Here is a 72,089-nt window from a genome sequence, read left to right as displayed (position 1 = left end):
TGCAAGAACTTATTGCGACAAATACCCTGACAGAGCTATCATGCTGTTTAAATATATGGATATCATAGGTAAGGCGAAGATGCATTTTGGGGGATATGCATGGCTTTGCTATGATGAGGAGTTTAGAGCTTGGGTGAGCATGAACCTGGAAAAACCGTGGGGGATGTAGATTCTTGTTAGAAATTGGGTTTTTGGTTGGCAGTCAGGTTACCCTCTGTCCAAGCAAGAACCCTCACTCTAGTCAGGGTAAGTCACACACAATCCAAAATTATCCTGTGCCCACCCTCTGGTAGCTTGGCACGAGCAGTCAGGCTTAACTTAGAAGGCAATGTGTAAAGTATTTGTGCAATAAATCATACAATAACACCATATAACACCACAAAAATACACCACACAGTGTTTAGAAAAATATATAATATTTGTCTGGATAATTGCAGGTCAAAGCGAATAAAGATGCAATGTGAAATTGTAGAGATATCACTAAAAAGTGATATAAAGTGCCTTAAGTCTTTAAAAAGCAAACAAAGTCTCTTTCAAGCACAAAGTACCTGGTTTGGAGTGGAAAATCTCCGCAAAGGGCCGCAGAAGAAGGGATACATGGAAAAATGGTGTGTGCGTCGATTTCTCCCCAGCACACACGGACTTGCGTCGTTATTTTTCATGCTGGGAAGTCGTGCGTCGTTTTCCGGTGCGCGGACAGTCTCTTTCTGTGGGTCGCGGGATTACCAGATGTCCCGGGGTCTGTGCGTGGATTCTTCTGCTTGTTTTTTAGCTGCGCGTCGTTCCGCTGGGCTGTGCGTCGAAGTTTCGCTCTCACGGCAGGCGTCGCGTCGATTTCCCCTCTGGAAGTCGGGCGGCGTTGTCCTTGCGAGGCCGCGCGTCAAAGTTCTGGCCACCCCGAAGGCGTCGCATCGATCAGCGTCGGTGTGCGGCGATTTTCTCGCCGCGGAGCAAGCTGTGCATCGAACGTTTCGGCGCACGAAGAGTCCAAATGAAAAAGAGAAGTCTTTTTGGTCCTGAGACTTCAGGGAACAGGAGGCAAGCTCTATCCAAGCACTTTTACAGCCAGACAAGAGTTCAGCAAGGCAGCAGGGCAACAGCAAGGCAGCAGTCATTTGTAGAAAGCAGTCAGGTGAGTCATTTAGGCAACCAGGCAGTTCTTCTTGGCAGGATGCAGGTTCTGGTTCAGGTTTCTTCTCCAGCAAGTGTCTGATGAGGTAGGGCAGAGGCCCTGTTTTATACCCAAATGTGCCTTTGAAGTGGGGGAGACTTCAAAGAGTGGCTAAGAAGTGCACCAGGTCCCCTTTCAGTTCAATCCTGTCTGCCAGGGTCCCAGTAGGGGGTGTGGCAGTCCTTTGTGTGAGAGCAGGCCCTCCACCCTCACAGCCCAGGAAGACCCATTCAAAATGCAGATGTATGCAAGTGAGGCTGAGTACCCTGTGTTTGGGGTGTGTCTGAGTGAATGCACAAGGAGCTGTCAAATAAGCCCAGCCAGACGTGGATTGTAAGGCACAGAAAGATTTAAGTGCAAAGAAATGCTCACTTTCTAAAAGTGGCATTTCTAGAATAGTAACATTAAATCCAACTTCACCAGTCAGCAGGATTTGGTATTACCATTCTGGCCATACTAAATATGACATTCCTACTCCTTTCAGATTAGCAGCTACCACTTCAATACTGTATGAGGGCAGCCCCAATGTTAGCCTATGAAGGGAGCAGGCCTCATAGTAGTGCAAAACGAATTTAGGAGTTTTACACTACCAGGACATGTAAACTACACAGGTACATGTCCTGCCTTTCACCCACACAGCACCCTGCTCTAGGGGTTACCTAGGGCACACATTAGGGGTGACTTATATGTGGAGAAAGGGGAGGTTTAGGCTTGGAAAGTACTTTTAAATGCCAAGTCGAGGTGACAGTGAAACTGCACACACCGGCCTTGCAATGGCAGGCCTGAGACAAGGTCAAGGGGCTACGTGAGTGGGTGGCACAACCAGTGCTGCAGGCCCACTAGTAGCATTTAATCTACAGGCCCTAGGCACATATAGTGCACATTACTAGGGCATTATTAGTAAATTAAATAGTCCAATCAGGTATGATCCAAGGTTACCATGTTTAAAGGGAGAGAGCATATGCACTTTAGCACTGGTTAGCAGTGATAAAGTGCGCAGAGTCTAAAAGCCAGCAAAAACAGTGTCCAAAAAGTGGAGGGAGGCAGGCAAAAAGTTAGGGGTGACCACCCTAAGGCTGTCAGGTCTAACATGTGTCCCCCCCAGCTGAAAGTGGGGAAAGCTACCTGACCTCCTGGGAGCTCTCATCGCTAAGGTGGAAGTATCTGGAGAGACCATCAGCATTGGCGTGGTCAACCCCTGGGCGATGCTCCACCGTAAAGTAGGGAAATGGACCACCTCAAGAGTTTAGGATTTTCACCCCTCATATGCATGAGCCATCTGAGGGGCCTGTGGTCTGTCTGAACCCGGAAGTGAGTCCCAAACAGGTATGGCCTCAGCTTCTTCAGTGCCCAGACCACAGCAAAAGCTTCTCTCTCAATAGCACTCCACCTCTGTTCCAGTGGTAATAGCCTTCTGCTAATAAAGACTACTGGTTGGTCTAGGCCCTCCTCATTTAGCTGTGCTAGGACCGCCCCTATGCCATGCTCTGAAGCGTCTGTCTGCACAATAAATTCCTGGGAGTAGTCAGGGGGATTGAGCACGGGGCCGTGCACATGGCTTCCTTTAGAGAGTCAAAGGCTTTCTGGAAAGCCTCTGTCCAATTCACCAACTAGGTAGAGGAAGAGGTCATGGGGTAGGGGTTGCCACAATAAACTGTTGCACAGGGCGCCACCAGTCCTAAAGCCGGCCCTGAGGGTGTTAGTAGTAGTAGAAGTAACAACAGTGTCTGTAGTGGTGTTAGCAGTAGCAGCAGTGTTAGTAGAAGTAGTATATACAATTTAGACACAAAAGCTGCTTATGCACAATTTCTTGTAACAGAACTCAATAGTGTGAGTTGTACTTCAGCACAGCTTTGTTTGCCATTGGCACTATCAAGGCCTCTCTTTTGTATTTGTCCACTGGCCCATGAAATTTCAGCCTCGTGTCTCGGAATTCTGAACTTCAGAGAATGGTCTTCTGTATTGGGGACACTACTGTTTTGTTCTGAAAGTGCTCACTCAAAGCATATTTCTCTATTTTTCTCAAGCAAGAAGCCTTTGGTTTTCTCTAATGCATAAGCAAGTACTTCAAAATCTCACTATGACCTGATGATGACCCCCATAACTAAAGCCTGAGTTCAACCATCGACTACTGACTACGGAGAATAATTACATTTGTGAAATAATATGATTGCCTCTTTTGGCTTCCTTTTCTTTCATTATCCTTGCTCTGTTTTCACTATTTGGCCTTTAAGATTTACACATTTGCGCACAGCACTCAAGCTGCACAAGACCCAGATTGGACAAACTGTTCTGTGTTTGCTTATGTTCCCTTCTGGTAGGGTCCTTGCCTTGCAGTTCAGGATGGACTGTTCCCATGAGGATCAGGATCTTTACTGAAATGGCAAGACATACATTTGGAAAACGAACAAAATTACAAAGGAAAATTTAAAAAGAGGTCAAATCTGATGTCAGGTTATTTATGTGGGATTTTAGTTTTGCAAAAAATCACTCAGTGGCACTGCAGAAACACAAATACTGGATCCCACCACTTAACACCAATGTAAGAAATTGGGTTACTGGTTGAGGGGGTCAGAAACTCTACTCAAGCAACACCTGCCAACCTTGTCAGGGTGAACCACAAAAGTCACTAAATTAACCTGCGGTCAACCCTCTGGTAGCTTGGTAGAAATCAGTCAGGCTTCACTTACAGGCAATATGTAAAGTATTTATGCAACACACAAGCAGTGATAAAGTGAAAACACAACACAAGTAAACCCCAAATCAATGTATTAAAATAGGGTAAAGGTTAATAAATTAAATGAGAACATAAGCACAATAATCCAATCAGTAGAACCGGATAAACGCAATTTTAACGTTTTATGTAGATATAGCATGCTAGATGTTAGAAATTGGGTCTTTGGTTGGCAGTCAGGTTACCCCTGTCCAAGCAAGGACCCTCACTCTAGCTAGGGTAAAGGAGAATCACACTAAGTTAACATCCCACCCCCTTGGTATCTTGGCATGAGCAGGCATGCTTAACCCAGAAGCAATGTGTAAAGTGTTTGTACAAACACACTCAGTAATACAGTGAAAACACTACAAAATTGACACCACACCAGTTTAGAAAAATAGGTAATATTTATCTAAATCAACCAAGATCAAAATGACAAAAATCCGACATCCACAAGTTACAATATGAATTTTCAAAAGAATTTGGGCCGTATTTATACTTTTTGGCGCACAACTGCGCCAACGCAGTTGTGCGTCAAAAAATTTAACGCCGGCTAACGCCATTCCAAAGCGCCATGCGGGCGCCTTATTTATGGAATGACGTTAGCCCGCGGAGCTGCCTGGTGTGCGTCAAAAAAAATGACTTACACCAGGCAGCGCAGGCGTAGGGGAAAATGGAGCTTGGGCGTCAAAAAATGGGGCAAGTCAGGCTGAGGCAAAATTTTCGCCTCAACCCGATTTGCGCCATTTTTTTTACTCCCAATCCCCATTTAAATGACTCCTGTCTTAGCAAAGACAGGAGTCATGCCCCCTTGCCCAATGGCCATGCCCAGGGGACTTATGTCCCCTGGGCATGGTCATTGGGCATAGTGGCATGTAGGGGGGCACAAATCAGGCCTCCCTATGCCACCCAAAAAAATAAAAAAAATACTTACCTGAACTTACCTTAAGTTCCCTGGGATGGGTCCCTCCTGGGGTGGGCAAGGGTGGCAGGGGGTGTCCCTGGGGGCATGGGAGGGCACCTCTGGGCTCCTTCCGAGCCCACAGGTCCCTTAACGCCTGCCCTGACCAGGCGTTAAAAAATGACGCTAAAGCAGCTGGACGTCATTTTTTTTGACCCACCCACTCCCGGGTGTCATTTTTGCCCGGGAGTGTAAATACGGCGCACATGCCTCGGAGTCATTTTTTAGAAGGGAACGCCTACCTTGCATATCATTAACGCAAGGAAGGTGTCCACGCTAAAAAATGACGCAAACTCCAAGATCTTTGGCGCTAGACGGGTCTAACGCCAAAGTATAAATATGGAGTTAGTTTTGCGTCGGATTTGTGTAAAAAAAAAACGACGCAAATCTGTCGCAAACAGAGTATAAATATGCCCCTAAGACTCTTGCTCCATAGAAAACAATGGAAACGTTGATTTTGCACAAAGTACCTGGTTAGTGTCGGAAAAGGCAGCATTGCGTCAATTTCTTCCTTGCAAGGGAGGCTGTGTGTCATTTTCTCTCCGGCCAGGTCGGTGATACGTCACTTTCTCCCTCACAAGAGAGCGATGCGTTGATTTCAGGACTGGGCACCTTAATTCTACGCAGAGTCCAGTTGACTTTGACGCCCAGGGACGATGCCTGGAAAATCCAGTCCCAAGGTGTTAGAAAACCGTGCTGCATGGGGTTTAGGTCATTATCAGCAGCCGCAAGCGGGTGTTGCATGTTGTTTCTCCAGCCTCGATGCGTCGATCTCCCAGCTGCGAGGCAGGTGGAGCGTTGATTTTAGCCGTGAAGCCGGTGGAGCATCGTTTATCAGCCGCGTTGCAGATGGTGCGTCAAAAATGTCCCTGCATGCCGTTCTGTGCATGGATTTTCAGCTCTAATCTGCCACCTTCACCATTCAAGGGCCCAGGGACTGGATAGGACACCACTTGGCGAGCAGGAGTCTCAGCAGAGAGTCCAAATGTTAGCAGAGGAAGTCTTTGATGGCCCTGAGACTTCATACAAGAGGCAAGCTCAACTCAAACCCTTGGAGATACTTCACAAGCAGGATTGCACAACAAAGTCCAGTATGTGTCCCCTTTCACAGGCAGAAGCAGCAACTGCAGGATAGCCCAACAAAGCACAGTCACAGGCAGGGGCAACACTTATCCTCAGCTCTTCTCCTTGGCAGAAGTTCCTCTTGGTTCCAGAAGTGATCGAATTTTCAGGGGTTTCGGGTCAAATACTTATACCCCTTTCTGCCTTTGAAGTTGGCATACATCAAAGGAAAGTCTCTGTTTTGCCCAGGCCAGGCCAAAGACACACACCAGGGGTTTGGAGACTGCATTGTGAGAGGGCAGGCACCACCCATTCAGGTGTAAGTGACTTCTCATCCCTCCACTCTAGCACAGATGGTTCATGGGGATATGCAGGCTACACCCCAGCTCCCTATGTCTCACTGTCTAGAGGAGATTCACAAACAGCCCAACTGTCAAACTGACCCAGACAGGGAACGGGTTAAGCAAGAAAAATGCCTACTTTCTAAAAGTGGCATTTTCAAACACACAATCTTTACTAAATTACTAAAAGATTTGTTCTTAAATTGTGAGTTGAGAGACCCCAAACTCCAGATTTCTATCTGCTCTCAAAGGGAATCTGCACTTTAATAATATTCAAAGGCAGCCCAATGTTAACCTATGAGAGATATATGCTTTGCAACAGCAAAGACTGAATTTAGCAGCATTTAGGACATGTAACACGTATTAGTACATGTCCCACCTTTAACATACATTGCACCCTGGCCATGGGTCTACCTAGGGCCTACCTTAGGGGTGCCTTACATGTATGGAAAGGGAAGGTTTAGGCCTGGCAAGTGGGTATACTTGCCAAGTTGAATTGGCAGTTTAAAACTGCACACACAGACACTGCATTGGCAGGCCTAAGCCATGTTTAAATGGCTCCTAATGTGAGTGGCACAACCAGCGCTGCAAGCCCATTAATAGCATTTGATTTACAGGCCCTGGGCACCCCTAGTGCACTTTACTAGGGATCTACTAGCAAATCAAATATGCCAATCATGGGTAAGTCAATATCACATACATTTTACATAGGAGCACTTGCACTTTGGCACTGGCTAGCAGTGGTAAACTGCCCAGAGTGTCAAAAACAGCAATAACAGCACACATCAACAACCTGGGAAGCAGAGGCAAAAAGTTAGGGGAGACCACACCAAGGATGTCAAGTGCAACACTAGACCAGGGGAGAGTCACAAGTTCCGTCTGACAGAGATGGCAGGTGGGTGGATACATGGACCAGGTTAGTACTGCTGAAAAACGTACCTTCTCAAAGTCCAGCACAAAGAGTTCTGTTCATGATGGAGGAGGCTGGGAGAAGCAGGAACAGTGTCACTGATGGTTGTCACAGTAGTGTGAAGAGCAGGCCTGGTGTCATTGCTGTAGCACAAAGAGCCAGTAAGGCAGTAGAGGTGGTCATTGCTTGAAGCATCGCTTTGGCAGTCACCACAGGCTATCGTTGCTGTAGGGTGAAGTGCAGAACTTGCATTGCAGGTTGTTGCTTATGGGTGTTGTAGGGTGAAGAGTCAGGTTCACAGGAGCTTAGCATTGGCAGTCATCGTATAGCTATACTCCTTACAGGCAATAAGTTACCTTGCCTATAAATTCCTAGTCTTTGTCTCAAACTGTAAACTACATGTTTTAATTCTGTGAATACCATTATATTACTTTACATTTTTCGCTATGGGAATGGTGTTTGGTATTTATGTATGTTTTTATAGGCCCTGATGAAGTTCTTAGGATGGAATGAAAAACGTTGGCTGGGTCCACTTGAAATGGAAATAAATTGAAAAAATCACTGAAAAACATATGAAGTCTTGGAGGAGATTTTTTTTAGTTGATTAGCATCTTCTATGCTGTGGAAATGGCAATGGCTCAACGTAGAGCTAGAAATCGGGATCAAGATATGATCAATTGAAGTGATGTGCTCTCCTCATGATTTACATTTGATACTTGGTTTTAGGCAGTCACAACGTGAGGACTGGGCACTGTAACTCCAATCACATACAGAATTGACCTGTGCGGCTGGACTAATCATGACTGCTTTTGGAGCTACTATATATTTCAAACTGTACCCAGGGGCTGTAATAAATGTTACTAGTGGACAGAAAAACATTGTATCACAACTAAAGTGACAATGCAGAACTTGACTGCAGGCCTGCCACAAGTAATTTTCCTGTGCAGGTTTAAACTGAAAATTCAACCTGTCAAAATAAACCCTTTTGACAGGCCGAACCCCTCCTTTTAAATATTAATAAGTCACCACTGAGTAAGCCCTGATTTCTCAAGTGCTTTTCCTATGGTCATTTAAGCCTTGGCTGGTGTCAGAGTGTACTCCTCCTGCCTAAACCCAAATCCTGGGACTCAGAAATATATTCAAGACTTTTTGCCTGGAGAACCAACAGAATACTAGGACCAAACTGCCTGACCGGTGGAACTGACTTCACTGTAGCTCCTGCTATGTTCTTCACCATAACAGCAAATCTGATTCAGTGGGCCCAACGTCAACCAGCATCCCATATGTAACTCTCTTTGGCTACAGTTTGCAGCCCTGCCCCCTAAGGAATCCAACTTTCAGAAAAGGCTCTATGTCTGAAGGTAGAAATCTTTACCTGGCCTGACGCCAAGCAGCATTCGATCAACATCAACATCGATAACTCCCTGGGTGCAAACTACAGACAGTTTTTCTCACCTTCATTGACTTTCCCTAGCAGCACAATCCTAGGCTGTGTAGAGCCTGATCTGAGAATGCTTACGCTTCTCCTTTGTCTTTCTCATATCAAAACTCTCTAAAAGCGAATGTCTGTTTGTAGAGATTGCCCACCAATCAAATGTCATCTCATGAGCTGACAGGCCACTTTTAAGCTCCAGAGCTTTCCTGCCAACATATGTGCATTTCAAGTCACACAGTGTGCACAGATATTGCCAACCCGGTCCACATGACTTGCCCTATCTGACTGTGTTCGCTCCCCCTCCAACAACTAAGTACATGAGTGGGGTGCCATCTACTAAGCACTGCATCGATCAAGCTTACAGGCTAGAATGTTATCATTAAAAAAATATAGTCACTGTTAACATTGCCCTTAACCTTGTTTCATGGAAGGGAACCTAGACAGCAGAAACAGCAAAATACTGGGAGAGGCAGGGGTGAGATTTATGCTAGTGTGTATACACAGAAGAAGGACTATGTAAATATCTTGGCATTTTTTCTGAGCTTGTTGTAAGGAACTGTCGGTGTGTGGCCACCTCAATTTAGTAGGATTGGATGGAACAAACATGGACAAAGGATAAAGTATGTTTTTGACCAACAAGGATGGGATCGACGTGTACCTGCATCAAGTAATTATTGACTTTTTCAAGTCGATCAAGAAGTAAGTATATAGGGAGTTGCTTTATTGCAGACATCTAGTTAACTCAGTGATCACTAGCTCATAGCTTGAAAACCAACCAGCATGTGGGCTAAGAATAAGTGGCCGCTCATGTTGTCCTAAGTGAAGTGCACTTACTGACACGGAAGAATGGCTGAAAAACAAGGGGTGAGACTGTAGGTTCTCTTTAATACATATAGTTCAGTATCACCACACAGGATGTTTCTTTGCTGTCTTTTTAACTCTAGGAAGACTGTAATAATTGTGAATCACACAACCTGGCCATTTATTAATTAATGTCATCCACCCATTCATGCTTGCTTCAAGCCTGTAAGCAGGCAATCCGTAGCTTTCCGGCTAGACCAAACAAAGGGAGCAAAGAGGGGAGAGCAGAGAGTGACTGATATTAATGTGTCATCCATTAGCTCTAAAGGCACTTTCCATGTCCACTGCCTGTCCTCAAAGAGTGAGAGGCTACCGGGGAAACAGATTCAGGTCCCAGAGCTAATTCATAAAGTCCCATGTGGCACACCCTGGTTTGCTGCAATGGTTTGTTAATTTCAGCTACTATTACTACAGTTGATTCCCTGAATGTTCATAAAATCATACCCTCCATGAGAAAAGAATGGGTTTTGTCAGGCAGAAAACTACATGGAATTAATTTGCTGGACAGCCGAAGCAGTTGACTTACTTGAAAAACAGCAAATGCCAGCTTTTTAGATGCTTGAAAACTATTTATGGAAAGGTTGGCTGATTGCTATTTGTATCTTAACAAGTGGACCCTGATCTTAGTAGAGTCAGTTAATGACAGTTAATGACAGGTACATCCAATTTTCAAGATGAAGTATATCTTAAGGAAATAGTGTGAGATATCTGATCCTACACTGTTAGCACAACACAAATATGCAAGCTGGCATCAGTCACCTGAGCCACAAGTTTGTTATTTATTTATAAATTATGTAAGTGTTGTGTGTCACTTTTAATTTACTATAGGACACTAATACCTCCAGGATACTCACATAGTTCCTCAAAACAAAACAATATTACACATTCTTACACACTTTTTCTGAGATACCTAGCTGATCAATAGCAACTGGACCTGGACTGAACCCTGCTGTTAGCCTCTGCCTGACACAGTGAGGGGCCATAAGAGCCTCCTTGAGGTCCAGGGGGCGTATTAATGCATTCCTGTGGTTGTTTGGGCACCAGGGGAAAGTTTGCATTGGATTAGATTCCAGCTTCATCCCACTTCGATCTCACCACTCATCTGAAAATATGACACAGTCACATTCTGTGAGTGTTCTCTCTTTTTATGTATGGAGTCTCCACAGTTGTAAAGCTGCCACTAATAAAATACCTTTGTGCATAACAAAGGATTGTAAACATAAACAAAAGAGTAATTTAACCTTTGTAAATCATGCCTAAAGTGTATTTGTATGAACTGACCTCCACCTTGGATCCCCAAAATTGCATCCTAATCCTGGTTTATCTTAACCATTGACCTACATTGGCTCTTTGCTGTCTCTTGGGCCCTGTTTGTGTCAATCTCTAAAAATGTATATCTCTGGTTCCCCTCTTTGGATTTTTGTCATTTGGGTGTAATTTTGCTTTCTTAATTTTTTTGCTACTTTTATCAGTTTGAGTGGGATTTGTATTGTTTGGTGTCTTTGGCTTTTTAACTGTTCTGGTACTTCTAAATGTGTTCCACTTTCACTTTAGTTTTAGCCTGTCTGCTCTGTGCTTTAGCAACATAGGTTGAGCTCATGTTTAAATTAGTGAAACCTTTGACTGGACCGAACATGCTAGCAACTTTATTACTTGTGATAGGCTACCATCCACCCCAATTAGTAATTTGCTTTCTTACATCGACCAAAATGCTTTTTGTGATGTAAGTATTAGTATGTGCACTAGTACAGGATTAATGGCATATTTGTGGCTACTTTACCAATGGAGCTTATTTCGAAGTTCTAATTGCACTTTTGTGTTTCTATTGACCTTATCAAGAGAGCCATTGGTAACCGTGAGTGTGACCTGTTAGAAATTTGCAATATTTGTGCCATACTTTTTAAATATGTTACGCAGTTGTATGGCCAAGTATGTTAAATTCAGTGGTAATACTCGGCCCAGATTGACTAAACTTTGTGAAGTGCTTGCTGCAAATCTGTAGCCATGCACAAATGGTACAAATGTATGCAGTGCTGTATTCATATTCAAGTACTGATGAAGTCATTTGCCACACTCACCCACAAAAAGACATTTTAGCACAAAGTTAATCATTCCTGTATAGCACGTAAGTAAACCAACAGTGGCTTGCATGAGATTTGTATTCGAGGCACACACTCCAGTACAAATTTCACTGGGATGACGTCAACTCCTTAGCAAGGCAATTAAAATATGTAATTTCACTGAAATCACATGCTGAGATTGGAATTATCACGCCCTATACCACTTGTCACTTGTTTGTGTTTGGTTTCACTTGGCATTAGATTTTCACTGAACACTAGGGCACTACGTTTTAGGAGATGTGGGTTCTGGTGTAATCTTAAGGGTGTTCGCTTTGTTTCGGGTTTATTATGCCTTCTTTGCATACATTATTGGGGTATACAGATCTGAAAAACATGTCGATTTTCGCGTTGTGCTCGTATGAATTTTCACAAACTGCACAAACGCATAGTAAATCTGGGCCTCAGTACAGGAAGGATACAGCAGAAAGGATGTAACCCCATTTTAGGCAGGACACAGCAGAAATTATTTAAACCTTGCCTCAGCATAGGCAGGGCACAGCAGAAAAGATTTCAACTTTGCCTCAGCATAGGCAGGGCAAAACTGAAAGGATTTAATCCCAGTATAGGCAGGGCACAACAGTAAGGATTTCGATTTTGCCTCAGCATAGGCAGGGCACAGCAGAAAGGATTTAAACGTCTACTCAGCAGAGGTAGAGCACAGCAGAAAGGATGGAAACATCGCCTCAGCAGAGGCAGGGCACAGCAGAAATGATTTAAACTTTGCCTCAGCATAGGCAGGACACAGCAGAAAGGATTTAATCCCAGTATAGGCAGGACACAGCAGAAAGGATTTAAACGTCGCCTCAGCATATGCAGGGCACAGCAGAAATGATTTAAACTTTGCCTCAGCATAAGCAGGGCACAGCAGAAATGATTTAATCCCAGTATAGGCGGGCCACAGCATAAAGGATTTCAACTTTGCCTCAGCATAGGCAGGGCACAGAAGAAAGGAGTTAATCCCAGTATAGGCAGGACACAGCAGAAAGGATGTAAACGTCGCCTCAGCAGAGGCAGTGCACGAGAGAAAGGATTTAATCCCAGTATAGGCAGGACACAGCAGAAAGGATGTAAAGGTCGCCTCAGCAGAGGCAGGGCACAACAGAAAGGATTTAATCCCAGTATAAGCAAGACACAGCAGAAAGGATGTAAAGGTCGCCTCAGCAGAGGCAGGGCACAGCAGAAAGGATTTAATCCCAGTATAGGCAAGACACAGCAGAAAGGATGTAAAGGTCGCCTCAGCAGAGGCAGGGCACAGCAGAAAGGATTTAATCCCAGTATAGGCAAGACACAGCAGAAAGGATGTAAAGGTCGCCTCAGCAGAGGCAGGGCACAACAGAAAGGATTTAATCCCAGTATAGGCAGGACACAGCAGAAAGGATGTAAAGGTCGCCTCAGCAGAGGCAGGGCACAGCAGAAAGGATTTAATCCCAGTATAGGCAGGACACAGCAGAAAGGATGTAAAGGTCGCCTCAGCAGAGGCAGGGCACAGCAGAAAGGATTTAATCCCAGTATAGGCAAGACACAGCAGAAAGGATGTAAAGGTCGCCTCAGCAGAGGCAGGGCACAGCAGGGCACAGCTGAAAGGATTTAAACTCCACTTCCAAGCTGAATAAGAGCGCAGGTTCTGCTGAATTAAAATGTCTCAGAAACAAAATATGGGCATACATTGTTGCATCGTTAACAGGATTCAAGTGGCAATTACCCTTCTGATTAATATGCAGCAGTTAAATAACCTTTCTCTTCCTTAAAAGTAAAACGTAGATAAGTGCATGATAACTTCTGAGCAACGACTTATGCAAACATAATGATCAACCTTAAAAAGATTACAGGTTTAGCACCGGGAATAGTCATCGGTTTTCACTAGTGTTTGCTTTTCTGCTGGCATTTTTTTTCCATAGGCTGACATCCTTGGCTGACAGTTTAATTATTAGGGTAATGTGATGGATAAAGGGACCTGCTCTGTCGTGACTCCCACTCACTGAACACTTACTTAGAAATGCAGCTGCAACAGTTCCAAAGTTCTCCAGTGCGAAGATGACACAACACTTCTTTTCAGAGTCCTACACGCTTTGTGAGTAGTTAAGAAAAATATTTTGTACTTCATGTACATATACAGCTGGTAAGGTTTTGTACTTAATGTATATATACAACTGGTAAGGTTTTGTACTTAATACAGCTGGTAAGGTGAATGTGGGTTTTGGGATAGCACACAGACCGTAAATCTACTGAACACCATCAAACTTTCATTCTTTCTAAATCTTGTATACGGGCTCATCTGTTCAATAAGCACATTGAAGCAACTCAGATATCACTGTGTGCTACATACAGAGCTAGTATTAATGTAGATCCTCATAGTTTTCTTTTATAATTCTGTGTTTCACATTGCACCTTCGAAAAACTACATTTTGTTTACTGATGGATGTTTACTGTTTCATAAACAACCATCGTTGACAAGTGTCTTCAAACAGTGAAAGCAGTCACAGCTGGCCATAGGACACAGGAGTCGATGGATTACACAAGCCGCTTAAAAAGCTGCATCCTTCTTTAGAACTTTGCTAGCCTACGTTACCCATACATGTATTTGTGACATGGTCGACCATGCCCTAATCAAGTTCTGCATACCTGCTTAGTCCAACACCATTTAAGCCCACCAAACCTAGAACGTCATCATGGACAAGGACTGGAACACCACTTTCAACACCGCTGCCATGAAGAAATTCAATAGTTGGATCACCTCATGCGCTGACTCCCTGGACCCCCTCAAACAAAGCAATACACCAAGATACAGGCCAGTTGGGACATGGAGGAACTCAAACAACTAGAGTGCAAATCAAGAATCAACCAGGACAATGCAGACAGAAGGATGTTTAATCTGCCTGAAGAGGCTACCGTCAAATGATCCAGACCACCAAATGCACCAGTCTAATCGACCCAATTGATGCCAGCACCAACAGAAGCAAAGACTTATTCGCCGTTGTGAAATACTTAACCTCACTTTCAGCCACACCCATCTTAATCCCACAGGGGCTCAGCAACAATCTCTCTTAAGTTTTGAGGAACAAAATCACCACCACTTACAGCAACCTCAGCCAGCAACCAGTCTTGAAAGACCTTACCAAACACACTCACAAATGTATCCAAAGAACCATTGCTAACAACATGGCCCGTCATCAACCCAGAAGGAACTGCCACCACCATGAAGTCCATCCACTCAAGGGCCCCATCAGACCTCTGCCCCCACTATGCCTTCTACAGAGGACTTCAACCCATCAGGGTTTTGTTCACAGTGATTCTTAATGCCTCCATCTCTTCTGCAACTTTCTCAGATGCTTGAAAATACACAACTGTCCTCCCATTGCTGAAGAAACCCTTGGCGGTCCTTCAACACTCTCCAATTACAGACTGATTTCTCTGCTACCATTCTTGCCAATGTGCTATAGAAAATCATTAACAGATACCTCACTGAATACCTCAATGACCACCAACTCTTCAACACCATTCAGTCTGGTTTCAGACACAGCCGCATCATGGAAACTGCCCTCATTACTGCCACAGATGACATCTGCATCACTCTGGAGGAGACAAAGTGGCCCTCTTCCTCCTGGACCTCTCTGCAGCATTTGACACAATCTCCCAACCCATCCCCATCCAATGCCTACATAGCATCAGAATCCAAGGATATGCACTTCAATGGATCTGCTCCTTCCTGATCAGTAGGACCCAGTCAGTCAGTCTGGTACAATACACCTCAGACACTCGCTACCTCATCTGCATATTTTCCTGAGGATCCTCTCTGAACCTGACCCTCATCAGCGCATACATGATTGCTCTCGCCATCATCATCTGCTCTCACAACATCAACTTCCTCCTACACCATATCTCATGGAGAAGATGTCCAGTACCAGGAAGTTCAATGTCCGCATGATTGAAATCAATTACTAGATGAAGACTAACTGTCTAAAGCTGAAGACTGGCTAGACCAAAATTGTGATCTTAAGGAAAACCATCTGAAGGCCAAAAGAGCACGGACTGACAACATCCCGATAACCCTTGTCTAGAACCTCCGGATCATCATCAACAACAAACTCAACATGACATTCTAAGCCAAAATCTTCACTTCCTCATGCTTACATACTCTGAAGATGCAGATGATGCTCCCAATCAGCACCCAGAAAGCCGTCACACATGAACTAGTCACAACCAAGCTGGATTATGAGAACACACTCTATGCCAGGGTCAATAAAAAACCCACCAGAAGGTTGAAGAGCATTCAGAGATCCACAGCCAGAATCACTTTCAGCCTCCCACTCTGCACTCACATCACACCACACATGAAGGAACTCAATCTGGCTATCCATTCACAAACAAGCACAATTCAAACTCTTTACCCACACTTTCAATGAGCTACATAACACTGGCCCAGCATATTGCAACAACCTTCTAGACATCTCCGCTCATCTGGACTCCTACTTGCACAAATCTCACGCATACTGAAAAACAGACGCAGGAGTCAAGCCATTTTCTATATCACTCCTAAAGTGTGGAACGAACTGCTGCTACATGTAAGAGCCTCCTCCTCACTTCTTGAAATCCGCAAGAAGCTGAAGACCTGGCTTTGTGAGTAGTCCCTTATGTGTGCCTAGACTCACATGTGCTCAGCACCAGGATATCCTCTTGGGTGCTGTACAAATCTACATAACATAACATAACATAACATAACATTACATAACATAACATAACATGACATAACATAACATAAATTCAATAACAGAATGTTACAGAACATAACATATGATACAAACAATATGCTGCTCTCTGACAACTGCCTGTATCACAATACCATGGATTTCTGTAACATCTCAAAAGATCAACCTGCAGAATGAATACAGATTAATTTCTGGGAAGTCCTAGACGACTGAAACAGGCCTTAAATAGTAAAGATAATGCATGCAACAGTTATTGTGCCTGAAGCCATACTCCTACCACTACAAGCCACTCCTCTTACAACCGTTGTTCCCAAGACAACAGAACAAGCATTAGGCACACAACATAGTAACTATAAGGGGCTGATTTATATGTTATCAATAAGGATACTCCGTCGACCGATTTAGATGCAAGCAGACTATTGGTGGTGATGACTACATCACCGTCAAAGCCAAACCTCTTCAATGGCCAGACAGAGTAAGGGCCGTTGGAGAAATGACTCTATCAGTATGGGCAGACATATAGGCATTTTTTACTGTCTGTCACCACACGGAAAACCCTGGTGGTGAGGGGCAGACAAATGCTAATAAGACCCCCTCACCAATCCCGTTTTGCAATCTTCTTTTTTAAAAGAAAAAAGAAGACAGTTTGGTGCGGGGCTGTGTCATGTTGACGCCACCTTGCACCAAACATCAAGATGCATTGGCAGGAACCACCATGACGGGTGTTCCTCACAGTGAATTTCTAATGACTGCCTGCTTGGTGGACCTTTACAAATTTGGCGGATGGTCCCTTTGCCATGGAGATTAAGTAATTTACTCCATCACCCCAGTGGCCACCCACCAAACCAAATTATAAATGAGGCCGTAAGTAATATAGTTGACATAACAATGCTCCCCCAAATAAACAAAACCCTCAACATACATACCAGTAGATGCTGATATAGGAGTAATCATTCTACACACACCCTTCTAGCCATAACATAGTTGGCACAGCCCATCAGAACCTGTCATGCAGTGGACGTCCTTCCTCACGCAGGGAAACAAAAAGACTGCAGTCCTATGGTTCGCTCAATCAGACATAAACACAATGCAATGACTCTGTGAAACAGTGCAAACAAAATAGGGCCACAAGGGAAAACTTCATTATACCAGTAGTAAGCCTCACCTAAACTATACCGATCACACCCAACATTAATTGAAACTCACTGAAAGATACATTACCAACATGACTGTAGGCAAGAGCAAGCGTGCAGAGCTTAATTAATATTCTACACCATTGTTTTAACATCACATACTGCAAGATAACATGAAGTACCATAACATCTCTCAAGATTTTGCACGTTAGACACAATAACATACATGGACATTCCAGAATGTTTGAATAAAAAATAATTATGTCTTTCCAGACATCAGTGCATCTGATTGAACATAGTATAGCACAGTATTTCAGAGTGGAGCAGTAACCAAGAAAAAACACATATCAGAGCACATTTGAACACTGCAATAAACATAGAATCATGAACAAAATATGTTGTACTCCTTCTAATAATGAATGGAACTATCATGCTTACCAACAAAGTTAATTTGGATAGAAGTATTTCCGTAGTCAAAGATGGCCCTATACATAAAGGGAATTTCACAGATGGAGATATCCGCAGATTTCCGCCTGCTCTCTACCATCGATTTCAACTCAGATGGTTTTCATTAACTCCATGTGGAAATATACTTCTCGAAGTAGAATTTACATGTCTCCACTTCTTTACACGAGGAGCTGGAGACCGCTTACAAATAAATACCTGTAAATTTCCTATAAGTAACTTTATAGCCTTGTCTTTAATTATGCCTGAAGGTGGAGATTGTTGCTGGTAGGGCACAAACACCCCAAAAATAATACAAACATTTTACCAATGCAGAACTGATAACGTGTCCCGTCTTAGGTAATTTAATTTGTCTGGGACTCGTTTTAGGCCAATGAATCTTTTGACCCTGATTGGAGACACCTCAGGACGAGACAACTAATCAGCATATAAATCACTAGGTCAATAATTTTCTCAATACTCAATATGTCAAGTAAACCAGTCTATATAAATGCATTAATAAAGTTTGATCATGCCATGACCCTTCAACCACGAATAACCACACAAAGATTAGTAAGACTTACGATATTTTATTCAATTTTGGTTACACTCTACTAGCAAGTTTATTAGTCTCAAAACCAGAAGACACATCAGCAATGTCACAATGTGGCAACTAGAATAAGATTTCATCAAGGCAAAGATCATAAACATTAGAACAAAGCATGACATCAACATGGATTAATCTTCAGCAGAGTATTATTAGCGCATTATTCAACAAAGCATTGATTCAGTCATTTGTCTATTTGCGTCCGTTTTAGTGAACTCCTTAACTAACCTCGAATTAGCATTGGCATGTTAGGCTTCATGCAAAACAATTTAGCAACACAAATTTCAAAAACATCTAAGTATGGTCTCTATCAAAAGGTAGCAGTTGGTACCTAGAAAGGAAAGGCAAACAGACAATTAAAATTTCATTATCATATAGTTACCCTCTGTAATGGGTCAGCATACAGAGTCAGCCTTCATCCTCAGGACATCAGTTGATTCTCCATCAGCCAGGAAACACAGCAAAGTTCAGCAGGACAGGCAATACGGGGCACTTCCCTCATAAGGAGGAAAAGTATGAATCGGGAAGGACAAAGATAAGGATGGTTCGAAGAATTAAACAACAACGTCGTTAAGACAGAGTGACGAAGTGTCTAGGTAATAGCAAAGGTACGTAATCGCAGATTTCTCCTTGTGTCAACGGATTATATCAATCTTGTTGTACAGTCCCCTAATTTCTAATTGGGCAAATTTTTGGTGCATCATTATTTCCATCCAATAATCAGGTAATCACCTCACTAGAATTGTCACTTTAGAACAGTTCTCACGTAGTTTATTGGCTCCTGTAATTGACGTCTCTAAAGGGTAGAATGTCAGGTACAAATTTTTTTTATACTGTTGCATTCGGCAAGAATGTTTCCTTGAGCAAGTCGAGTCTCATGAGAAAGAATTTACTACGGTTACACATCTCCTAGCTTCTGGAAAAGTACAGCTACATGTCCTTCAGCAAGTCAGCACATTGCACATTGGAAAAACACATTTAATATGAGACTGGCAGCTAGGCCCCGACTCATGCTAACTAAGGCCTAATGATTAATTCAGCAAAACCTTAATTTATAACTCTAAATGCTAATACAGAATCATACATTAGTACATTAATAATTCATTATTAGTCAATTTCATTAATCATCGTATACATTGGTGGCCACCCCCCCTGAGGGCACATTTCAAACACACGTTTAGTAAAACACAGCAATACAATTTCTATGCAGCATCATTAGGCATTAATTTGCAAACTTTTCATGTTAATTTTGATTATACTAACTACACTCCAACAATCCCTCCTCTGATGACACTTGTCATCACACAGATCCATTCTTTAACAATCCTTTACCTTGTCAATTCCTTCATTTCGATTTCCTCTTTCTGCTTTGCCTTTTCGTATTTAGCTCTGAACATTTTCTCCCTTTTCTTTTCCTCCCTCCTCGCTTTATATTTTGTCCATTTTACTTTACTTCTCTCCCATATTTTGTTGAGTATCCATAACCCAAATAAAAAAGCCAAAACAATTACTATTCCCTGTATTAATTTTCCCAAGAACCCATGCCAAAGACCACTAAACCAACTTCCCATAGATCCTTCTATCTTCAGTGTGATGTAGAAAGTTATTTTCTACAGATGTAAGCAAGCATGTCAAATTATTGTGGTGCGCATATTAAGCACTATTTGTTGTTCTAGGCTCAAAGAATCCTTTAACCAGCTTTATAGCATAATACTTAGCCACACTATTCAAATCTTCTATGAAAGGCACATAAGAGAATACTAAATCATAGTTTGAGTAAAAATATTGCACTTCTTCTTGATTATAGAAACGCGTTAGTAGCAAACTACAACTAATCCCGTAAGTTAATGGCAAGCTGTAATATGTAACTCCCTCTTGGACTGCAAGATGAATTTGTGTACACACGTAACAAGACTTTGCACCCATAGTGTCAACATACTCACTCAGCAAGTGATAGAAAACATTAGTAGACAGCTCCCCTTATGTATTAGTTTCGTCATACAAGTACTTTGTATCTTGTTCAAACTTATCCCACGGTGTTAGTGTAGCAGTCTCAGAAACTGCAGCATTGTTAGCTTCACTCTCATCCACCAATCGCATTTCCACAAACAAGGCTATAATGAATATCACACACACAACACCCAGAGCAATACCCAAATATTTACAGCGCGTATTCCCCTCAACATCAACTCCTGACCTAGGCATGATCTGTAAAGAATCAGAAAGTAAAGTACTACAAACGTAATCAACTAATAGGAGGATGATTAATAACTCTTTTCTCCACAAAGCTTATGCAAAAGTCTTTTTCCAGCAAGTATTTATAGCTTTTTCATTCACTCCCAGGGTCTTTTGTCAATCCAGTTAGCAGCTTGTCACAATTGGGTTTTTCAAAAGTCAATTCAGGTTAGCAATGTCACATTCATTAATTTATCAGTCTCTTTTCTGAGGTTTCCCTTTATTCAATTTTAGCTTAACACAGTCTCTTTTATTTGTAGCCAACTTCAGGTACCATAATATTGACCTGGGACTTCACGATCAAAACAAAATGCCAAGAACTCTTGTTGCCACTCGGCTGACGTTGCATAAGCCCATTCAGGACCTGCGTATCTTCTGTTTGCTATTTTCTTTCTTTTCAACTTGCGGTCACCCTGCAATTCTCCTTCACTCAGATCTTCCTTCCTTGTGGTATCGATCTCTTCCTCTGTTGTTTCATTGCTGACCACTTTCCCTTTTCCAGTTTGCGATTATGGCCACTTATCTCCTCTCAATGTTCTGTTTCCGTCCTGCTTTTCAGGTTGCTGTTCAATGCCCTCCTCTTGTGCTATGGTGCTTTCTCTTGCTAGATCTGCAAGTGGCTCCGGAGGAGTCTGAACACTTTGACTATCTTCCGCCTCAACTCCTTCGCCTTCTAGGTCTGTCAGGGGTTCAACTTTAAACCTGTGTCCGTCTGCTTCTGGAAGAACCTCTCTTTGGGTCGGTCCTCCTGGTGCCTCAGTTGAGATAGGCTCACCGTCACTCTTTTGGATCTTGTTTGCTGTTTGAGTGACCAAGCCGTCCTCAACGTGCTCTCCTTCAGTCTCAGTTCCCCTTTGATTACTCTCCGGCCCTGAGGCTTCCTTCGCTGTAGCTGTTAATTTCGACAACTCAATTTCCTCATCAGTTGGACACGTCACCTTCTTTGTGTGACTGGCATGGATCCAGTTTGGAATTCCCGCACATTTCACAGCAGTAGTAGTTGTCAGTATCACTTGATATGGCCCCTTCCAACGTGGCTCTAAACAAGACTTCCTCACGTGTTTCTTGACAACAACCCAGTCAACGGCTTTCAGATTGTGACCTGGAACTTTATCGGTGGCAGTGTGGTTGCTTCCACCTGGTAAGAGAAAGAGCGGACCACGTCAGCCAGACCCTTGCAGTAGTCCAACACCATATCATCTGTGATAATCACAAGAGCATTTGCAAGCACTGCGGGCAATCTCATAGCTCGGCCCATGAGAATTTCATGAGGAGACAGTCCTGTTTTCTTGTGAGGTGTATTTCTCATTGACATTAGCACTAAGGGCAATGCATCTGGCCATTTCAGATTTGTAGCTGCGCACATTTTTGCCATTCTCGACTTCAAGGTACCATTCATCCGCTCCACTAGTCCTGAGGCTTCAGGACGGTAGCTACAATGCAACTTCTGTTCAATGTTCAGTGAGGCACACAAGAGCTTAACCACCTCATTGTTGAAGTGATTTCCTCTATCTGATTCTAAAGAGATGGGGAACCCGAAATGTAGTATCAATTCCCTAAGCAGCAACTTCGCTACTGTGAGACTGTCATTCCTACGTGTAAGGTAAGCTTCAATCCAGTGACTAAAGATGCACACAATCACCAACACGTACCTCAGACCTCCACACACAGGCATCTCAATAAAATCCATCTGCATCCTGCTAAATGGACCTCCGGCTCTCCCAATGTGGCTCAAATTCACCACGGTCCCTTTCCCCGCATTCATCTGCTGACAGGTGATGCACCTGTGACAGATTGCTTCTGCGGCTTGTCTAAATTTTGGATTGAACCAATCGATTTTGAACAACCTGATCATGGCATCTCTCCCAATATGTGCTTGCCAGTGGTAAAACCTTGCAAACTGTGACAAGTGACTGTTTGGCAAAACTATTTCCCCCTCATCTGAAACCCACAAACATCAGGTCTTTGTACACATTGCATTTTAAGCCAAGAACGTTTCTCTTCTCTGCTGGCACGTCCCTGCAACAATTTTAACTCTTCCATTGTGTCAACAACCCTCAATGCATAACCTGTGCATGTTTCATTTTCAGTTTCAGGTAACAATTCCCACTGATCCTTGAACGATATACAGTTCAGTGCACGAAACCTTGCGACTTGATCTGCATATCCGTTTCCCATTGACACAAAGTCTTGTGATTTCACATGAGCGCTGTATTTCACCACAGCAATTTCAAGAGGTAACTGAATCGCGTGCAACAACTCCTTAATTCTTTCACCATTTTTCACTGGAGAACCAGAAGAGGTCATCAAACCCCTCTGTGACCACAACTGGCCAAAATCATGAACAATTCCAAATCCATATCTGCTGTCAGTATAGATAGTCAATTTTAGTTTGTCAGCGGCATGGCATGCCCTAGTAAGAGCAACCAATTCAGCCACTTGAGCAGAATACACTCTCTCGAGCCAAGATGCTTCCAGGATACCGGTGATTTTGTACACACAGCATATCCGGCTCCCAGTACTCCTACTGAGTCTCTCAGGCATGAACCATCAACAAAGATAATGTAATCATTCTCCTCCAATTGAGTATCTTTAATGTCAGGTCTCGGTTTGGTGCACAGTTCTATTAACTCAAGGCAATCATGTTCTACTTCCTCAGCCTCATCAACATCTGTATTTTCATTGGGAAGCAAAGTTGCTGGGTTTAACACAGTACAGCGTTTCAATGATACATTAGGTGACCCCAGTATAATAGTTTCATATTTTGTCAGACGAGTATTTGTCATGTGCTGCATCTTGGTTCGGGTGAGTAGTATTTCGACTGAGTGTGAGACCATTTCTGTTAAGGGATGTCCCATCACTATGCCTTCACATTGAGTAAGGCTTTGACCAACTGCTGCAACTGCACGCCGACAACCCGGAAAAGCTGCTGCGACTGGGTCCAAAGTAGCAGAAAAATATGCTACCAGGCGGTTTTCACCTCTATGGACCTGTGTCAGGACAGACAAAGAACAAGCATCACGTTAATGACAAAACAGTACAAAAGGCTTTGTGTAGTCAGGCATACCTAATGCTGGAGCCATGCACATGCACTCTCTCAGTTCACTGAATACCCTCATCTCTTCTCAGACATAGTTAGGGTATCTGGGCCATCCTACAGTAAACCTCACCAAAGGCTTAGAGATAATCGAGAAGTTGGGAATCCAATGGCGACAGTAGCCTACCATTCCCAAAAACATCCTCACGTCTCTCTTGGATGTCAGGGGACTCATCTGTAAAATGGCTGTCACTATTTCTTTGGATATTCTCCTTGCCCCCTTCTCAATCAGGTGGCCAAAGTACTTCACCTCTTTCTGACAGTACTGTAGCTTCTTTGGGGACACTTTATGTTTGTTCTTTCCCAAATGATTCAGTAAGGCAATAGTATCATACCTGCAGTCATCTTTCGTTTTGGACGCAATCAACAAATCATCAATGTACTGGACTAGAGTTTAATTAAAAGTCAGTTCCAATGCTTCCAAGTCCTTCTTCAATATCTGATTGAAGATAGAAGGCGATTCTGAAAACCCTTGAGGAATTCGACACCAACTGTAAACCTTGTCCAGGAATTTGAAACTAAAGAGAAATTGGCTGTCCTCATGAAGAGGCACAGAAAAGAACGTTTGGGACAAGTCCACAACTGTGAACCACTCTGCATTACATGGAACCTGAAACATGATCACGGCTGGATTTGACACTATGGGGCAGCATTTTACCACTATCTCATTAATTTTTCTCAGGTCTTGGACAATTCAAACTTTCCCACAAGGCTTTCTGAATCCCATTATTGGCGAATTACATGGGCTGCTCATCACTTCTTTTAAGACCCCTTGCTTCACAAAGTCTGCAATTATCTGTGTCACCTGTATAAGGACGTCTTGTGCCATGTGATACTGCGGTACCTGGGAAAACACGGCATTTGGCTTCACCTCTACCTTGACTGGTTCCACTCCTTTTATCAGTCCCACTTCCTTTCCTGTCAAGTCCCACACCTTCTCGGTGACTGTTCCCTGTAATTCGGTTGGCAAATCAGTCACTGTGAACATCGGAAAAAAGCTTATCAAAGGTTACTCCTCATCTGTGGTCTCAGTCTCTGGCTCTGAGATGTGGCCATCGTCTCCTTCATCATCACTGTTTGTCTGCACCTCAATTCCCTCATTGGAACAGGTGATTGAACACCTTGGTGGTCATTACAACCCTGGCGGTAGGTGTTAAAGCGGCGGTAAGACCACCAACAGGCCGGCGGTCAAAAAAATTGAATTATGACCGTGGCGGAAACCACCAACATAGACAGCCACTTTAACATTCAGACCCCCACGGCGGTACAAACAAATACCGTGGCGGTAACCGCCAACAGACAGGCAGGAGACAATGTACCGCCCGCAGTATTACAACCCACCAATCCACCACCTTTTCCGGGGAGGATTCACCGCGAACAAAAACACGGCGGAAACAGGACTTCGAAGGGAAAATGCTCACCTCTATACACCCCACGAGGAACCAGGACGCCATGGAACCCGAGCTCCAGATTCTGCCAGCCTTTATCTTCCTGCTCCTCTACCAGGAGCACGAACGCCGGCGGCAAAGACAACGGTGAGTACTGCACCTACGACACAGGGGAGGGGGAGGGAAAAAACAGTGACACACACACGCAACACCCACACTCTCACCCACTACAACACACACACTAATACATATTGATACATCAGGGTTACATCCCCCAACCCCCCCTGGAAGAATGCAAGGACAAAAGGAAAAGAGTGATATTTTCAATTACATACATCAAAAATATTTACAAATATATACATTTATACTATATACAATTATATACACCAAGAACACAAGTCCAAGGGAGTCCACCATCATAGTCCGTGGATCACTAGGCCCAAAAGGCACGGGCGAGGCCCACACAAGATACCCAAACAAGACTGAGAGAACACTGCAGGGGCATCAGATAGAAGTAAATCAGGCACCTCAAGGGGAAGGGAAGGAGGGGCACCTCAGCCGGTTGAGTGCACAACGTCAAATCCACGAGGGGGTCCCATGCCCACTGTTCAATCCTGGGGAGTGCAAAGCCACAGTCTCTCAAGTCTCTACAGTGAGTGGTTTGCCCACTGTTCAATCCTGGGGAGTGCAAAGCCACAGTCTCTCAAGTCTCTACAGTGGGTGGTTTGCCCACTGCTATATCCTGGGGAGTGCAAAGCCACAGTCTCTCAAGTCTCTACAGTGGGTGGTTTGCCCACTGTTCAATCCTGGGGAGTGGAAAGCCACAGTCTCTCAAGTGGATGTCAATCTCCACTGGTCCTGGAGGGGGCCTTGTGCCCAGAGTGCTTCATCCTGTCAAGGACTGAGGTAGTGGATGACAATCTCCACTGGTTCTGGAGGGGGCCTTGTGCCCAGAGTGCTTCATCCTGCTTGTGGCGGCCTCAGTAGCATCAGAGTTTTTTGCTCTCATGGGCCTGCGGTGCTTGTGGCGGCAGTGTCCTTGATAGCGGTGCTTGTGGCGGGGGAGTCCTTGGCAGCGGTGCCTGTGGCGGCAGTGTCCGTGGCAGTGGTGCTTGTGGCGGCGGTGTCCTCGGAAGCAATGCTTGTGTTGGCGGTGGTCCTTGGCAGCGGTGCTTGTGGCGGTGGTGTCCTTGGCAATGGTGCTTGTGGCGGCGGTGTCCTTGGCAGCGGTTCAGCTGCTGGCGGTCCTGTCTGTGGCAGTGGGGCTGCTAGTGGTCGCCTCCTGGGCAGCGGGACTGCTGCTGGCGGTCCTGTTTGGGGCAGTGTGGCTGCTGGCGGTCACCTCCTGGGCAGAGGGGCTGCTGCTGGCGGTCCTGTCTGTGGCAGTAGGGCTGCTGGCGGTCGCCTCCTGGGGAGCGGGGCTGCTGCTGGCGGTCCTGTCTGGAGCAGTGTGGCCGGTGGTGGTCGCCTCCTGGGCAGCGGGGCTGCTGCTGGCGATCCTGTCTGGGGCAGTGTGGCTGCTGGCGGTCACCTCCTGGGCAGCAGAGCTGCTGCTGGCGGTCTTGTCCACTGTGCTGATCTTCCCAGATTTGCCGTTTTTCTTGTGCCCCTTCCCCACCTTGGATGGTGTCGCAGCTGTCTCCACAATCTCAACTGTACCCCTGGGAGCGGCTTTGGTGGCTGGTGTCTTTCCCCTCTCCCTCCGGGCACTGTCCAACTTTTGATGCTTGACAGGTGGGGGACTGTGCGTGCTGTGGCTCCTTGCCACACTGCCTGCCCCGCTGCCTGGTGCACTCCATATTCCGGGGACTACTGGTACCACTGGTCCCGCCGATGTTGTGGCTGAGGTGCCAGGTTGGGACCTGGAGAGTCGGGCCCTAGGAGACTGACGGGGTGGGGGAGGTGAGGGAAAGAGGTCAAGGCTGGACAGGAAAAGTTTCTTAGGAACACTGGGACTGGTAGCTGGAGGGGGTTTGGGAGTGGAGGAAGAGGTTGTGGTTGTAGGAGGTGTACGCTTGCTGACTTTGGGTGAAGGTGCATGGGCTGGAGGCTGTCGTGAGGTTACTGTTGGGTGGGTGTGTGGCTGCGTTTGTGTACCTTGGGAGATGGCTTCACAGACACACTGGGAGAGGGCACAGGGGATGTGTGAATGGTAGTGGGGGTGGTGACTGCATGTGAGCGGGTGTAGTGGTGGGTGTCCTGGTGATGGACGTAGTGGCTGAAGATGTAGTGCATGCAGGTGTGAGTGGAGACGAGACAGGGAGGGAGGAGGGAGACGAGGAGGAGGGGGACACAGTGGAGGCAGTGGATGTTGGTGTGTATGCATGTGTATGATGCTTGTGTGAGTGCCTGTGGGATGTGTGGTGCTTATGTTTGCCAGAGCTTCCTTTGTGTGTTGAGGTGTGTGCATGCTGGTCTGATGGTGTGCTTGGGATAGGCTGAGGTACAGGGGTGTGGGTCCGGGTGGAGGAAGTTGGAGGGGGGAGGCTAGAGACAGGGACAATGGCTGCCATCAGTGCTGAAGCCAGAGTCTGAAAAGCTCACTGAAGGGCTGCCTGACCAGAATGAATGCCCTCCAGGAATGCATTGGTTTGTTGCAACTGCCTCTCTACACCCCGGATGTCATTCAAAATGGTAGACTGCCCAACAGTGAGGGACCTGAGGAGGTCAACGGCCTCTTCGCTGAGGGCAGCAGGGGTGACTGGGGCAGGTGCGAAGGTGATGCCCACCCTCCTGGGTGAGCGGGCACGGGGCAAAGGCTGAGGGGCTGCTGGGAGGGCGGTGCTGGCAGGGGGGGTGGCGGCTGTACCTGTAGATGCGGGGCACAGATGGGGCCGCCACCGGAAGGGAGCTCCCATCAGAGGAGAAGTCTGTATCACTGGTCTCAGCTCCTATCCTTGCCATGGAGCTCCCCTCGCCCTCCGTCCCACTGGTGGATTCAGAGTCTGTAGTGTCGCCCTCCAGGGCCATGTGGGATGCAGCTCCCTCCTGCTCCGGTGCCACTGCTCCTCCGCCTGAAGATGCTAATGCACACAAGTACAGGGAGACCACAAAAAGGGCGGTAAGACAGAAGAAAGACATGTTGAGTGCATGCAAAACTGCTACTGTTGGCGGACACGACAGACACAGAAGCCCCCTGCACTACGCCGCGCACTTGGGGTCCACTATTCAATCCCTGGGACATGGCTTACAAGCCGGTGGCCGATTTCTGCACACATGGATGTCACAGGAGCCTGACTAGGTGTAGTTGGCACTGTACCCAGGTGGGGTGGGGTGCCACAGGGACTGCCTGAAAAAGGGGACTTAACTAGCAAACTCACCCTGGCCTAGGGGAACCCACAGCCCACCTCCCCCACCCAGACACTTCCAATGCGCGCTGAATCTGCTGAATGACAGTGTACTCACCCCCTTGTTGCTGCTGTGATGCCTCAAGCGCCCATCCAACTCCGGGTACGCCACCGCCAGGATCCTGAACATCAGTGGGGTCATGGTGCGACGGGCACCCCTCCCACTTTGGGAGGCCATCCCCAGCTGGGCCTCCGCCGTCTTCTTGCTTCAGCGGCGAATGTCCTCCCATCTTTTCCGGCTGTGGGTGCTCTGTCTGTGGTAGACCCCCATGGTTCGTACTTCCTTGGCGATGGGATGCCAAATATCCTTCTTCTGGTGGGCGCTGACCTACAGGAATTGTACAGGGGAAAAAGAGAAGTAATTACCAACTGCACTGTCACAGTCATTGGCCCGCATACCTACCCTTGCCATGTGGCACATGCACTCACCGTCGTTTCATGCACGCCTCATTCTCCCCCCCTATCTTTCAACCACCCCACCCCACACAGGCATTGCCCATACAGCATGGTAACGGTGTACTTACCTGTTTGTCTGGAGGACCATAGAGTCGCATGTACTGGGGGAGGACCCCATCCACGAGTTTCTCCAACTCCTCCGTGCCAAAGGCAGGGGCCCTTTCCCCAGACACACGAGCCATTGTCTCTTCCAGACTGAGGTCACAGCAGCACTTGCAGTGTAGGTCCTCTCCTGTCGAAGATCAGGTATCGAGTGATTGAACAGTGAGAAAATGGCGGTCACGTCTGTGGCGGTGCGTACCGTTACCGCCGGCGTACATCGTCATTGGCTCCTGGGACCCATAGGATCCAATGTTAACCAATGCAGAATTGCGCCGCGATCTTCGACCGCCTACCGCAACGGTGTACAATGCCAGTGCAGTAACCTCATATCCCATTGTCCCACTTTACAGGTAAGGCAGCCGCCTGTTCAGGGGCCCACATGGCTTTATTTTTGACTGCGTCACACATACCTAGGCCTTGGCTAAACACTCATACAGGCAAAATTCTGTTTGTGAATAGTTTTCGGAGTAAGCTGTGTTTACGTACCTCAGAGTTGGTTGACTCTGTGCTCGCTGTTCTCCTCCATAGGCACCGTCCGCTGGGGCATGTGAGGAGATGGCGGCATCCTCTGGTGTACAGACCGCTGGTGGGCCTGTCGACAATGGAGGAAAGACATGTGATCATCACCTACAGGCTTGATCGTGCCACAATCCAGGAACTGTGTGCCCAGTTGGAGCCAGACCTGATGTCAGCAATCGCCATCCAACAGGAATCCCCCCTCAAGTGTAGGTGCTGTCAGTACTCCATTTCCTAGCAAGTGGGTCTTTTCAAACAACAGTGGCCATAGCATCAGGGATGTCCCAGCCTATGTTTTCCAATGGTGTTGTCCAGAGTGTTGTCTGCCCTGCTGAAACACATGCGGAGGTACATCGTTTTCCCTCAGGTGGAGGATTTGCCTACAGTGAAAGGTGCCTTCTATGCTCTGGAACATATCCCTAACATCATAGGTGCCACTGATGGGACACATGTGGCCTTGGTCCCCCCCGCAGGAGTGAACAGGTGTACAGAAACCGGAAGAGTTACCATTCGATGAATGTGCAGATGGTGTGTTTGGCAGACCAGTAAATCTCCCATGTTAATGCAAAATTCCCTGGCTCAGTGCATGACGCTTACATCCTGCGGAATAGCAGCATCCCGTATGTGATGGGGCAACTACAGAGGCACCGGGTGTGGCTATTAGGTGAGCACCTGGACCCAAATCAGTGGGAATAGTTGTCTGGTTCTGGGGATGTCCCTAAGAGTTAGTGTGTGTCTAACAGTTGTCCCTCCCCATTTGCAGGTGACTATGGTTACCCCAACCTGTCATGGCTACTGACCCCAGTGAGGAATCCCAGGACAAGGGCAGAGGAATGCTACAATGAGGCCCATGGGCGAACTAGAAGGATTATAGAGTGGACCTTTGGCCTCCTGAAGGCCAGGTTCCGGTGCCTACATATGACAGGTGGATCCCTATTCTACTCACCAAAGAAAGTGTGCCAGATCATCGTGGCCTGCTGTATGCTTCACAACTTGGCTTTGCGACGACAGGTGCCTTTTCTGCAGGAGGATGGTCCAGATGGAGGCGTTGTGGCAGCTGTGGAGCCTGTGGACAGTGAAGACGAGGAAGCAGAAGAAAAGGACATCGACAACAGGAACTCGGTGATCCTGCAATACTTCCAGTGAGACACAGGTAAGAAGACAAACCTGCCTGCTACATGTACTTTAAAACTACTACCTCTCTACTGTCTGTCCTTTTCACCCAGTGTATGGTCACTGAGTTGTCACTTTCGCTTATGATTTCACAGATGTGGGTCCCACTGTGTGACATCTGCTTTGTTTCCTCATGGACTAGAGCTGTGTGACATAGGTATGTTGACATTACATTTGAAAGAGCATTTTGTCACTGTAATTGCTAATACACTAATTTGAAATCACAGACAGACTCCAGATTGTTTTGTGCTTTAAGGGTGTTTATTTAAGTGCTCAATATTTGAGGGGGTTGTAAAATGGTGAGGGGTGATGGTGGTGGAATGTCCATGGCAGAATCCAGTCTATTAGTCTCACAGGTGCATTGTCCAAAGGGGCATAGGAAGTGGAGCTGGGGCAGTTTGAGGATGGACAGGGTGACAAAGTGGGACAAAAGTATGACAATCAGGGTGGTCTTATTTCTTGGCGGGGGTCTTGGCATCGTTCTCTGTCTTTGTCTGGATCTCAGGGACCGTTTGCGGGGTGGTTCTCCCTCTGCAGGGGATGGGGTGCTGGTGTGGCGGTCCTGTGGCTGTGCCTCCTGTCCACTAGCGCCGGCAGAGGTGGTGGGCAGTTCATCGTCCAGGCTAGTGTCAGGGGCCCCTTGTGCCACATTGTCCCTCCTGGTGTTGAGGACTTCCTTCAGCACCCCTACAAAGTGCACAGGGTGGAATAGATGGATTTGAGTTCCTCCCTGAAGCCCAAATACTGTTCCTCCTGCAGCCGCTGGATCTCCTGAAACTTGGCCAGTACTGTTGCCATTGTCTCCTGGGAATGATGGTAGGCTCCCATGATGTTGGAGAGGGCCTCGTGGAGAGTGGGTTCCCTGGGCCTGTCCTCCCCCTGTCGCACAAAAGCCCTCCCAGTTCCCCTGTTTCCCTGGGCCTCTGTCCCCTGAACGGTGTGCCCACAGCCACTGCCCCCAGGTCCCTGTTGTTGTTGGGGTGGTGGGTTAGCCTGGGTTCCCTGTAGTGGTGAACACACTGCTGATTGACGTGTCCTTGGGACAGAGGTATGGGCCCGCTGGGTGGGTGCTGTGCTGGTGTTTCCAGAGGGGGAAGCTCTGTGGTGGCCTGTGACTGTGTGAGGGGAACACAACTGTCCCGAGGTCCCAGATGGGCCGGGCTGGTTGTCTAGATCCAGTTGGACAGAGCTGCTGTCATCACTGTGGGCCTCTTCTGTGGGTGGTGTGGACATGTCTGGACCCTCCTGTCCGGTGATGTTGGGTAGGGGTCCTGCAGGGGTTTAAAAGCATGATTATTGCATCTGTGTGTGCCATGGTATGCAATGGGTGGTTGACCGTGTACCCCAGTGCTTGCATTCCTGTGTGGGACCTTGTGTGATGATGGTTTAGGGGGTGTATGGGCATCTGTAGTGGACATGCTTTGGTGATGGGTGTCTATGCTTTGGTGTTGCATGCAGGGCTTGGTGTTGGGATGGGTGGTTTGTGATATTGGGACATTTGTGAGGAGTAGTAGTGATGGGGGTGAGGGCGAGGGTGGGGGTATGTGATGGCATGCAGGTAGGGTGGGAGATATAATAGTGAAGATTTGACTTACCAGAGTCCATTCCTCCAGCTACTCCTGCGAGGCCCTCAGGATGCACAATAGCCAAGACCTGCTCCTCCCATGTTGTTAGTTGTGGGGGAGGAGGTGGGGGCCCGCCGCCAGTCCTCTGTACTGCGATGTGGTGTCTTGAGACCACGGAACGCACCTTCCCCAGTAGGTCGTTCCACCTCTTCCTGATGTCATCCATATTTCTTGGGTGCTGTCCCACTGCATTGACCCTCTCCACGATTCTTACCCATAGCTCCATCTTCCTAGCTATGGAGGTGTGCTGCACCTGTGATCCGAATAGCTGTGGCTCTACCCGGATGATTTCCTCCACCATGACCCTGAGTTCCTCCTAAGAGAACCTCGGGTGTCTTTGCCGTGCCATGGGGTGGTGTGGGTGATGTGTGGGTTGGTGTGTGTTGTGATGTGTGGGGTGATATTTAGTGGTGTGTTGTGTGAGGTGGGTGGATGTTATGTGGGTGATGGTGTTGAATGCCTGTGGATGCTCGTTTGTAGATGGTGGTGTCTCTCTGTGGCCTTCAGTAGCAGTTGTTGTCGTAGGGGTTGGTGGGTGATGTAGGTGTGTGTTTTATATTGTATTGGGTATGTGGGAGTGGTGTGTGTATGTGTATCAGGTGTGTGTATTTTGAATTGTCCAATGTTGATGTGTTTTGTAAGAGTGTGTGTATTTTGAGCACGGCAGTGTGTACCGCCAATGAATACCGCGGTTGAAAGACCGCTGCGTGGATTCGTGGGTCGTGATAGTGTGGGCGCATTCCTGTTGGCGTGACGGTGGAGGTTTTGTTTTCGGCAGTTTGTCACTGACCTTTGGTGTGGCAGACTTGCGTGGGTGTCTAAATTTTGGCGGATTCCGACCTGTGGGTCATAATGACTGTGGTGGAATTCCGCGCCCGCGGCGGTATGTTGGCCATCTTCTGCACGGCGGTAAGCGGCTTTTACCGCCAATGTTGTAATGACCCCCCTTGTCTTGCACAGCAAGTCTCTCCCCAGTAGGGACACAGGACTTGAATCACAGACTACAAACCTATGTAATCCCTGAAAGGTACCAATCTCAACTTGGACCTGATCTGTAATTGGATTAGTCAGGAGCTGGTTTGCTACTCCTACCACCTTTATTGTACGCCCTGAAAGGGGCAATTTCGGAACCTCTGCACTTCTGACTGTGGAGCGTGTAGCTCCTGTGTCAACCAGGAATGAAACCTTGTGACCCATCACCTTTCCTTGTACATAAGGGCCCCTCTGATCTACTTCTAGGGACGCTGCAAGCCTGCACTCCTCACTATCCGAACAGTCATCCGAGCATTCATCGTTTATTCCATTCTCACCCCGCAATGGGAATTGTTGTACTGCATTATTTTGACTCATTGTTTAACCTGTGACCTGTTGAGGAAGCATCATCTGTTGCTATCCCATCGGAGCTAAAGGCAACTGCATTTGCTGTCTAGGTACCACAGGAATCTGCTGTTGTATTTGCTGCACCTGCGCTGGTTGAACACGTGGCATTTGTACTTGTTGCATAGGCTGGAGACCCTGCATCTGAACCATATTATTCTGGAAGCTCGGATTTTGACCCCTCTTTCTTGGACCCCTCACATTTTGTAATGCACTGACATCATTGCTTTGTTGAACAAAACCATCCTGCACCATCATTGGACATTCCTGCTTCCAGTGTCCCACGCCCCCACACGCATGGCATGGCGACATCTTTTTCATCCCTTGCACGTCATTTTGAACCACAACAGTATTCAAGACTGGACCACGGCTCACAAAACCTCCCCGACCTCTGCCTCTTGTTTGCGGCTGAAACATTCCATTTCCTTGTGGTTGCTGCACCATCTGCTGTACTCCATTTCCCTGTATCCCTGCCTGAGCTGCCTTAATTTGCATCACCATCACCTTCTCTTTCTGCTTTCTCTGCTTCAACTCAATCTCATCACTACAGTATTTCGCGTACTGCAACACCTCATCAATCGGTTTCGCTTTCCAACAGATCAAATGATTCTTACTCATCTGGCTAATCTCTGGCCTCAGTCCTTCAACGAACCTGAACACAAGATGATTCATGTCTTTCAGTTCTATGACCTCTGTGCCACTGTAGTGTTTGAATGCCTTTAACAATCTCTCATAGTAAGCATGTATAGTCTCTTTGCCTTCTTGTGCTGTTCGATCAATTTTCTGCCAATCAGTAACTTTCGGCGACACTTTCTGCTTCAAGAATTCAATCACCTTATAGTAGTGCTTCATCACCTCAGGAGACGGTGCTCCTGTAGTCCTGTCCCTTGGTGGTTCCGCTGTCGGCCAATCCACACTCCTCTTGAACTCAAGCCACAAATCGGCTGGAACTATAATCTCAAACAGTGTATTCAAGTCTTCCCAGAGACACTTCGCAAGCTTCACAAACCTATCCGTTTGCTGGTACCACTCTATCGGCTTTTCCCTCAACCTGGGATAATCATTTGTGAATGACAAGATGTCACCTCTATACCACGGTACGTGAACTAGAACCCCTCCAGCTGTCTCTCTCATCGGTAACATCTTTATTGTTCCCGTATCTGGAGCAGCCTTCGCCTGTTGCTGTTCCAGGCAGTCACTTTTCCTCCTATCTCACTTCTTCGCCCATCTGCCTTCCCACTTTTCTAAAGCTCCCCAAACCTGCGCACTCTGTAGTATCTCTTTGAGGTGTTCCTTCATCCCAGTAGATCTCATATGATCAAAATCTTTAGGTTCGAAGTCTAACCGATGACTGCATTTCAGATATTTAGTATTGTCTAAGTCTATGCCGTATTTATCTGCCACGTTCGCTAACCTCTGGTGCACCTTACTCACTTCCTTGGTTATTTTCGGGCACAGATATCTTAATTCTGCTTCAGTGTTAGATTCTAATCTGTTCACTCCCATGCTCCCTTCTACTAGCTCAGCTGCTTCCACTCACAACCTCACAAAATTCAGGTATTTCTCTCTTTCTGATCGCTCTGCTGTCGCCGGAGTAGCTTGTGGAGTGCTAAGCTTGTCTAACCACTCAGTCAACTGTTGTGCCGTTAAGCTTTGTAACGAGAAATTTCCAGCCTGCACCATCAGAGTTTGTGACGTGTTTGCACTCATTACCTGTGGGATCAGTAGACCCAAACCTGCTTGTCTCATTGTCTCTAAAGGAACCCCAATCGGACTGAAGTCCAACAAGGATCTAGATCTCTCAGCTGTCTGTTCTCCCGGTGTCATCCCTTGGGAGCTTCCTGAGAACCCTCCTCTTATCACCTCTTGAGTCACTACTCCTTGGTCACACACACTAGGTTTTGCCTGCGCATATAGCGGTACTGGCGGACCAACGGTAATTGGCAAAGATATAGCAGTTAATGCCTGTCCATTTCCCAATCCTGGTGGGGCACTAACTCCCATAGCTTGATTCATTACAGGTGCCGTAACTGACTGCGGTCCTGTGACCGAAGTGTAATTTGGGACCACCTGTTGCTGCGGCAGCAAATGTGGAGTTGGCTCAATCTGCAGTAACTTTGATCTCGTGTACACAATGTATCCTGCGGCACTATCAAATTTGTAGCCGTCTCTAATACAGGGACATCAGGGTAAAGCCTCTGAACTGGTGGTGGCTGCAACCATATCTGCGTCTCGGGTGCAGTGGATACCATTCTGCATCGGAACATTATTTGCCTGTAGTGTATTTGTGATCCCCTGATTCTGTGATGAACTTACAGGACCTGCGCTAGTACTCGATCTGTTGTCATTTATGGCATATGGTGGTGATCGATCATGTAACAATTGATTGAGAAACTCATCATCATCCGAATCGTCTGCATCTACCCAGGACTTCTGAGGCTCCTTTTGCCTACTAGACCCCTTGTCTGTTTTACAAGTTGCCTTTCTTCCCTGTGGTTCGGCTTCTTGAGTTATTGCCGGAAACATTCTAACTCTGTCTATTATTTCCCTTCTCCACATCCTGGCCTCACTATCCCACCTAGCCTCTGCTAGAGTCTTTTCTGCTTTTCTCATTGTCCTCTCGAATTTCTGTTGCCTCTGTCGCATGGCCATTAAATCCCAAATTGCTAATGCCTCAAACTGAGCTGGTCTCAGAGGCGGCTTTTTCTCATTTAACGCTTTCCGCAAATTCTCTAGAACCCATATGTTAAAGGTTCCATTCTCTGGAAACGCCAAACATGACATGCCGCGACTCCCTTCTCCTCCATTACGGCACACGCCCGAGTATCCTCTGGCGGTGTAGGCTCCCCCACACTCGCTGTAATGTACGCATCTCTCCTCAAAGCACTCTTTAAAGCCTTGAAAAACTTAATTTTTGCGTCTTTTATTTTATTTAGAATCGAATCAGGAAGTGACTTTAATTCTCAGAACACTCTTTGCCTACCTTCTCAAAGAATTGCCTCTCAAGGACGGCTGCAAATCCGTGCTTGACCCTTCTCACTAGCTTACCTATCCCAGCGCGGCTCCAATGACGGCACCCTCACACACACTGCGGCTGACAAAGTCTTGTGGCTTGTCTTCCTCACTCTAAATCCACACAAAACGAATGCAATATATTGCGAGCACCTTAACAACAAACTCAAATTTGCCAGTTTACTACAGGAAGGGTAACACAATTGCATCAGAACTTTACAGAGATTTCACTTGAAGCCTCCGCCGCTACTCTCTCCTTCTCAGATCCCGCACTCGCAAGCAAATTTCACTCTCGACTTGTCAATGGTTCGTCCTAGTGCACTTTCCAAATCTCCATCGAAGGTTTCACTCACACACTTTGACTCAAACCCGACTCGTCAACCACGCCCGATTGACCTTTTAAACTGCGCAAATTACAACATAAACCAAGTGTCTCATATACTTATCAATATACTCCGGAGTCCTAGACCACGCCGGGTCCGTACATCACCAACAACCACTTGGACAATTTTGAGCACAAAGCACCATACTCACATGAAGTTCGCCGAATTCCCTACTCTCACACTGCGGAGTGCGCCCACTCCTCCTACTAAAATATTACCCGACCTAAATTCTCACAAACCTCACAATTCACCTGCGATATGCATAAGCTGAGCAAGCAAATTCTACTTCTCACATACCTATCACTAGAACGGCGAGAACATACCCAACTCACTTCGGCAAGCTCCGAGATTCTGGGAAAGTCATTTGGGACTTAGGGGCACATCATACCTCCAATTTGCATTATTTCGAAAACAATCCTAAAACAATGGTCCCTCGTCCTAGGGCCCCAAAGGGTCTAAACCGTCCTCTGCTACCAGAACTGATATTGCATCCCTCCTTAGGTAATTTAATTTGTCTGGGACTCGTTTTAGGCCAATGAATCTTTTGACCCTGATTGAAGACACCTTAGGATGAGACAACTAATCAGCATATAAATCACTAGGTCAATAATTTTCTCAATTTTCAATATGTCAAGTAAACCAATCTAGATAAATGCATTAATAAAGTTTGATCACACCATGACCCTTCAATCATGAATAACCACACAAAAATTAGTAAGATTTACGATATTTTATTCCCTATTGGTTACACTCTACTAGCAAGTTTATTAGTCTCAAAACCAGAAGACACATCCGCAATGTCACAATGTGGCAACTAGAATAAGATTTCATCAAGGCAAAGATCATAAACATTAGAACAAAGCACAACGTCAACATGGATGAATCTTTAGCAGAGTATCATTAGCGCAGTATTCAAGAAAGCATTGATTCAGTCATTTGTCTATTTGCGTCCGTTTTAGTGAACTCCTTAACTAACCTCGAATTAGCATTGGCATGTTGGGCTTCATGCAAAACAATTTAGCAACATAAATTTAGAAAACATCTAACTATGGTCTCTATCAAAAGGTAGCAGTTGGTACCTAGAAAGGAAAGGCAAACAGACAATTCCAATTTCATTATCATATAGTTACCCTCCGTAATGGGTCAGCATACAGAGTCAGTCTTCGTCCTCAGGATATCAGTTGATTCGCTATCAGCCAGAAAACACAGCAAAGTTCAGCCGGTTAGGCAATACGGGGCACTTCCCTCATAAGGAGGAAAAGTATGAATCGGGAAGGACAAAGATAAGGATGGTTCGAAGAATTAAACAACAAAGCCTTTAAGACAGAGTGACGAAGTGTCTAGGTAATAGCCAAGGCACATTTATGGCTGACTTCTCCTTGTGTCAAAGGATTATATCAATCTTGTTGTACAGTCCCCTAATTTCTAATTGGGCAAATTTTTGGTGCATCATTATCTCCATCCAATAATCAGGTAATCACCTCACTAGAACTGTCACTTTAGAACAGTTCTCACATAGTTTATTGGCTCCTGTAATTGACGTCTCTAACGGGTAGAATGTCAGGTACAAATTTTTATTCTCTCAGGCTCAGTCATTCGTTCCATTGTCTTTACCAGTTCAGGCGACCTTGTACCTGTTGCAAGTTTACACTGTTGCATTCGGCAAGAATGTCTCCTTGAGCAAGTTGAGTCTCATGAGAAAGAATTTACTACGGTTACACACATATTCTAGCTTCTGGAAAAGTACAGCTACATGTCCTTCAGCAAGTCAGCACATTGCACGTTAGAAAAACACATTTAATATGAGACCGGCAGCTAGGCCCCGACTCATGCTAACTAAGTCCTAATGATTAATTCAGCAAAACCTTAATTTATAACTCTAAATGCTAATACAGAATCATACATTAGTACATTAATAATTCATTATTAGTCAATTTCATTAATCATCGTATACATTGGTGGCCACTCCCCGAGGGCACATTTCAAACATGCGTTTATTAAAACACTGCAATACAATTTCTATGTGGCATCATTAGGCATTAATTTGCAAACATTTCATGTTAATTTTGATTATACTAACTACACGCCAACACTACAAACATTATTAGCATAATGACAACAACTATTATACGTAGCTACAGTAATCAAACTATAGTAAGACCTAACACACTACACTACGTAACACCAAAACTCAACCTAATACTAAACAACACATCGACTACAAACTAACACACTCATTTCCAGTTTCTACACCTACTCACACCCCATAGGCCAAAACCCCTAAAATTACCTAAAAAGTGGGCTGATCAGCCAGGGCCCATCCATATTGTGATGTAGGAAGTGGAGAGGCAGAGGAGCTAGTTACAGGAGGATGAGAGGATGACAACACATTACCTGCAAAGGAGACAATGACAATGTATGTGAGCATATTTGAATCCTAATCACTTAAAATGTAACTATGTTATCAGGATCTTGTCTCAGCACATACAGTCAAGATACATTTATGGCGGTGTTGATAGATGTAGACGTCTCAAAAATATGGTTGAGACATTAATGGTAGTGAGGCATTAAGGCATACATGTGGGATGCTCAGAATGTCTCAAGATACTGGCCCTTGTTAGGGGTGCTTCCATAAAAACCGAAATTGCTACACTTGCTATTGCCTGTATTGCTCTAGACCTGATGACTATGGGAAGGACAGTTTTAAGGCACAATCAGTTTTCCTTTTAGAGGGGGGCAAGCTATGCTTGAGTGACATGTGGAATTAGAAGAAGATGTTTGTTGTTTGATGACGGTGATGTAAGTTGGGAGTAACAATGTAGTTGAAAGACAGGGTGGTGTTTTGCTTTTACTTGGCCTGATGTACTGATTTCCTGGAAAAGACAGGCAATTTAATAGGTCAGTGGAAATGGTGGAGGGAACATGCTCATCAAGAGATGAGGCAGGACTCTGGTCCGCCACCTGGCAGATCCTTGCCCATCGGTATACTGCAAAACCAGTCCTTAACCAACCAACCCTCATGCTAGTAAAGGTACTATTAGTACCTTTAAGGGTATATTTGACCCCATATGCCTCCATGCATCTATGTAAAGAGAGTGAAAGCACATACTGCTACGATTGGCTGCAAAGCCACGCTCGAGTTGTTGAATTACATCCAGATGGATATTTCCACTGCGGCACGGCTGGAAATTTACATATGCGCAGGCCGCCATACAGAGATCTCCCTTTGATAACTTGCCCAAAGTAATTAATCAACTTTGTTGTTAGAAATGGGGTCTTTGGTTGACAGTCAGGTTACCCCCTGTTCAAGCAAGGACCCTCGCTCTAGTCAGGGTAAAACAGAATCACCCTCAGCTAATCCCTGTTTACCCCCTAGGTAGCTTGGCAGAGCAGTAGGCTTAACTTCAGAGTGCTAGGTGTAAAGTATTTGTACCAATGCACACAGTAACTTAAGGAAAACACTACAAAATGATACAACACCAGTTTAGAACAATAGGAAATATGTATCTAAACAAAACAAGACCAAAACGACAAAAATCTGAGATACACAAGTCAAGTTATGAATTTTCAAAGATTAAACTCAAAAATAGGGCTTAGAAACACAAAATGCTTCGATGAGGTGTTAACATCGCGTTGTGACGGAGTCGTTCCCAACAAGCCGAAACCAGCGGCGCCGGAAACAGATTCGCGTAGACCCTTTGGTGAAGAGTGAAAACAAGTCGATGCGCGAAGTAGGGGATCACGGCGTTGGTGCGAAACGTTGAATCCGCGCACTTCGAGCGGTGTTGGTCACGACGAGGTGCGGCGACTTCTACGGAGTTGCGGACTTCAGCGGCATCGGCCTGCGAAGGTCGGCGCGTTCCAGCGAAGATCCCGGAGTCGGTCGCAGACGGCGTCACCGGATTCGGCAGCGGCATTGGTTCGAAGTCGATTTTCGTGGATTTCCACCAACTTTCCTTGCAAGGGCCCAGGAACTGGATAGGGCACCACTTGTCAGAGCAGGAGTCTCTCCAGAGACTCCAGGTGCTGCCAGAGAGAAGTCTTTGCTGTCCCTGAGACTTCAAACAACAGGAGGCAAGCTCTAAATCAAGCCCTTGGAGATTTCTTCACAAGATGGAATGCACACAAAGTCCAGTCTTTGCCCTCTTACTCTGGCAGAAGCAGCAACTGCAGGATAGCTACACAAAGCACAGTCACAGACATGGCAGCACTTCTCCTCAGCTCTTCAGCTCTTCTCCAGGCAGAGGTTCCTCTTGATGTCCAGAAGTGATCTAAAGTCTGTGGTTTTGGGTGCCCTTCTTATACCCAGTTTCTCCTGTGAAGTAGGCCTACTTCAAAGTAAAGTCTCTTTGGAATGTGAAATCCTGCCTTGCCCAGGCCAGGCCCCAGACACTCACCTGGGGGTTGGAGACTGCATTTTGTGAGGGCAGGCACAGCCCTTTCAGGTGCGAGTGACCACTCCTCCCCTTCCTCCTAACACAGATGGGTCATCAGGATATGCAGGCTACACCCCAGCTCCCTTTGTGTCACTGTCTAGTGTGAGGTGCAACCAGCCCAACTGTCAAACTGACACAGTCAGGGAATCCACAAACAGGCAGAGTCACAGAAATGGCATAAGCAAGAAAATGCTTTACTGAAAGATGTATTTTTAAATTGTGAGCTCAGAGACCCCAAACTCTTTTCCATCCTCTCCCAAAGGGAATCTACACTTTAATCAGATTTAAAGGTAGCCCCCATGTTAACCTATGAGAGGGACAGGCCTTACAATAGTGAAAAACGAATTTAGCAATATTTCACTGTCAGGACATATAAAACACATTACTATGGGGGTCATTCTGACCCCGGCAGTCATGGACCGCCGGGGCCAGGGTTGGCGGGAGCACCGCCAACAGGCTGGCGGTGCCACGCAGGGCATTCTGACCGCGGCGGTTTGGCCGCGGTCAGAAGAGGAAAACCGCCGGTCTCCCGCTGCCCAAAAGAATCCTCCATGGCGGCGCAGCTCGCTGCGCCGCCATGGGGATTCTGACACCCCATACCGCCATCCTGTTCCTGGCGGCTCTGCCGCCAGGAACAGGATGGCGGTATGGGGTGTCGTGGGGCCCCTGGGGGCCCCTGCAGTGCCCATGCCAATGCCCAGTGCCCACTTTGAATTTCACTGTCTGCATTGCAGACAGTGAAATTCGCGACGGGTGCAACTGCACCCGTCGCACCTTCCCACTCCGCCGGCTCCATTCAGAGCCGGCGTCCTCGTGGGAAGGTTGTTTTCCACTGGGCTGGCGGGCGGCCTTTTGGCGGTCGCCCGCCAGCCCAGTGGAAAACCCAGAATCACTGCAGCTGTCTTACGACCGCGGTGCGGTATTCTGGAGGGGGGAACTCTGGCGGGCAGCCGCCCGCCAGAGTTAGAATCACCCCCTATTTGTCCTACCTTAACCATAAACTGCACCCTGCCCTTGGGGCTACCTAGGGCCTACCTTAGGGGTGTCTGACATGTAAGAAAAGGGAAGGTTTAGGCCTGGCAAGTGGGTACACTTGCCAAGTCGTATTTACAGGTAAAACTGCACACACAGACACTGCAATGGCAGGTCTGAGTCATGATTACAGAGCTACTTATGTGGGTGGCACAACCAGTGCTGCAGGCCCACTAGTAGCATTTGTTTTACAGGCCCTGGCACCTCTAGTGCACTTTACTAGGGACTTACTAGTAAATCAAATATGCCAATCATGGATCAACCAATCACATACACATGTTGTAAAGGAGCACTTGCACTTCAGCACTGGTTAGCAGTGGTAAAGTGCCCAGAGTAACAAAAACAGCAAAATCAGAGTTCAGCACACATCAACAACCTGGGGAACAGAGGCAAAATGTTAAGGGAGGCCACGCCAAGGATGAAAAGTCTAACATTTGCTCTTTCCAGTTTTTGAATATGTTGTGGGAACATTTGAGTTGAAATGATATTTCCTGTCAGTAAAGGTGACTAACCTCTCAGGCCTGGCAGAGTTAGTCCTGGATAGGATGTTTGAACAAAATGTAATATTGCACTGGCATAAGCACGAATCTCAAACAAGCCAAATATTGTGTAATAGTACCCAAAATGTGTAAATGAAGGGACAGATGAAAGAATTGACCCCTTCAGTGAAATAAAGATGGACAATAAAGGGCAATTCAACTGAGGAGAAAGACCCAGCAAGAAATAATGCCTGATTTACAAAATAAACCAAAGTTATTAGTATGTTTTCTTCAGCATGTTCTGCAACAATTGTTAAACAGGCGAACTTGTCAGTGGCACCCCCTGGATAATCATGAGAAGTACAGGTGATGGGGAGCGTACTGAGCAGGTATATATATACATCAGATTAAGGAATACAAAACTATGTGCAAAAGACAAATCCAAGGGCCCATAGAAGTGCAAAACGCATAAAAATGAACACAGAAAAATATTTGCAAATTTTATGTTTTCATGATTTTTCAGATTATTGGCAGGTTCATTGCTTAACTACATATAAATCTAGAGAGAGTTGTCCTTTTGAAGTGACTGCAAGAATTGGTATATCACAAGTTATTGGTTGTGCAGTTTTCCTTCTATCGTGCTGTGAAGAGTTTGATGTTATTTTAGATAAAAAATGCGTGTTACTTTCACATAGAACTTATAATTGTAAGATTGTTTTGGAATAAACAAGAATATGAAACCTGTGCTAACTTGCCTTTGGCACTCTTTACTCCAATTAATTGTTTAGTGAATAAAGCTGGTAGGGCCATAAAGAATTGTGCAATCGTAAACCCTGTGATTCCCAAAAACACGGGCTACTCTAAATAATTTTTTTTTTTATTTGGAACACAAACACAGAGATGGTGCTTTGCTGACATTTGTAGGCTACCAACCCTGTGATTGTAGGCAAACACAGGGTTACACAAACATGACCTGCCTAATAAATATTCTTTGTTAGCATTGTCAGTGGTTGTTTGTGGGGCTTAGAAGGGGCGGAGGAGCAGGAGGAGGGGAGAATAAGAATTAAATTAAGAAGAAAAAAAAACACTTACCTCCTTGCCATCGCGCTGCTCCGCTCCGCTTTGCTACCCGGCTGCACTGCAGGCACAGGCTCCCAGCCTGCCCTGGGGCCGATCCTGATGCTGCTCAGAGCATCAGGATTGGCTGGGAGAGCCCAGCCAGGGCGCTCCCAGGCAGACTGGGGGCCTGTGCAGGCTCTCTCCAGCAACTGTGTTGCTGGGCTGGAGATGGCAGGAGAGCCCTGTGTGCATGTATGTTTGGCTGGCCCGAGACGGCTGGCCAAACATACATGCACACTAAGGGGGAGTGCACAGCACTCCCCCTCAGAGCACATCACCCCGTGGCCCTGCCCCTTCTAAAGAAAATTATAATAAACATTGTTTTTGTTTTAAAGGTTTTGCAGCTGCCACTGCTGGCAGGGGTGACGCTCCTCCGCCCCAATGGAGGAGCCACCCCTGAGTATTGTACCCCACAAAAAAAAAAATTTTGGAATGTGACTGATTAGTACATAGGCCACTATGATTCAGAGTCCGTTCTTAAAAAGTGGGTGTACAATTTTCAACCCCTTTTTGGGATTGAACTCTTAGTATCTCTGGCTCCTGTGAAGCAAACACATTTGCATGGAAACCTCACTTCCTGGGAAGGACTTCCTGAAATAACGAAACCTAGAAAGAATTCAGTTGCACCACAGGGAGAGGCGGTGGTGAACCCAGGACTACGAGGAAGACATGGACTCAGAGTAATGAAAATAACCATTGAGTACCCCGACAATACTCACCATTTATCTACTGGTTCTGTTTAGGAAGTAGCAACACCCATGTCAAACACCTTTGGCGCTACACGAAAACAATTTGTTCACCTAAGTGATCTGAAAAACTAGCAAAACAAAGTACCCTGGGGACTCTCCTTGAATTTCCAGAGACAAAAAAGAAGCAGAATCTACGTTAACCTTCTGCAGTGTGCATACACACCAGCCAGAGCCAGTCTAATTGTAAGCCATGGCCCTCGTCTACGAGGAAGTAGCACTGCAGTTCATAAAGTTAAAGGGGTGCAGCACTGTGATGTGATAAGACGCAGGGAGGAAGGATAAGAGCACATGTGCAGAGTCATTTTTCAAACCAGCGAGGTTTTTCTTTCAAAGCAATTTCCAAAGAGCATCCACTTATCAAAGCGAGGAAGTGATTTATTGCAGCAGAAATATTCTCTGGATGAAAAGGCTCATCATACTGTGAGACCTGCAGCAGTACATCACGGTGATAATCCACTCCTGTGAGGGAGGTTAGGGTACCTTTCATAAGTGTAACTGCCTGGATGTACTCACATCTGTAATAAAACGTGGTAAACAATCAGCCCCAGTGCTGTGGTTCCAGGTCAGAGCACACAGTGACATTTCAATACCTGCTAAAAATGTAGGATGGTGACACTTAGGAAATATGGGACTATTAAATACATGAAAAGGATGTACCTTTTTAGATCCTGTGAAGGCACTTAGAAACCAGTTATGTGACTGAATAGAACCTGCAATTCAGTTTGCTAAATTACATGCTCTAATGTATAGGCTGACACAATTTGATTTGTTTGCATGAAAAATATATATGAACACAGCGTGGATTTTCTATTTTAATGTAGGCTACCATGACCAGTGGTCGAAGTGCGTTTAAGAAAAAAGTATGGGAACTGTGAAGCTGCGTGCAATGGGGGCGGGGTGACTGAGCGTGGGGGTGAAGTCAAAAGTATTGCAAAAAAAATGCACTGCACCAGAGAACCACAGAATAGAATCTTGGTTGGTGCAGTAGAAAATAGTATTAGTGCTACAAGGTCCCAGTGAGTGAGAGAAAACACTGTGAAAATGTAAGTCATTATTTTAAACTTGCAATACACACAATAGAAGACAAGGCTGCTGCAAAATGCGCAAACAGGGTTAAGATGAAAAAGTGCTTCCAAACTATAGTAAGATATGTTTATTAGTTAACAAAAACCATAAACCTGTGCTTCTACAATCTCAATATGACATCATGCGTTAAAAACAATAAACAGTGCACAAATAATATATTCTGTAAAATCATACAAATAGATAGATTTTAGTAAGACCCAGAATGTACATAGTGCAGATTTTCTTATGACTGCCTTTTAAAAACACACACTTCACAGCTGGTAGCTCCCTGACAGTTCCTCCCCCCAAAACAAAAATGTGTGTTCTCAGGAAGCTTCAGTGATTTAATCAATTAAAGCCAATACCCGCATTCCAGCACCCTTTACATTTGCAGATTGACCGGTTGTGCACTTATAGTTCTTGCAGAGAAGCATTTACATTGGTTGGAAAACTTGTTCAGCTGTCTGTGCCTCCCTCGGTTTCACAGCACAGGATGGTACCCTGCCTTACATTTCAGCTGAAGCACTTCATGTTTCGGAATTAACTGTTCTAAGACGGGTTGTCTTTTAGAAAAAAAGGAGGGAACTGTTTTACTAAAATAAAAAAAAAGTACGGACACGTCGTGCCCTTCAGATTCCCCCCACTTTGACCACTGATCAGGACTGATCTTTAGCTCTCTCCAAAGGTCAGGCCGCACCATACTAAAGCCCCTAAGCAAACGTCTTAACTCAGGGTTTGTAACATCAAGGGTCGTGTAGCGAAACCTAGATGGCCCTATCAGACCTTATTACAAGAGTCTCAGTAAGACTAGGAGATACCAGAGGTGGGACGTTATCTCCACATTCCGAGTTTCACAAGATGAAATTGAACACGCAATTCCTCTGTTGATGCTGCAAAATTATGGATTTTGCTTTTTTAACGACATACATTTCAATAGGTTTTACCTTGCAAAATCTATTTGGGGAAAAGATGTTGAGCGAGTGTGGCATGTGTGCATGTTTTACAATCCCGAGTCAGTGAGTCCCAGTAGAGATTATCAAAGTTCAAGAAGTGAGTTATTTGATAAGATCTATGTTTAGGACACCATGCATTGCATTAAAACAGGGACCCTGAATGAGGACCTGATTCACCAAGGCAAACTTACACTTTATGTAACTTTATGAATTTTTGCAACTCACAAAGTAATTTTACCAGCAGTATAATCATGGCTGCAGAGGCTCCACACAGGGCGGAGACTCTGCACATAAAAAGATAGGCAGTCAGAAACATATATCCCATCAAATTGTTATGTGAATGCAAAAAATTGTAAACTTACAAAAAAGTGTAAGTTTACCTTTGTGATTCAGGCCCACAATGTGTGAGTAATGTTAACGAGGCAGCATTTCTATCTTAGACAACTAAACCTATCATTTTGGAGCACACGCCTATTAGTGGGTTACATGTGAAGTACCAAAACAACTGCCAAGGGAGGTACAGAATATAGCCAAACCAGGAGGAGGTAATTATTCCCTCCTAGGGAGATTTGAGAGAAGTCAAGGAAGTCACAATGGACTATGGGTGGCAGGAAGTGGGCTGTCTTCCTCCCATATTTATACCAAGATATTAGTAGTAGAACAGTGTTCAGAGCAGGGTTTCAAACATGTCAACTCGCTGGAGTCACATTAACTGTTTGAAAGAAGCAATGTGATTCACATTTTCATGCTCATGAGAAGCTTCAAATGGAATTTTGGAAGCAGGTTACAGTAGCTAGGCCGTTCTGAGAGGTTGCTTGAGTTAGACGCAAGTGATTTCCTTGGGCAGTAACTTAAGCTATTACTTTATTTTCCATTGGCACACACTGACTTTCTTCATGAAACCTCCACCTCTGAGCGGGTGTAAGAGAAACAGCAGGGGGTAGGTAGATTAGGTAGGGTAGGTATTGCATGCTAGGAATGGTATGAGGGTCTGGTATGGTAGCTAGGTACGCATGATAGGTTAGGTATGGCGGTAGGTAGGGTTACCTAGGTATATTAGTTTAGATATGGTAGGTGTGTTGATATATTAGGTCAGGTATGGTAGGTCAGCTATGATACATATGATAGATAGAAATGGTAGATATATGTACATAAGATACAATATGTAGGTATGAGATGTAGGTTGGTATTGTAGACAGGAAAGGATAGGTTTATTAGGTTAGATTCAGTAAGCAAGTAAGATATGATAGGTTTAGTTTGATAGGTTAGGCATGGTAGGGAGGTATACAAGGTATGCTAAATTAGGTATGGTAGCCTGGGAAGATTAAATTAAGTCATTCAAGAATTTTAAGTATGCCAGGCAGGTAGGTATGACTGGTCAGTTTCATGATGTGGTCCATACATGATGGTGGATGACTATAACTATCCAGTACTGGGTCCCATGCTGGGGTGACAGTGCCCCACAGCATCCACATGTCTCTGACAGGGCACAACAAGTTGCAGTCATTGGTGTTCCCAGGGACCTCCTCCGAAACATAAGGTCACCATTGCTCACTGCCTACAGGCTCCAGCCTGGTCAACATAGTAAAGATATCTACGGTGGTCCCTCCTGGCATATGGGGTCACTGCTACTATCCAAGGCTTTGGCCCTTACCACATGTCAGCTATCTTCACGGTGGCCCTCTCCTCGCATACGTAGTTCGCTGACTCAGTCCAGCACATGGGCAATGATCAGTGCAGCAGCAGTTTCCTCACACCTCACATGAATTCACTCGACAGGGCTCCCCACTGGATCTTGCTTCCTCCAACACTCGCCACTTCCTCACAAAACACACTGGCTTGGCAAGAAGGCAAGCGCAGGTGGTCCAGGTGGTCTTGGATTCCCTGTATGATGTCCCATCACCTAGCAGGGAGGCTAACAGGTTTTAGCTTCCAGACCTGATCACAGGCAAAAGTCTTGCAGAGCTTCACATTCTCACACCGCTCATATGGCTGCTGGGCAGGTGGCAATTTTTGGGCTCTCCAATTCCCCTATTTATAGTCTATATCCAGGCACCAAATGTGATTTAGGGTCTAAGGCCTTCATTATGAACTTGGCGGCAAACACCGCTGACCGCTGTGCTGACAGCCAACAAAAGACAGCCAGTGACGGTGGATTGCACACCGCTGTATAATGATGCCAAAGAGGCATACCTCCAAAAAATTGACAACCTCCGCCCACAGCCAGGGCCAATAATAGCGGAAACGCAGTACACATATCACCCCGCCATGCATACAAACCCCAGACCCACCAAATTATGATGCACAAATCAGCGCACTGGTGTGGATGACAGCAGAAGGGCGTCAGCGGTGTGGGACTGCCCATGCACAACATGGGACCCAAGCAGCCGTACTCAAGGACCCCAAAGAATGTAGGGCAAGCGGGGTCCATCGGTGAGTGTGGGTGTCCCTGTGTGTCTGGGGTGTCTGGGTGATCAAATGAGGTGTCTGGTTGGGTGTTGTAGAACTGTGTCGGTAAAAATGAAATAGGTTTAATTTGCTGTGTAAGTGTGTGGGGGCATGTGGTTAGTGGTGGGGGGCAAGGTTTGAGTCATGGGTGTGATAAATGTGGGAATGGGAGGTTCCTATGGTGCTGCCTCCCAGTCCCCCCCTAAACTTACAATGGGGACCTTGACATCATAATACCCACAACAGAACAGGGCTGAAAATGGCCCTGAAAAGACCTACCGCCGTCGACAACAGCTCTCCCATAATTGGCGATGAGTGGCTGTCCCGCTGGCTGATTCTACTGTGCATCATTATATGGCGGTCTGGACCGTCAGCCTGTTGTCGGAAGTTACCACAACCGGCGGAGTGGTGGTTACCACCATGTTCATAATGACCAACTATGTCTTTGAAATTTTACACAGCTGTTCTGCATCTTTTGAAGTGCATACTCCTCTGCTCCCTCTTAAAACACAGTCTGTCACAACAGGGATATTGCTAAAGATGATAATCCCACAACACAGCCATGGGAGTGACCAGAGCTCACACCTGGATGTTGGCCACAGTGATATATGCATCAAATATTTAGACCAGAGCCTCCGGCCAGATTCTTTATGATGTTCCTATCAGCCTGGGTGGATCTCTCTGTCTGTACCCCATGTTTCACCTTGCAGGCCCGAGTCTCCCAAAATGGAACCCAGGCCCTCCATGCATTTTACCATCTACAGGCACACATACATCTAGTGCATGTATACAGCATACACACTCCGCACAGTACTGTATCCTCCCTGTATTGCACCAATCAGAGGCACACATACATCCAGAACTTGCGTTCAACATGTGTGCACTGCCAGTACTGTACCACTCAGGTACAGCTACATCCGGCAAATGCACTTATCTGCCACACACTGCACAGTACATCCTTCAGGTAGTGTACCACTTTCAGGCACATGTACCTTTAGCAGATTCAAACAACATGCACACACTACTCAGTGATGCATTGTCTCTGTATGGCACCCTCCCAAGGCACACAGACACCCATCACAGATACAACTTCTGCGCTGCACAGCACTTCACACCACTCTGATGTAGCCTAGGGGGAGTTAAGCACACAGCAGAAGAACTTTATAAGATGAGTGAGCCTTTAGGCCTCACTCCAATGACACAAGTAAAGAGGACTGTTCACTCCTAGTGAGCACTACACAATATGTTGTCACCTCCTCACTAGTGCCGCTGCACTCCTGGTGAATGCATTAGCCTTCCACCACTGTGAGGAGAGTACTTTGGGCACCTATCTGAGTCCAATAAGATAGCATTTCATGAGACAGGCCTATGTCAAGTTGCATACACATGAAGTGCGTTCACCCATGACAATAAAAATCAGCATTAGGGATCCAAACTTCAGTATGGTTGAGCATTGAGGATAGGGGTGCACACCTATTCCAATGCAGAGGGATTTTCTGTCCCAACAGCAGTAAAGATAGGTTAAATGACCCAGAGCACCACAGGACACTAAAAAGACCTGCCTACATTGGAGTTAACTATCTTGGATTTATGGGGCTACAAGTTCCTCCTGTTTCATAGTGTTCCTTTCTTGACAATTAAAATATTTGAATGTTGTAGTTGGATCCTTTTGGAATAAGATTGGAACATTAATTAAACACAAAAGCCGATGGGAGGAAAGTTTGCAATTTGTCTAACTACTCCTAATCCCTTGGGGTAGCATTCTGTTTGGAGCCCATCATATGCAATCAGTGTAGACCCTGTTCCAGTAGGACTGTCGGCGCAGATCCTCCCTGAACCAGAACACAAGCAACCCAAGACTGTTTTTGTTTCAGGAAGTCAAAATACTTTAGTGGGGCTAGTCAGCGGGCTGTATCTGTGGACAAGTCCTCACAAGGTGAATAGGCATTGGACAAAAACTTGCTGAGGCTGATGGTTTTGATAGGAAAAGCTCCAAGTGGGAGAAGTTACAATTTTGCATCCAGGGAAGTCATCTCCTCTGTGGGATATCGTTGGTACCTTCTCCCGCTCAAGATATTTACCTTAAGACTCAAGGCCTGAGTTAGATATTGGCGGACAGGTTACTCCATCACAAAGGTGACGGATATCCTGTCCACTGAAATATAAATCCCATTGCGTACAATCGGATTTATATTTCAATGCACAAGATATCCGTCACCGTTGTGATGGAGTAACCCATCCACCGACATCTAACTCAGGCCCTTAGTCTGTTTTTTGGAGCTCAAAATCCTTCACCGGGGCAATGCTGTTGTATTCGACACTGAGTTCCATGAGACTGGATACCTTCTTGTTGAGGGTCTGCTGAATCGGATTTGCTGCTACAAAGAAGCTCTGAGCAGGAGAAACCTCTTTTCTTAGCTCTGCAAAGTCACCCCTTGATAGGATAGGCTGAGGTGGGTAGTTCCGGTTCTCTGAAAGTCTAGAATTCCAAATATTTTCTAACTTTTAAAAGGTGAGTGAGCCTGTAGTCTTCATTCCAGTGTCACAGGTAAAAATTAGTGGTAGGAGAGTTCCAGTGAGACACAGCCACAGGTCCAAGGACCTCAGGAACAGCACTTAAGGGGGTGTCAAGATTCACCCCCGCTGAGGCCCCAGCAGTGTCCAAATCAGGTCCTGTTGATACTAGTCATCTAGGCATTTCAGCGAAAAGGCCTCTAGTAACTTGTTGTGGATCTGCACAGAAGGTCAACCAAGTGACCCTTGAAGTCCATTTCTTTGTCCTGGGTACAAGTGAGGCTCCCTCCAGGACAGAGACTGTAGTCTGTATCTAGTCATCTTAAGTTCTTTCGTACGTCCAGAAAGTGCTTAGAAGAGGGTGCATTGGGGTGCCAAACTTATTTCTGGCACTGGCTAGTGGGTGAGATGGCTCCTGGCTCCTCCCTTATCAATGCATGGAAAGTTACCAGGGATAACCCTACTCACTTTTGCGGCAGTTCCTGAGGACCATACTGCAGGCAAGCCCACAGTGTCTCTCACTCCTATAATCCAAGATGGGGAAATATCTCTGCTTGTGCAGAGCCTATATGGCCACTCACAGGTGTGACCAGGGAAAACGAGCAGTCCTTTTCTCTGTGGTCTCTTCAACCAGTTCTGGGAGCAACTTCTCCCTTCCTCCCCACTGGGTTTAGTGTCTGCCTGACTCAGAGGAAAAAGCCTTTTATTAGTAAATTAAATTCCTGGGTATACCCCAAATAGTTTTTCCTGCCTGGGGAAGAAAAAGTACTTCCTCCCACTCAAATTCTTGCTTCAGTCATGGGAGCAATTTTTACACCTCTTCGGGGCTAAGCACACACTAGGTACTTCTGGAGAGCTAGTGCAACTAGGCTCCCAGCAGCATTAAGCAAGAAAATTGAGATCTAGTGCAAATTAGCCTCTAGGAGCTACAGGCATGCAAAGGGTACATTTTTAAAAGTTACTTTTCCTTAATATTTGTTATTGACTTCACCATTAAGTTGGGCTTTTAAAAAATATTAAAAGGGTTTTTAATTATATTTTGCAACCCAGAGATAGCAGATTTAATATTTAATCCATTTTGCCTTTGTTTCTCTATTGTCCAGCTGGCCTTGCTACAGAGAAATTAGCTTTTGGTCACTGGAAGGACATGTTAACTTTAAATGTATACACATCCTTCTTTTAAATACCATGTACCCTGCCCTGTGTCCTTCAAGGTCTACATTGGGGTGACATGTTATTAGCTAAAAGGAAGGTTTTCTTTGATCAACAAAAAGGTATTTTCGCAAGCTGTGCTGCAGGGTCAAACCAAAGCAGCCTTGGTGCAATGGTAGGCCTGGAGTCATGTTTGCATGGCCACAGAAGTGGATGTTTGGTACTGCTTTAGTCCATAGGTGACATTTAACTTTTCATGTCATGGGTGTGTTTTAAATACCACATACTATGACCTCATAAGAAAGTTAAGTAAGCCAATTAGGAGATAGCCAATTTTACCATGTTTTATGGATCAGAGTACTTGGTCCTGGTTAGCAGTGCCTAAGTGCATAAAGTTTCAAAACTACCCTGAATAGCCCACAAACAATTGTGGTGACCCCACAAAAAGAGGGTCTTCCTCACAGTGATGGTGTGACAATATATTATAAAGAATGAAGGATGTCTTGGAGTTCCATGATCATAGAAATAGAATCAGGATTATGTAGCAGGGGGTATTATGCCCCATCTATCATTCTTCATCATATTATGATATGAACAAAAGACAATGTGGTGTTCAATTGCTCAGTTCATGACCTCTTCACATGGAGATATGGGATTGGATTCAATCACTGACACTTCACCTGAATATCAAGCAATATTCATGTACATTACCAGATTTTAAAAGGTTAGTACCTTTTTAATCCACCCTGATCCGATCATGTACTGCTGTTGATGCCTCTGGTGTCCTCCATTTAGTGCTTTACTGCTTCTTGGAGCCAGTAGTACGATGGAAGTGCTTTGGGCATGACAAGCCAACACATTCGAAAGGGCTCCTTCTCCAATTATGCCTCACTTATTTGAAATGAATGAACTGAAACCTATTTAAATGGATATGGTTACACCCTGTTTTGGAAAACTCTGGGGGGAACTTTGATATATTTGACAAAAAAATAGAAACGCATACAAGTATTGAAAACAAACTGAATGTTAGTTCATGTTGAAATTGCAGACCCAAATCAAACTGCCAGGGTTTAGATGCTATATTACTGAAATGAATTTTAATTAGCTTATGATTAAAGAAATACACCTATCAAAACACTGAAGGAAGACTTTGTAATCAAGGACATACCTAAAATGAATTCCAATGCAGGTGAGTATTGCTGACCAGATGATATCCCTTGCTTATCTACTGACTTGTAAGACCCTCTGCAAAACTGGAAGGTATGTCAGTGAAGCAAGAAACACATTATCCGTTTACATTAAATCTTATGTTGGTGTGTAATAAGATGATCTGAAGTTAGAAGCTCATGATTTATGTAATCTTTTTCTCCTTAGCTTGAAAAGTTGAGTAAACAATGCTTACAAAAAATAATGAATATATATATATATATATATATATATATATATATATATATATATGAAACAAAAGTCCATTCTATGTTACTCTTCGGTAGCATAGCTCCAGTTTGACGCTTACTCTGAAGTGATTTGGGGCTGCATAGTTGCAGTAACACAAAGTGTCCCATTAGGAGTCCCTGGATTTGGCATTGGCAATTCTTCACCCTCAAAGTTACCGGTGCCTGTGGTACCAAAACTCAGTGATGTGGAGCTACCAGAGATTACAGATTGAACCCTCGTATTATGATATGCTATATTATTTAACACTCGCTGCTAACCAAAAAAGGGCGTGAGGACCCTGCAACCAAAAGAAGGTACTAATAAAAGCTTCAGAAAGTAGCAGTAAACAGACGTTTTCAGTTTCCTCTTATATAGCAAGAAAATACTTACTTGTCTTAATTGAGAGGACATCTCGGTCTATCTTTTTGGAGCAAGGAAAGTGTAAACACCACTAATGGATGAAGGTGGATATGTAGAATTGCTAGCAAACCAGAGTTAGATGATCAAAACAGTCTGCGAGGTATACAACGTTGAACAGAGTACAGAAAGTAATTAGGGCCCGTTCCGTGAAGGGATTTGTGTGTCAGACACAAAGTTTTAAACATGTCCCTTTTCCTGATAGGAAGGCAGGGAAGAGCCTGAAGTTGTGATGATGTCTGAAAGTGGCAAGGAAGACTAGATATGGATCTGGGCAAAGCATTCAGAATTCTTTGTATTTGAGCAATTTGTCTTGTTGATATGGCCGGATAAAGTCTGTTGCCATAATCCATTATGGCAACGATCAAAGAATGAATGATGGAGTTTTGCGAGTCCAAAGGGAAGATTTTGAAAAATGTTCTCCACGTTTTGCGAGTAAGAAAACAAGCAGTGGTGATGTGGTTAACCAGAGGCCCCATGAATAACCCATTATCATAAATAATACCAACTTTTTTCAAACAATGTAGGTACTTCACCTGAGCTGGCCAGCCACCATTTGTTAGACAAAGGTGGAAAATGGTTGCTTAGTAGAAATGCCTCCATCTTGTCTGAGTTCAGTTTAAGAAAGTTCTTCTGCATACCCTTGCAAATAGATTAGTTTTGATGATAAGGGGATCTTCAAGGATAGAGAGTATGAACTTAGAGCTTTTTGGCATATAAGAGAATCACAAATCCAAAATATCATGTTGGGGTCACCAAGGGGACCATATAGACATTAAAATGCCTGAGGACTAAGGAAGAGCCCTGCAGGACTCCTTGCTTAATGGCAGTAATCACCGAACAGAGAGAGGCCATACACACTGATTGAGTCTCCCAGGTAAGAAAGGATTCAACTCAACTGAAGGCAACTTGATAAATGCCTATACCAAATAGTTCTCCCCTCAGGGTAATATGGGCAAAAGTATCAAATGCCATAGACAAGTCCAGAAGGACCAGGGCAGTAGGTGGCATTTTGGAGTTCAACTGCCTAATAATATTTTTTCCTATGAACTTAGCAATGAGAAGCAAGAAAATTGGCTTGTACTTGGTAGTTGCAATGTAGTAACATGTAGCAGATGTTTTTTTTAAGATGGGGATTATCTGAGTGTGCTTCAGTAGTCAGGGACTACTGACCTCTGAATAGCCATTGCGGCCACTCATGTTGACCAGGTTTCTGATGGTTTGCTCCTCCATGTATGCATGCCAGAAGGCACCCAAGTTGATCAAAACCATGTGACTTCTAAATTCTGAAGAGTATTGTACCAAAATGTGTATATTAGGATAGATAAGGAAGAGATTGCTGGTCAACATGGAAAGAATACAAGATGCAATATGCTGAAGACATGCTTCAATATGGCTCAATAAAAACGCTTCTAGAGCTCATGCAGGAATTCAACATCCCACAAATCCAATGTTAGAGACATGCTGTTTGTCACAAACTTGAAACAGAGGCTAGGTAACTCCTGCATTGTTTTTTCAAGATCCTTTATTCTTCCTTATTTGCTAACATGTAAGGAATATGCAGAAACAATGTCAGGCATCTATTCAATTTTGACTGACAATATCTCATCAGAGGGGGACCTAAATGCACTCTGCCTGACAGTAAATATGCTTCCAGACATGCTTTCAAGATGAGAACTGGGAGACTATATTGGAAGAACATGAAAGGAGTCTGAGGGATGCAAGCATGAAATATAGTTATTTTAAGATTCCTCATTGTTGGCACTGGGCTCCAGCTAAATTGTTCAAAGCCAAACTTTGCCCAGGCTCTCAGCGTTGGAGATGTGAAATACGTGACTTAATCTACTGCACACTTTGAGGGAATATCCAAAAGTGAATGGGTACTGAAAGCAAATTTGTGACCCCATAAAAGTAGATTATGAGCCTTAATGCCAGGCTCGTATCCTTGCATGATACCTCAGACCTTTCCCTGTTACATTTTCTTACAAAACTGTAGTTATCCACTACATTAGTGGAGGCAAAGGTGGGAATTTTGTGGCACTGGAAAAAGATTACAGTCTCAACTCTGCGCAGTTTGTTGGGTGACATACATGACATTGCAGCATGCAAAAAATGTATATAAACAATAAGTTATAGGTTGCCACAAGCTGAAGGAATTTGAAGAAGATGTTTGAGAGGAGATACCAGTAACAGATAGAGAGAAGGTGATGCACTTGTTAAATAGATTGAAACAAGAGGAACAGACATACTAATAGGGTAGATGAAGGCATTATCTCACTGATCCTGTGATTGAGGGGTGGGGATGGGATGAAGGAGGGTCTGAGAAGATCTGTTCCCCTCTTTCTTCATGAAAGTACCAACAGTCAGTAAATGACAGGGCCCTGATTTAGATCTTGGCGGTGTTACCCCAAACTGCCGCAGCGCGGACCTGAGAAGACCATCAAGTCAAGGGTGTTCCGCCCACTGTATTTAGATGTTACAGTCCTTCAGGTGGTGTACTGGCGGTGGTTTGCTGGCGGTAAGAGGACATCCCAAGACCCAATGGACAATGGACAATGGCAGTGGGTACGGAATAGAGGTAAGTTACACACCCACACAGTTCCTTTGCCATATGGGTCCCCCTGCATCACACATGACACAACACACCACATACACACAATTATCCATTGTCATTTCACCACAACACACATTGCCATACATCCATACCACAACATACACACACGAGTGACGCTGCACCCACACATGCCACAACTACAATACCCAACACAACTACACACTCATCTACACAAACACACTCACACAAAATTACAACTATACACATCACAACAATGACCCCCACACAACACTCACCTGTATGTTGCATGCAGCAACACAACACACTACACAACATACACAACAACATTAATGCCATATGCAAGTGGCACCCATAATGACACAACCACAGCACTCATTACACCTCCCTCCACCTGAACCAGACAATCTTATTGCATAGATACATACACGTACTAACTCACACAAGGAACTCGAAGCACAACATGACAGTTACAAGTCTCTTTGCAATGTGCACACATGGACACAGTTCACAGGTGTGATTGTACAGTCATTTTGGTGCCAGCATTAATTTGCCAATGAATACTGAAACCATAATAACAGTTATGTGTATGTGTGCGATATGTGTTGTGTACCAGTGTGACCCCACCCATATCTTACATACTTGTGTCCTCTACATATGCATGTCACAATAATGAAAAAAAATTACAGTGACATGTAAATGTCTGCAGTGGTCCCGAGCTCATGTGCAGTGACCCCCCAATATACATTGTCAGTACAGGTTCCTTACCTCCGTGTCCAGCGATAGAGGGTCATGTTTTCTCTGTAGTAGAGTGGCAGCAGCGACAGAGAGTGTTATCCAGTGCAATCCAGCCAGAAACAGAAGTGGAATCAGAAAAAAAGGTGAGTTTTCACCATCTTTCCAGTCCAATCAGCCAAGTCAGAAGTGGAGGTTGGGTCACCATATTTTGCTTGGCGGTAAGGCACACTCAGATCTGCACGGAATTGAGTGTGTCAGGAATCTGGAGTCAGGAGTCTGGCCACCAGCCACTATTTCCTATGGCGCTGCTGAGGTTGATGGAATCCTTTAGCGGAGTCGTGGGACTCAGGGGGGTTATAGTCTTCGGGACCACAGATATCTAAATCAGGTGGGCGGACCACCACGCCTGGAGATGGGGTTTCCGTTGAAAAAGTGGTGGCAGACCCATTACCATCAACATCTAAATCAGGCCCAGAGTTAGATAGGATAAGTGCAGAGGGAAGTACAGGTGGAGTTGCTTTAAAAAATGTTTGGTCACATATGGAAGTGGAAGAATCTCCCTCTCCTCTTCTCCTAAATTCCCTTTAACATGTGATTTATATTTGTTGATGCTAAATGTCAGAAAAGTGTCTATATGTGCTGATGGAAAGTGATATCTTTGAACTAAGGAAAGGACATCCTCGGATTTGGACACATTTATATACTGGTGTTGTTGAACAATGTGAGGCCATTTATTCTGGAGAGCTGACAAAGGCTACTCCGGTGGTTACGCAGTAGTTTCCCCACCTCAGATGAGGAAGGAGAACTGCAGGTTTTGTGTGGAACAGTGCCAAATTACTGTGAGTCTCTTTCTTTGTAAGGGCCAAAGTTTTACAACTAAGTAGTATTGTGAGAGTGGTCTTTTTCTAGGCCCAAGGGCAACTGGCACATACTGAATAGTTTGCAGGTAAAATATCAACTTGACCTGATTTGTTTACTTATAAATACACTACTCACTTTTGGGTGATGAGGGCTCATTTTCATCATTTACTTTGACCCAGCGTAAGAGGGACAAAGGTGGAGGGAAAGTGTAAAAGTATATTGCATTTAGGGCATTTGCAGTTTTCAATACGGTACAATGTGCAAATGCTAGCAGTGATTGCTACTGTGATCAAGCAATAGATATGTGGGTACTATGTGAAAGTTGTGTTACTTTGTACCTAAACATTATGAAGAATGGTGGTGCCCAGGGTGAGCAACGATTAGAGGTCTGTCTCCCCCTAAGGTTTCTTTGAGAGTGTGGCACAGGTCACTGTACATGCAGTTTGGAATACTTCAGTAGTAGTGCGAGGGCAGTGATAGGGCTTAGGTAATTTTAGGAGCTTAAGGTCAGGAGTCCAGCCTCTTTGCTGACTCATTCAACCTGTGGGCAGAACGGATAGAGAGAGTCTGTTCAGTGTTTTTAGAGGAGTGAGATATTTTAATTGGTTTTCAAATTAGCTGCTGACAGTTAGCTGGTAGAATTTTCCAAGCTATCTAGTAGGCAGTTTGGCTATTGATTGTCCTTGAGGGGGAATTTTAGCATTGGGTATTACAATGGTTTGGGAGCTTTTAGTTTGGTGTGACAGTAATTTTTATGACTTTTTTATAATATGGAGCTGAGCGAAGAGGTTAGCGAAGAATTGAATACTTTATGTTTGGCTACCAAGGAGAATCTGGTGAAATCCGGGGTTTTGGGCCAAACTTGGACCCAGAGCTAAAGGAGCAGGGGCAGGCAGTGAGGAAAATTAAGGAAGATTTGGAGCCGCTGCTTATTGCAGTTCCCAGATCAGGCACTGGATTACCTGTAATGCTTGTCAATATACCTATGGGTCTTCGAGGGCTGGCTGTCAGCATGGCAAGGCTGGTGCATGTGGTCGCTGATGCTGGCCAGGGTTCTGATGGGTTGCTGGCGGTGGGTAGGTCAGTGGGCCTACCTCTACTTTGTCTGAGGTCCTGACTGCATCACAGCACCATCTACATTGATAGAAGGTAGGGTGACAGTAAAGGGCAGGTGAGAGGGTACCTGAGTAGTACAGCCAGCAAGCCTGTGTTAGTGAAGCTACAGAGCTGCATGGAGTAATGCCCTGGGCTCTGCTGGGCATGTCGATACAAGTATTTCAGATGAGCAAAAGGAAAAACACAGAAGAGCCAATGGACACTATTTTGCAGGTACCAGGAACAACACTGCCTTAGAGTGTTGGGTGTTGAGAATATAGAAGGGTCAGTGGAGAGCAGTAATATTTATGGTCAAAGGGGCAATATGGTGCAGGGTGAGAGGTTGGCAGGGGATGACCAAGTAAATTTCAGTGGACCTTATTGGAAAAGGTGGGAGGGGTATGGGCCCATAGTTTTGAAGACAGTACATTGCAAAATGTTAGAAATTGGGGGCCTAATTTACAAGAACTGATGCATCACTGCATTGCGGCAACGATGCGTCAAAAATACTTGTGCTACACTACAGAATAAAGAGTTAAATATCCCTTAGAATCGAGAAGTGCCAACCGGGGATATCTGGTTGCACCGGATCAAGACAAAGTCAAAAGTTCAAGCCAACTGCGATGGAGCATGGGCCGGCTACAGGACCCTGTTGGGCCTGCTGAACAAAAGCACCTTAACACTGGTCATGTCGATGTTGAGGATGAGGGGAGCAGACAGAACCAATGCATCGGTGTTGATCCCTACAGTGAAAGTTAAGCATCCATCCTCCCCACACAGTAACAAACATGCTTTGATATTCTCCACTCAACAGAGGCAATCAGTTAGGTCAATTTGCGATGGGGAGGTGATGCATCATCTCCAATCCACGCAATGGGCCAGATGTGCCAGTTCCGATCCATGCAACAGGGGCACTGAGCCAGTTCTGATCCACAGAGCCGCAGCCATGCTTCATTTCAGACTGGAGCAGCACTTTATACCCACATCCAAGTGCCTAGGACTGGATTGGTACCACTTGGCATGATAAGAATCACATTTGGCAGAGTCCAGGTGCTGTTGCAGGTGAGTTCGAAGTCTTTTGTGTTCCTGAGATTTCAGAAAACAGGAAGCCCTTGGAGTCACTTTGGTTCTTGATTGGAGAGATTCAGATCCAATCCTTCTAACTCCCAGGCACAGAGGGCAGCAGGCAACAGGTCAGCATAGCAGAGCAGAAGGAGAGCAGAATAGCAGTCTAGCAGATTGGCAGTCCTAGTAGCAGCACAGCAGTCCTTCTTCCTGCAGAGTATCCGGAGGTCCAGCAGTGTTCTGAAGTGGTGGTATCAGAGGTCCAGTACTTATACCCAGTTGGGCCTTTGAAGTAGAGGAGACTTCAAAGACAGAGACGATCAGTTAGGTCTGAGATACGACAGTCCTGAAGGCGAGGCACTAAGGTCAATCCATGATGGGGAGGTGATGGATCAACTCTGATCCATGCAATGGGGCAGATCTGCTGGTTCCAATCCACGCAACAGGGGTGATCAGCCAGTTCAGATCCGCGCAGTGGTAGGCACGCTTCATTTCTGATTGGAGCAGCACTTTATACCCACATCCAAGGGCTCAGGACTAGATTGGCACCACTTGACAGATAGTAGGCACCAAATGATTAAAGTATAAAAATGCCAACTTTTGAAAAGTGGTATGTTCAGAACTGCAGTTTAAAATCTGACTTTACCATGAGATGTGATTTTAAATTGTGAGTCCAGACACAATCAGAAGTAATCTTTTCGAGATTGTGAATTACACTTCAAAAATGTAATAAGGTAATCCCAATGTCAGAGATATGCAGTGCTGTAGTGAAAATGACTGACAGTTTATCACTACCAGGACAAGTACATGTCCTGCCTTTTAAATACATTGCACCCTTCCCTCTGGGTTGTCTAGGGCCTGGCAAGAGGTTTATCTCGTCAGGTCGAAATGACAGTGTAAACTGCACAAACAGGCTCTGCAGTGGCAGGCTTGAGCCACAGTTAGATGATGACACAATCAGTGCTGCAGGCATACATACAGCATTTAATTTACAGACCATGGGCAAATGTAGTGCACTTTCTAGGGACTTATAAGTAAATTAAATATGCCAGTTGGGGTTATACCAATATTACCATGTTTAGGGTAGAGAGCCTAAGCACGTTAGCACTGGTTAGCAGTGGTAACGTGCACAGAGTTCTAAAGCCAGTAAGAACAGGATCAGAAACATGGAGCAGGTAGGTAAAACATTGATGGGAAGACCACCTTAAGACTGTCAGGTGTAACAGGAAGTAATAGGGAAATAAGGTAATGGAGTGGGGCCCACAACATAGCAGCTTCTTTGAGCAGGAATGGCCAGTAGGAGTGACAGTATGTAATCCTGACAGCTGAGGCCACTGAGAAGATATAGTCATTGCCTCGGCTGATATCGGCTTACACATGTCGGCGAGAAAAGAGGAGGCGGTCTTTTTTCACTTTTATTTCTTTTTATTCAATCACCAAAAATCATACAACAAAACACTCATTTTTCCCCCACATTGCATATAACGATCAGATCTACAACATATTCATGCCTAATTTATATTCATGCAAAAACAACAAAGTGATGGATGGAATGCTTCAATTAATCTCAGCCACTGGCAATCGCTCTTGCCCTATCTTAATCCACCATTTTTTTGCCAACCATGCCACCCCAGTTTGGACCGAGTCATATGCAAAGCAGTCTTGACCCTGCTTCCTATGGGAACAGTCTAGCATGAATTGCTAGGTCAGGTCCTCCCTGGACTGGAAACAAGCATCTGGGAACCGTTTTGGGGTATCACCCCTCCTCAGCCTGGCTAGCTTGGATCTTGTGGCATAGGGAGCATGGGACCCACGTCTGGGCATGCCCTTCCCACTTAGGTCAACAAATGAAAAAAGAACAGATGATGGAGAGAATGCTGAGCAATGTCAAACATTCCCCCCCAGTCACAGATCTGGACCTAAATCCATCATTTTTATGCTCATCATGCCATTCCAGTTTGGACCTCACCATATGAAACTCTGTCTTGACACTGCCTCCCATGGGACCAGTCCAGCCCAAACTGCCAGGCCAGGTACTCCATGGACCAGAGGCAAGCATCCTGGAACTGGATTAGAGGTGTCACCTCTCAGCTAGACTGGCTTCAATCTGGTGGTATAACGAGCACAGGACCCATGTCTAGGCATACCTTTCCCTCTTACAGCGATAAATGCGAAAAGAACAGATGATGGACGGAATATTGAACAATGCCAAACATTCACCCCCACTCACAGATCTGGACCAAAATCTATAATTTTTGTACTCTCCACACCATTTCAGTTTGGACCCAGCCATATGCAAATCAATCTTGACCCTGCGACCCATGGGAATAGTGCAGCCCGAACTGCCAGGCCAGGTACTCCCTTGACAGGAAACAAGCATCCTTTGACTGGTTCCGGGGTATCACCTTCCCTCAGCCCAGATAGCATGAATCTGGTATGATCCCTAATCAATTTCTATTGCGTGCCACACCTGAAACCCGCCCCCTCAAGTTGGGTGCCATGGTAGTTCTTTCAAGACTGCTTGCATGGACGGTGGAGGCTTATAACCCAATTGCCTCACCTCCTCCCCATCGTTCTCTGCTGTGCCTAGGCAATGCATTATAGGCAGGCTTTTGACAAGAATGAAGTATTCCTATCATCTCTCCAGTAGGAAGTTGCCAATGTTCATTTTTAAAGCCTGGAAGTATTACTACATTCTAAAAATGTAAACGCTTGTGATACTGAAAAAAACCCTGGGATTTGCCTTTCTAAATCACTCTCAGTTTGGACTGCTGTATCAGCCCTGACTTGAGCACTCTCTTTCATAAATGTAAATGTAAATTAGCACTTGTATAGCAGTGCGCTATACAAGTGCTAATTTACATTTACATCACCCGTTAGGGTCTCAAGGCGCTGTACTCATACCGCTATGGAACCCCTCCTGGCTTTTCCCTGTGAGGCACCCACTCCTGAGCACCCCCAGGGTGAAGCCAGGCATCCAAGCCCGTTGTGGAGATTAAGCAAGCTATTGCCCAGAGTTGCAGAGTGGGACCCATGAATTAGATTAGGCACCGAGGCAAGAATTATCTGGTCAAGGGGAATTGAGCCCAAGACCTGCCGAAGCGGGACTTGAACCCTGGTCTTGAGCCAGATCTCTGCTTCAGGGTCTGCCGCTCTAACCATTGAGCCACACTTTCATAAACACTTTCATACAGTTCAACCACATCCTTGAATTCTCTACACCTGTGAGCTGTAGCCAGGAACATATCAGGGATAACTTTCTGAAGTTTGAAATTGCTGTGCACAAATGGCTTTATTTGGGGATTTGCTTCTTAATGTGATAGTCTCCAAAAGTAATCAAAATTGTTCAAAGAAATTGTTCGTTAGGTGTCTAATGGGTAAGGAACTCTGTGAGTTTGCCTAATTGTAATATCCTTATCTTTCTCCACCAGCTCATGGGGGAACATAATAATGAATAATTTACATTCTGTCCAGTTTCGTTATTCACCGGAATGCCCACAAAATGTAAGTTAGAGCGAGATGATCTGTTCCCATTTCATCCAGTTTGGTCGTAAACTCCATTAGCTCCCTTTTTTGGATTTGCTTTCAGAGTTCTTGTACTTATTTTGCAAGCCTTAAATTCCCTGCTCAGCTAGCTCTGTACAATCATTAATCTTCATTCAGGCGTTTGTCTATGATGCCTAATTGCTCACTACGTTCCTTGTGGACCTTGCTGTGGTTAGCTTTTAGTTATCACAGGATTTGCTGCAGTACAGAGACTGAAAGGGTGACTAGGGAGCAGACAGATCCTTAAGCAAATCCGTATTCCGTGCCTTTATCTGCTCAGACCTTCACCAAGAGGAAATGAGTGATAGCAGACTGTAGCTTTTGGAATCCAAACTAGCCTTCCCGCTGACACCTGCACCTGGAGTTGAAGACTCATGAAGGTTATTATGGATTGTTGTGGCAACCCTCAGTATAATCAGTACTACCTCCTCACTTGGAGAGCTGCCTTCCATATCATCCTTGATTGACCGTAGTGTTGCTTTGTCTGTGGAGGAGACCCTTGCTAATGACTTGAAGATCGGGTGAGAGAGAATGGAGAAGGTCTGCGCAGCAAACTTGTCTTGTGAAGGTGTCTCTGGTGTTGTTGAGAGAGAGTGCTCTTCTTGGGACCCCTGAGCCATTGATGGAATAATCTCTCTTGTACTCCCATGTAATGATTGTTGCAAATTAACATTGATACCTCTGGGTTTCTCTTGCGATGTTGGGCTCTGATGCCCTGAAAAGATGGCTACAGGGTTGAAGTTCAACAGCGCATTGGACGTTGTCGTCGGTGCTTCTGCAGACATTGTGGACGTACATTGCTTTGATCCCTTGGCTGCCTTAAGTGAAGATGATTCTTCACCAGGCCTCTCAAAGTGAGTCACGCTTCATTTTGTCCCAGTTGTTTTATTTCTTTTTTATTTGTTTGTCTTAATAGTTCAGTAATTTCCCTCAGCACACTACCCCAAGTGTCACAACGAAAACCAAATGAGCACGCAGCAGTCTCCCGGTTGGTCACAAGCTGCATCCACTGCTAAGTTGACAGCCACGAAGCCCCGAACAACAAACCCCTGCATTTTGTAATAGTGTCTGATACACAACCCCAAAGCGGCTCAGTCTTTTACACAAAAAACAATGTACTTCAAAAGTCTCAGGATTCACCAATCTCATTATTTATCATTCATCATCCTTTGCTTCTGGCTGGCTTCCTGAGCAATATCCCCCCCTCACTCTCTTGTGCACAGAAGACAGCCTCCTGCTGCAGCTGTCGCTGAGTGATCAGCCTGCTCCACTTATTTTGGTGCTCTGTTCTACTTGACTTGGCAAGCTCCTCCAACTGGTTATTTCAAACTACTGGGTCAAAATATGTCATCTTGCTGTTCACTCACATTTATGATCCTTTCCTGCTATCCAATTAAAGCTGCCAATCCGTTATGTTGTTCGGCGGTGCCACCGACCAACTTTCTCATGAGGCCCCCTTTACGAACCTGCCTTTACATCAGTACAGCTCAATATATACATCAATACTTACCAAAGTTAGTTCCGATTCACCTTTCAATCAAGTTTCTGTTCCATGTCCCTGCTGCATTATGGTCCTTGTACTTCTCACTGTCTTCAAACCCTTCCTAGATCACACACTAGTGGTGGGTTCCTTTTCACTAGATTCGTTCCTGGATCCTGCTGGTATTCTGACTTTTCGTATTTGCATTCAGGACCCTTCTCTATGTTTGCACCGATCCATGCTCCGTCCAGGTTTTCCTATTCCCTTTGAGGTGTCTCCTGTTCCCCTGGTTGTTCCATCTTCCAGTTCCAGTTCAGCCATCCCTTTATTGGTGGCTCCCTGATTCCATGCACTTGGTTAATTTCTTGCACCTAGCTTTCTCCTGCACCTGTGCTCCTCCCCTGAGCCTCCAGCTATTTGAGCCCTGTGAGGGCAGAGTGCATCGGCTTGGAACTGATATCTTCTGAGTCTCTTTGTGCTCTGTTGTGTTCCTTCTGCTGTTATCATAGACTTGTCCTTTGATTCGCTATCTCTTTCTCCCTTTACCCATGTTCCTGTTTTTGGTGATTTTTAGTATTTGTTAACTGTCACCTGTTTTCCTGCATCTCTGTTCCTGTGTTAGACATATTTCACAGTCTCCTGTCTGCACTCTTCATGATCTACTCAGTTATATGCAGACTCCTTACCTTGCATTCTGTGTTCCTGTTTGTCTGCATATTTCTGCCTTGCTTTTTTGAATGTATATCTCTACTAGCCTTGTCCTGAGAATTTCAGTGCTGTTCCTGACCCTGATTCCAATCCTGCTTTTGCCTGACCCCAGTTTCCCTTTTCGTGTTCCTTGCTCTGTTCCCTGTTGTTCATTGCTTCCATGGGTGATAGTTTCTACGGCTTGTGCCTCTGGTGCACAAAACCACCCAGCGCTCCTTCTCTATAGGAGCTGCTGAGTGTCTCTCAGAACTCTGCAAGATTAAACTGCTCCTTGTTTTCATAGAAGATGTTTTCACCTCATACAGAGATAATTTCCGAGGAGCAAACAAACTATCAATTCATTTTTCTGCTTTATATTCCTGTTGTTAGTACTAGTGTTTTCTGTGCAGGCTTCCAGTTTCCTATTAACTGCCTTTTCTAACCTGCTTCTGTCCTCAGTTTCTGTCCTACTTCCCTTCTATATCAAAAAAGAAGGGGACAGGGAGATTTACTGTCCCAGTGCACGTTCTACCGATTCACAATATAACAGAAAACAGGTACACTGTTCCAAACAAAAAAAACAAATTTAGATCTCACAGGTACACAAAAGTTCAGAAGCAAGGGCCCTCATGTTTCATCATCGGGCTTGCTCCACGTCAGACCGGCACTACAATGTCTGACGGGGCCCTGAAAGGGTCCTCCTTGCAGAGGAAGTTATCTAAATAACAGTACCAAAGGTCAGAAAGCCGTGGGTTACAGAAAAACAGCTGGAGAGAAAAAGAATAGTAAAATTGGCTCGGACACCTCCTCGAGGTGCAAAATGTTATTGGGCGAGCGAGGAGGCGGTCAAGGTTAAAAACACATGCAGAGTGGGAGGGAAATAATGGTCCCACACTCTACATAATCAAGGGAAAAAGCATAATGACTTTAACCTCTGTAGAGAGTCAACATGTTTCGTGCCTTAAAAAGTCCAAAAGGATCACCTGGTGCTTCATCAGGACTTAAACACAATCTTCTCCAAAGCTTATAGTGTAAGAGTACTCTGTATTCATTCAGTATTAAATATGTACAAGGGAAAGGGAGTAAAGGCTTACTCACAACAGTTATATGTCTACTTACAAAAACTGAGGGGAACCTGTGGGGACACAAAACAGACGTATCAAGTAGTTTCTGTCTCGATTGTAAACAATATACGATTGGAGTGATGATATACACATGGCTTGATATGCAATACTATAACAAAATGTGCTCGGTGGAAATAAACATAGAAGTAATGATGCTTACCATCCTTGATTTAGGGCAGAGCTCCAAAAGAAAACACATGCCGAAAGTCAATCGGTGTTTCTATAAAGGTATATTGCAGGAAGGACTTATAAAAGTCAATTGAGCATCAGAGTAAGGGAGAAACAGTATATAATAGCAAATGCAATCTAAAAAAAAAATCTAATGATTGTAAGAAAAACGGATGTAATATAGGTGGTGATATGGACATGCAGCCTAGTTCCACAATCACATATCAGTACATAATGTTGAACAAAGATGCTCACATTACTATAAAGATACGCCGAGAAGTATGCAATCGGCAGGGAATTCATCAGACAATAGAACCCTAACTGCACAATTATGGCAGAACTACGGAAACGGGCGTAGTTGTAAGAATATGCTAGAAACAGAATCAACATAGAAACATGCAGCAAGTCGCAAGGAAAATAGCGTGAAATAATAAAAAAAGCTAGCGTGCGTTCATTTAGAAAGGCTTGACTCACAATAGAGCCGTCAACACTGTAACAGGAGTTTTCATCAGGGCCCCGTTCCCGAGAACCAGGAAATGAAAGTGGAATCCAGGGGAAGAAAAAGAGGGTGCTGGGGGTGTGGGCAGCAAGTCAGAGTGGCGATCTGGCACTTCCCGGGCCCGCCCTACACCAGCTGTGATCAAAAGGGAGGAAGGACAAAGACCCATCGTGTTCTTCCTCCTGAAAGGAAGGAAACAAAAGTAGGACTATAATCGATCCTACAAGGAAGTTAAGATGGAACAAGGGATAAAGAATTACTTGGGTGAAAGAAAAACAACAAAACAACAGCAATGGAAGTAAAAAATAATGGTAAAAAAGATGAAAAGGAAGAATATATATAATAAAAAAGAACTGAAATCCCTGAACAAAAAGCTGAAGCATCCCAAGTTTGGAGTAACTCTAATGAGCATGTAATACGTTACTCGTGATGGAAGGGAAGGGAAGAAAAAACAAAAGGATCGTAGCTCACACATAGAGTCACAAGATAGGAGGTGGAACCAGCTTGCAAAGGTCAATACCAGACAATCCACAACAGGGGTGAAAGTGTAGAAGGAGTTTATTTCATGCAAGCTGCAACACTCATCCATGGAATATCATCGTTCAGTCCATGCATATGGGTTCCCAATTTAAACACCCAACGCTGTTCAACTTCTAACAGAGTTCTGTTAGAGGATTTCAGAATGTCAAGGACAATCCACCACATATCATCAGGAGTATGTTTTACATCACGGTAGTGTATACTCAATTTAGTAGTAAGTCGTCCACATCTGATATTACTACGGTGATGGTTGATTCTAATTTTTACCAGTCTTGATGTCATTCCTATGTATTGTATGTCGCAATGGCAGCAGATCATGTAGATGCAGTTGCGAGAGTAACAGTTAGTGTGGCTAGAAAGTCGCCAAAGACCAATGGGTTCCAGATGGTGCTCAGGCGTTTGGTAAGGGAGCATACATTACAGTTGCCGCATGGATAATGGCCAGTAACAGGTGGAAGGCCCCAAAGTTTTTGGTCAGATTCCTTGGTGAACATCAGTGTTCTGGTGTGTACAACTGCATCTTTGATATTAGAAGATCTTTGAAAGGTGAATAGAGGTTTTGGAATGGTCACGCCTCCACTGATAAGGATGGACCAACGTTTATTGATAAGTTTCTTGAGATTGTTAGGTACTGGAGTAAAGGTGGAAACGCAGGTCATTCGAGATGAGGCATTTTTTGGTGTAGAGGTCAATAAGACTTCACCACTGTTATTAAGGGCCTGTTTACGGGCTGAATTAATATTTTCAGTGGGTAATGTCTCTCATGGAGTTTAGTCGCTAGATCAGTGGCTTGGATTCCATAAGAAGAAATATTGCTACAGTTACGACGCAGTCGCAAGAACTGGCCATACAGTAGATTGTCTCGTAGAGCTTCGGGGTGATAGCTATCATATATTAGTAGACTGTTGCGATCAGTCGTTTTTTGATAGGTGCAGGTTTGCAATTTACCATTGTTGATGGTAATAGTAAGATCCAAAAAGGAGATACTAGTTGAAGACACTGTAGAAGTGACCTTCAAAAAAGGATCAAGACTATTAATCCAGTCGGTAAGGGCCTCAACTAAGTGCACCTCACCCTGCCAAATGATGAGGATGTCATCAATATATCATTGCCATAATCTGATATTGTCAGAAAAGGGGTTGGTAGTGTTGAGAATGAAACATTGCTCAAAATGGTACACATAGAAACAAGCTAGACTAGGGGCAAAGGTACTCCCTATTGATGTTCCATGAGTTTGATGATATAAGTGATCTTCAAATTGAAAAAAAAATTCAGTCAAAGCCAATGCACATTGCAGGATAAAATGAACAGGAGTGGGTGTGCTTGGTGGTCTGTTCAGTAAGGCAGCCTCAATAACTCTTAATGTCTCTTCTTCTGGGATGTTGGTATGGAGGGATTCAACATCGAGAGTAGTCAGACATTGCAGTGCCAGTCTGCTACTTCCCTTCTAGCCTTCAGGTACACTCTTGTTTACATTACACACCATTTATCCAGTCTTGTCCCAATCTCACCCAGGTAGTTCTCCGACCAGTCACTCTGCTTGTTACCTGCTAGGCCTCTGACAAAGGCAGCCATGGAACATGACCTAAGCTCCAAATGTTGCTGTACAATGATACTATGGTGGATTGAGGGCAGCCAGGTACAAGTGGTTTCAGAGGGTTGAATGATGTGTAGGATGAGTTGGTTTTGGATTATGATAAGTGATCATCAGGATGAGGGTGATCTCAGTGAGACTGTTGGGATGCGTGGTGTTGAATGAAGAGTGGGTGAAGGGGTCAGGGTATCAAGAGGGGTGGTAAAATAGCGAGCAGTATTTGTGTCTTTCAGGTGCGAAGTGGAGACATGGGCAAGAAAGTGATGGAGCACTGGATAGAGATGAAAAAATCTCAAGAGAACAGTTTGAGATGGTCAGCAGTTGCATGGGGGAAAAGGCTATGTGAAGGTATGGCAAAATGGTAGTTGGTTTTGGAGATGTGGCAGTTAAGAGACCTGGCAGGGAACTAATACCTATTGGAACTGAGGATGATGTTGTGAAGGGGTCAAAAGAAGAGGTGTAGAAATTGACCTGGTGTTTCAGGGTGCCAGTGAACATAGATACTTGGACGCCTGATTTCTTTATTGATCCCAAGGTTTATTATGAGAAATATGGCAATAAATCGGTGGTATTATTTAACTACCCAGATGTGATCAGAGAAGCCCAGTTGTATTTTGGGTGGTAGGTATGGTATAGATAAGATGAAGATTTCAGGGCTAGATTGAGTGTTAACTCAGATAAACCGTGGGGTGAAGGTGATGTGGAGCTGAGACTGCAATGAACGCCACCAACATGCCTCCACTAGTTGCCCATGTGGTCAGCAGATTACCTTTTTTATACCAGCCCTCTCTCAGTTGCTCTGCCCACCTTGGGGTGAGCACATATGGTAGAGGACTGAGGATACTACGGGGTCTGCTAAGGGGGTTCAATAAAGAGTTTTTTGCCAGGCAGCTGTGCCATTATAAACACTAATGCTTGAAGTGCAGAGGGAACTCTATTTTGTGGCCAAGTGCCGGGAGGCAGTAGAGGCTAACCAGAGGAAGGAAGCAGCAATCTCAGTATTTCAAGAAAGTACTTATCAAAATGCTTTTTGTTTAAAACAATCCACCTATTGGCTGATACCATTTTAATGATTTTTCTTAATGAGCTCAGGTAGAATTCTTTTAATTTCTCCTTTCGCATTGAAAGAATTTATATATTTTCC

The 72,089-nt window shown here is 45.1% G+C and overlaps 1 long non-coding RNA gene across 1 annotated transcript; it reads right to left on the bottom strand.

Moving 5' to 3' along the window:
* Window positions 1–18,398: 18,398 nt before the first annotated feature.
* Window positions 18,399–68,915, bottom strand: LOC138282848 (uncharacterized). The gene is made up of 3 exons (XR_011201011.1): window positions 68,787–68,915; window positions 39,466–39,569; window positions 18,399–23,689 (listed from the first exon to the last, which is right to left on the bottom strand). It is a non-coding gene; the product is annotated as an uncharacterized lncRNA (long non-coding RNA).
* Window positions 68,916–72,089: the final 3,174 nt, after the last annotated feature.

Source organism: Pleurodeles waltl, chromosome 2_2 (assembly GCF_031143425.1).
Source record: "Pleurodeles waltl isolate 20211129_DDA chromosome 2_2, aPleWal1.hap1.20221129, whole genome shotgun sequence".
NCBI lineage: Eukaryota > Metazoa > Chordata > Amphibia > Caudata > Salamandridae > Pleurodeles > Pleurodeles waltl.
Note: the sequence above shows the minus strand (reverse complement) of the source record. Positions and strands in the feature narration are given on the sequence as shown.